We start from the raw sequence: 56,370 nt of genomic DNA, 5'->3' as shown, positions 1-56,370 counted from the left end.
CTTCAAATGATAGTCTCCCCAACACTCAACTCTCTCTCACAGATTTGGCTATGGTGACAGAAGGATTTGAGTAGAAAGCAACTTGGGGAAGGCTAGAAATCAAGGTTCAAATGGTAGGAATGAAATCTCTTGATCTCAACACATGAGTAGGTGGTTCTATCAGAAAATGGATGGTGGAAGTGTAGGCACGTTCTGATGGCTCTCCTCACTTATGAAGGAGGGGTGGAGGGGTATATATAGCCTCCACACAAAATCCAACCATTACAGACTTTTGACCCGTCTCGGTTGCACCAATTAGTAAACTCGGTGGCACCAACCACAAAAATATGAACATTAGGAATCTCGGTGGGATCAATGTGCCAGGGCTTAGGGAAAACTTCAACTCGGTGGCGCCGATTGCATCAACTCGGTGGGATTGAAGTGAAGCAATAAGCAACAGAGAATCAGTCAAGCCAACTTGGTGGGACCGATTGCAACATCTCGGTGAGACCGAAGTGAATGCAACAAGTCACAGAGTGCTGGCAAGGCCATCTTGGTGACACCGAGATCCATATCGGTGTGACTGAACTGTTAGGGTTTTGGCAGTGGCTATGTCAGCATGAACTCGGTGGCTCCGGATGAGAAGTATCCGTGGGGCCGAGTTTGGAATTAGGGTTTGGAAATATTTGGATAGATAAAGTCACTGAGGGTTTTGGAGCAATATCACTAAACACTTGAGCAAGTAGACCATTAAGCAACACCTCATCCCCTTTTAATAGTATTGGATTTTCCCATGGACTCAATGTGATCTTGGATCAGTAAAATAGAAATGAAAAGTCTTGAGCTTTTGCCAATCCTTGTCCTTAGCATTTGGAGGGGTACACATCTCTATTTCATGCCATGCCAATCATTGAACATCTTGAAATACTTATCTTAAATGGATATTAGTTCAATGAGATATATGTTTTTATGAATTACCAAAACCACCCGGGGATTAGTTGCACTTCAATCTCCCCCCTTTTGGTAATTGATGACAACATATAGATCAAAGTTTCGTCAAATGATTAAGTGAATAGAATACATCATCGCTTTGAGAAGTATGTGATAAGCAAGAGCTCCCTCTAAATTTGTGCATTATTAAAAAAATTGCGTTTGAATGCAAATGCACATGGACAACCAAGGTGGGTCATCCTGTTGAGCGTCGTCTGGGAAGATCGGACGACATGGAGAAACCCCGAGAGATCCATGCGGCACGCAACCTGGAAAAGGATGGCGCAGAGGACACTCTTGCCAGTGAAGCCCCCTAGGAGGCGGGTACTCCATCATCCTTTAAAGGATTAATAAAATAATCCAACTTGCAAAGAATAAAAAGCCCATCTTAAAATTTCCTAACAAAGCACTCACCCACAACAATCTAACCCACTAAAGGCTCGGCCCAACAACAAAATGATGAAGATGTGACATAATTCTTTCACATCCAGACTTGCCCTAAACAAACCCATTCATATAACTAACATGTATAATGATAATGCTAATGATTGCACATACATGCTACTAACTCAATGAAGTAGTGTTTCTGGTAATAACTCAATGGACTAGTGGCCATGAGTGATTTGAAAGGATGACCTAGATATCTTCGCTTAATATCTTTGTTGGACAATGCTAGTGAGTACAATACAAATATAATATAGTAGTACATGAGTGTCGTAAAAATTTTTCTTAGGGAAGGGGTGTCGTATAGTCTTGAGAAAATAAATGGCGTGCTACTAAAGATAAAAAATCAATTCTCCGCCCATTCATTTCCTAGGGGTATACCAGAAATACCAATTCTCTCAAGGGGCCGACGCAAAATATTTCCCCGAATGGAAATGCCCACTTCCAGAACCTACATCATGCCTTTCACCCGCTCCATGGCCCCTCACCGATGTATGGGCCCCACCATGCACCCCCTCACAAGGGTGACACATTCATGTGTCCACCGCGATATACGAGGCTGTCCTCGACCCCATCTGCCAACCTACACACCCACTCCTCCGTTTCATTAAAACATATACCAATTTACCAATTCCGGAGAGGATCCTTTTCCCCAATGACTATGATGAGGTGCTAGCGGCCATATGCGACGGTGTGATCCTCACGAACCTCTACCATTTGCTTGAGAAGAAGAAGACTCGACAAACGACACTTCTTGGGGCTCAGCAAGTTTGGGATCGGGCTCAAGATGGAGAACGACTACGAGGAGTTCGAGGTCGACTCCGGGGACTCCGACTTGGAGCTCAGGCATGATGGAGTGGCTGATGAGGATAACAACGATGAGATTGTCGAGATCAAGCCGTTTGTCGCCATCAGGAGGTCCCTCTCCAAAGGTATCTGTCCCATGTCGCGATAACTGCTTTTAATCCATGTGTTAGGGTCACTTTTCATCCTTGTTTGCTGTAAGAACATTTTTTACTACCACAATTTCTCATTTTTAGGTAGGAAACAAAAGTTTAAAACCGTGTATAAGCCTGGCCGCAATAGTCATTTTTTATTTTCACGTGGTTTACACTTATGTTTCCCAGTTTTGTGTGGTTTACACTCGTACCTTTTCAATTTCACGCGATTTACACTCCTTTTCTCTCTGTAAATAGAGCGACCACACACATTTATGTATCGATCCCTAGGTAACAATGTTATTTATGCATCAACCAACCTAGAAATACCGCACCCAAGTTACATTTCTAGTCCCATTCTTACGTAGGACAAAGGTTGATAAACCATGTGTATTGTTAGCTCTTGGATATTCCTAAAGTTTTGTATTTATGGTTTGCACAATTTTATGATATTTGAGTATAAAAAACTCATGAGTAGATTTTCTAAGCAAATTATATATTTTGACCCAGAGTTGTTGCTTCGTTCATGCATCAGATAGTCACACTTCTCACAAGAAACGAAACCACTCTCAAATTATTTCTTCTCGGTGTCAACTAAGACACAAAGTCGTGAAGCAACGTTGCCATGTTACTTTACAAAAATAGTTAATAATATCTATATACATGGTTAGATCATGAGTGCAATATAAAAAAGTTGCAATGCTCATTTAGAATTCACAAACTAAATGTATAATAATGCTAATGATTGCACATACATGGTAGTAGCTCAATGGGGTAAGTATATATGTGTGATTTACTAGGATCGTAGAGTTACAAAGTCATTTATAAGGGGATCTTGGTTGAATATTAAGCAAGACATAGGGTCATAGAGCAACGATGTCATGCTAGTTTAGAAAAATGTTAGATCTCCATATACATGGTTAGATCAAGGATGCGATGAGAAATTTGCAATGCTAACTTACACTTTATATAACCACCATAGGATAATGCTACTGATTGCACATGAAGTAATGCAAGTAACTAAATGGAGTAAGCTTCCGTTTCTTTGAGAAAAATGGAGCGGGTAGCTATAGGTGATTTACAAAAATCCTAATGTTACACATAATCATTTATGAGAAGATATTGGTTAAACTTTTGGTTGGATGTACTACAATCTTGAGCTAATAAATGAAATAACTAGCTATGAGTTATTTGCGTGGATCTTAAAATTATATACAATCATTTATGAGAAGATATTAATTGGTTAAAAGTTTGGTTGGATGAACCCGTCCAATAAACTTGGACGAGCAGAGTACGAACATTGTAGTACACTCATAATTCAAGTGTGTAGTATAATCCTGAGCTAATAAATGGCGTAAATAGCTATGAGTGATTTTCAAAGATATTCACATTACACACCATCATTTATGAGAAGATTATTCAGCATTATGCACAATCATTTATGAGAAGATTTTTGGTTAAACGTTCGGTTGGATGAACCCGTCCAATAAACCCGGACGGAGAGTGTATGATAGTAGTAGTACAGCCATACTATAGGTGCGTAGTACAATCTTGAGCTAATAAATGAGTAACTAGCCATGAGTCATTTACAAGAATCTTAAAATTACATCCAATCATTTAGGAGAAGATGTCAGTTAAACGTGCACAGGGGAGGGGCATGACTATGAGAAGATATTGGTTAAATGTCATAGGTGCATAGTACGATCCTCGCAGCCCACAAGCCACCCACGGTTACGAGGAGGGTGGTTGAGGCGGTGTTGTGGCCTGAGAAGAAGAAGCCCGGCAGGGCGGTGGTCGGAGTTGATGCTTCGTGGGGCTCGATGGGCTTGGGGTCGAGCTCGGCTTCGACACGAGGACGAGGCCTTCAACACCGATTTTGAGGACTTCGACGCCGACTCCGGGTACTTCGACTTGGATCGCGGGCATGGCGTGATATCTACGGAGGATGAAAATGACGAGGTTGTCGAGATCAACCCGTTAGCTGCCAAGAGATCCGTCTCAAAAGGTTTTAATCTGCTCGTTTTATAACCTTTTGCGATTAACCACTGTACAAGCTAGGATATTGTGTGATTGGTTTAAATTCCTTGGGTAGGAAAATAAATTGTGTGGGGTTGGTGTTGGAAGGCTTGATTTGTTGGTGTTAGGGCATCTTCAATATTGAGCCGCTAACCAGACACACTAAACATCCGCGAACGCGTATGGGCACGTCCACAGACTCGGATATGGGAGCTGGTCATCCAACCCTATTCCTCAAATGTCCGCCTCTATTAACTTAAGAAAATAGTATTGGCCTTCCATCAAATATAAATGGTGCTCCACTATATACAATGACTTCTAGCTTGTGAGAGCCGTAACCCAATCCACTTCCTCCAAATAACCATTGAGAGTTGCAGATCTTCTGCCAAAATAGCTTGTTAGAGATGCAAACCTTCCACCAAAGAGAATCTAACAGAAATCAAACTGATCTCCAAGTTATTTTGACCACTCACTTCCATCAAAAAGCAATGGCCTTTGACTAAATAGCAGCGGCCTCCCTCCAAAGCAAACAGAGAAGAGAGAGGTTGTGGCATGAGGTACGTGGTGGATTTTGATTGGCAAGGCAAACACTCGAACTCCTAGAAATCTTCCCGTGCTTTTGCATGATTTGTGGTAGTTCAGGGGGCCGGATGCATCCGCGGACATATGCGGCTCCAGGGTTGGATGATAAAAATTGGTTTGACGCATTTGTGGTCGTTTTGAGGGACGTCATTGGAGATGCCCTGTCACCTATTTGTTTAGAGATTTTGGGTTGGAATGGATTGGATGTTATGAAGTGAATTGGGTTCAGGGCTAGGCCTTTTTTCATTTCTCAGCCATGTTTCCTTGAACTGATTAGGCTGGTAGGTTGGTTTCACCATTGTTCCCGCAGAGAATCAATTTTGGTTGCTAGGTTGTTGATATTGTGATTTATATTTTTTGTGACCTTTGATGGAGATTAACACATTTACTGTTTACAGTCAAATGGGTTTGAAAATCTACAGAGGGCCGAATTTCTGTGTTTTTTTATTGAGGTCTTGACCTTTTGGGTTGTTTCCTTGTTTTAGATGGTTGTAGGTTTGAATGGGAATTTTCTATACTTGGTTCAGTTGTCAGTCTGAAGGATTATTTTGGTAAATGTTGAGTCCTACTAGAAAGAAAATCCTTGATTCTGCATCATCGATAATGGGATTTTTTCACAGGTCGATAATGGGATTTAAAGATCAATAATTACAAAATGATGGCAAAGGTCTATATCATGTCCATAAGTTGTAATTTAATTTATTTTGTGGGTGACTAATGCTTTCACCGAAACGTGAAGAGGATCGCACCCATGATGGTTTAGTATTCATAACAATAGTGATATTATACATATGAATTCATGTACATGATGAAATTAATTACTTTTTGTGAGACAAGCTTTTCTATATTCATCTCTGTTAGCATTGGCATTGATCTTGCATTGCAGATGACTTGAGCACCAGGACTATTGCTGGTTTTGATGGCCCCGCACAAAGGCCAGGAAAAAGGAAGAGAAAAAACCAATTCAGGGGCATCCGGCAACGCCCCTGGGGTAAGTGGGCTGCTGAAATCAGAGATCCTATTAAGGGTGCCCGTGTTTGGCTTGGTACTTTCAACAGTGCTGAAGAAGCTGCAAGAGCTTATGATGTTGAAGCACATAGGATCCGTGGCAAGAAGGCCAAGCTTAACTTTCCAGATGAACCAACAATTCCTCAGGACCGCTGTGTTCTCCATGTTATTCCTAAAGTACCCAAGCCAAGCACAACACAAGAACATAGTTTCATACCAGCACTCAACAACCTTGCCAACCAAAATGATTTCTTCTACCCATCTGCTAACTTCACATCAAACCAGCCACTTGTTCGGCTTGACAACATGCCATTTGTTCCTGCAACGAGCTCTGTTACCCCTGTTGAAGTTCCTGCTATGAATATGTACTATGACCGGAGAAGTAACACCTTTGGATGTTCTAAATTGGGCCGAGATTATTACACCAAGACTCCTGATATATCATCCATTGCTCCCATTTCAACCATTGCTGAAGGAGAAGGATCCACACCTATCAAGAGTAACACCAACAACTCAGTGGTGCCTCCTGTTATGGAGAATAATGGTGTCAATTTGGAACCTTGGATGAGATATCTTATGGATGATAGCGTGGATGAGATGATTAATAGCCTATTGAATTTTGATGTGCCTCGGGATGTCGTTGGCAACATGGACTTTGGAGCTTCGATGACATGCCCGTCCGTGGTCAATTTTTCTGAGAGAATCAAACCCTATATATCGGGAAAAATGGTAAGCCTTCCAATTTGGATGTTCAGTCCGAGTTGATAATGTTTTCATTATTCTGAATTTATTGTTTCGGTGTTTCAGGAATAAGACTATGGAAGATTTGGAAGCACTCTATTACCTCCGACTAGCATATGCTTCTATTGAAGCTTAGAAGCAAAAATGCTGCATCTTAAGTCTATATTGTAATCGACCCATTTCCTAGTTGACTGTCGATGTCTCGCAACCAATTATGAGTCTGATGAACTGTTGTCTTGTCTTTTGCCAACTTTTATGTCATCAGTACCATTTCTAAATGTGAAAAACATGAATTCTTGTCTAGTTTGCTTCAATCTGTGCACTTCTTCTCATTTCCTTTCGTTCTAGATGTTTATTTATATTTTGGAAATAAAACTAGCTTATAAGCCACCATGTTTATATAAGCCGACTAGCATATATTGATTTTTAATACTTGGCTTATATTGAATTTGGTGTCAAGTTTGCTTTAATCTGTGCACTTGATCACCTTTTCCTAGTTCCAGAGTCTCTATTGAAGCTTAGAAGCAAAAGAAGTTGCATCTCGAGTCTCCATTGTAATCGACCCATTCCCTAATTGACTATCGCTGTCTGGCAGCCATTTATGAGTCTGATGAACCATTGTGTTGTCTTTTGCCAACTTTTATGTCATCGCTACCATTTCTAAATGTGAACAACATGAATTCGCGTCTAATTTGCTTGAATATGTGCACTTCTTTTCATTTCCTTCCGTTCTAGATGTTTATTTATATTTTGGAAATAAAAGTAGCTTATAAGCCACAATGTTTATATAAGCCGACTAGCATATATTGATTTTTAATACATGGCTTATATTGAATTTGGTGTCAAGTTTGCTTTAATTTGTGCACTTGATCAACTTTTTCCTAGTTCCGGAGTACCAGATATACTAATCTTTGATAATAGATGTGTATGTGTGATCATACAGAGTCATTCCTACTACATGTAGTTGTTCTCACCGATGTAGTTTCTTACACAAACATCTAGTGTACCAAATTCATGATTTGATGGATATGTTGCATTTCAGTGCAGTCTTGATTTATGTCTATAACATTCACATACATTCTATGCATTTTACTGTCTGCTACTTGTAAGCTGCATTGGAATATGCATTTTACTGTCTGTTACTTGTAAACTACGTTGGAATTTTCCTCGATGAGGAGGGGAGATGCAACACAATAGAGATAAGTATTTCCCTCAGTGAGAGCCAAGGTTATGGAACCAATAGGAGAACCAATCAAATTCCCTTCAAAAACACCTACACACCTAAAAGCAAATACTTGCACCCAACATGGGCAAGAGGGTGTCAATCCCCTTGAACTTGTAATTGCAAGGATTAATTCTGATAGTGATAGATAGATAAATATATTGCAAAACAGAATAGAAGTAAATAAATCGCAACAAGGTATTTTTGGTTTTTATAATATATAAAAGTAGACCCAGGGGCCATCATTTTCACTAGAGGCTTCTCTCTCGAACAAATAGCATAAGTTGGGTAAACAATTCACTGTTGGCCAATTGCTAGAAAAGCGCATAATTGTGACATTATTCATGGCAATGATCATACATATAGGCATCACGTCCGTGACAACTAGACCGACTCTTGCTTGCATCTACTACTATTACTCGACCAATTGACCGCTATCCAGCATGCATCTATGGTATTAAGTTCATCACAAACAGAGTAACGCTTTAAGCAAGATGACATGATGTAGACAAAGTAAACTCAAGCAATATGAATAAACCCCATCGTTTTATCCTTAGTAGCAACAATACTAACGGTGTCCTGGACTAGGGTGTGCCAACCGAGTCAGCCCGTAGTCCCCGAGCTGGGTTAGTGGGTCCGTATTCTCAATAAGGAAGACTCCAGAAGCTGTACGCCTAGATGGCTTCAAGACCATATCTGCCGAAGGCTTGACGTACGCTCCAAGATATTCCCTGCCGCCTCCATGCGATCCTTAGATACCGACTATGTAACCCTAGATGTCCTACCTGGAGTGTATATAAGCCAAAGGGTTTACCCCGTAGAGGGACCAAATCATAGTTACATTCTCCTAGCCCTAGAGGTAGAACACAACTCATGTTCTTGAGTTAGGTCAACTCTTTACTTGATACATCTTCATGAATATAAACAAGAGCATGTGAAAGTGCAACTATCCCTAGGTGGTTTTGGTAATTCCTAACAACATATAGCTCATTGAGCTAATGCCATTTCAAGATTACTATCTCAGGAAATCTCAATGATTGGCATGGCATGGATGAGAAAAGTGGACCCCTCAAAATGCTAAGGACAAAGGATTGGCTCAAGCTCAAAGCTCAAGACTCCACATTTTCTATTTTAGTGATCCAAGATCACATTGAGTCTATAGGAAAAGCCAATACTATCAAGGAGGGATGAGGTGTTGCTTAATGAGGTTCTTGCTCAAAATGCTTAGTGATATGCTCCAAAACCCTCAACTACTTTCTCATGTCCACATATGACCTAAACCAAAATTCAAACTTGGCCCCACCGATTCTTTCTATCCCGCGTCATCGAGTTTCAAATGTCATAGCCACTGCCACAAACCCTAGGCAAATCGGTCTCACCGATAGGGATCTCGGTCTCACCGAGATGGGATTGTAATCTCTCTGTTTCCCTTCGTAATGTTTCGGTCTCACCGAGACGAGCGATCGGTCCCACCGAGATTGCAATGTAAACTCTCTGTTTTCCCTTCGTAACATTTTGGTCTCACCGAAATGAGCGATCGATCCCACCGAGTTTACCTGACCAACTCTCTGGTTAGCTTATTACCAAAATCGGTCTCACCGAGTTTGTGTAATCGGTCTCACCGAGATTACGTTATGCCCTAACCCTAATCATATCGGTCCTACCGAGTTGCATGTCGGTCCCACCGAAAACCCTAATGGTCACTAGCTGTGCTGAATCGGTCCGATCGAGTTTAATCATTCGGTCCCACCGAGTTTGGAAAGTTATGTGTAACTGTTAGATTTTGTGTGGAGGCTATATATACCCCTCCACCCCTCTTCATTCATGGAGAGAGCCATAAGAACAAACCTACACTTCCAACCTATGTTTTCTGAGAGAGAACCACCTACACTTGTGTTGAGACCAAGATATTCCATTCCTACCATATGAATCTTGATCTCTAGCCTTCCCAAGTTGCTTTCCACTCAAATCTTCTTTCCACCAAATCCATATCCTGTGAGAGAGAGTTGAGTGTTGGGGAGACTATCATTTGAAGCACAAGAGCAAGGAGTTCATCATCAACACACCATTTGTTACTTCTTGGAGAGTGGTGTATCCTAGATTGGCTAGGTGTCACTTGGGAGCCTCCGACAAGATTGTGGAGTTTGACCAAGGAGTTTGTAAGGGCAAGGAGATCGCCTACTTCGTGAAGATCTACCGCTAGTGAGGCAAGTCCTTCATGGGCGATGGCCATGGTGGGATAGACAAGGTTGCTTCTTCGTGGACCCTTCGTTGGTGGAGCCCTCCGTGGACTCGCACAACTGTTACCCTTCATGGGTTGAAGTCTCCATCAACGTGGATGTATGATAGCACCACCTATCGGAACCACGACAAAACATCTGTGTCTCCAATCGCGTTTGAATCCTCCAAACCCTTCCCTTTACATTCTTGCAAGTTGCATGCTTTAGTTTCCGCTGCTCATATACTCTTTGGATGCTTGCTTGAATTGTGTTAAGATTGCTTGACTTGTCCAAAGTTGCTAAAATCTGCCAAGAATTAAAATTGGGAAAAGGCTAGATTTTTATTTGGTTAAGTAGTCTAATCACCCCCTCTAGACATACTTTCGATCCTACAACATGACATAGGGTTTTAATTCCATCAAGAGGTCCCGAACTTGGGTAAACACCATCTCTCTTCTTCCTGTTACCATCGATCCGAGATCAACGGCTTGGGACCCCCTAGCCCGAGGTCTGCCAGTTTTGACACCGATGCTGGTGCTCTCACCGAGAGTTCCGCTGTGTGATCGCTGGAAAGATCGATGGATCATCTGCAGATCAACTACGGTGCCGGCCACAAAGATGTTTACGTCCCGTCCAACTTTTTGTATTCGGAAGCATGGTCTTCTACATTGACTCAACGGGCCATCTGGCCTCTGTCGAGAACTACGCCTCGGGTCAGATCGTGACCTTCAGAGGCCTGGAGTACACCGCGGAGTCCCGCGGCGAGCTTGTCCCATCAGGCTGGATGCGAGGTCGGGTTGAGGGTTTACCAAACATTGTAGGCTCGACTCTGAAACCGATCTCCTTGAAGGACATCGGATCAGGCCCCTTGGCACCACCAGAGGCGCCTAGCACGAAGGTCCCAGGCGACCTCACCCCGACTCTTAGTCTGGATGCTAGTCCGGCCCCCATCTCGAAGGTCGCGGCGGATTTAGAACCGACCCCAGCGCAGGGTCAAGAATCTCCTTCGGATCCTCCCCATGCCGAAAACACGTTGAGTTATACACCGGGCATACTTCAAGTTAGCCCTGCTTATAGCCAGGCCATGGACTCCAAAGAGCTATCTCACCTGAACGAGATGCTTGACCGTATCCAGAGCATGTCAATCTCGGATGACAAGACTTTGGTTTTTGACAAGATCGGACTTAAAGCCAACGATCGAGAAATTTACATCCCACCCACCACCACCTAGTAACCATGGTAGATGACTTAACCGACATGCTACACTATGACAAGGCCATGGACATGGACAAACATGCCGATGGCCCCACCGAAAACACTTCGCCATTAGTAAATACCGGCAAGTGGACCGCAACATCTACTTACGATGTATACATGGTCGACACTCCTAGGAACCCCCATAGCCATCGACGAAGACGCGGGCAGGGTACCAACGGAGAACCTAGCGGGAATAACGCCGCCACCGACAACGGCGACATAGTGATATGTCTCCAACGTATCTATAATTTTTGATTGTTCCATGCTATTATATTATCAACCTTGGATGTTTTATATTCATTATTATGCTATTTTATATCTTTTTGGGACTAACCTACTAACCTAGTGCCAAGTGCCAGTTGCAGTTCTTGTTTTTACCTTTTAAGAAAATCAATACCAAACAGAGTCCAAATGGAACGAAACTTTTTGAGGATTTTTCTTGGACCAGAAGACACCCAGGAACCTTTGGGAGGAGGTCAGAGGGGCCACTAGTTGGCGACAAGCTCGGAGGGCGTGCCCTGGGGGGGGGGGGGGCTTGTGGGCCCCTTGATGCTCCTCTAATCCTAATCTTTGCTCTATAAATACCCAAATATTTTCCGTATACTAGGGGCACACCAAAAATACTTTTCCACCGCCGCAAGTTTCCATTCTCGCGAGATCCCATCTAGAGGCCTTTTCCGATACTCTGCTGGAGGGGGATTCGACCATGGAGGGCTTCTACATCAACCTTGCTGCCCTTCCGATGATGTGTGTGTAATTTACCACAGGCCTACTGGTCAATAGCTAGTAGCTAGATGGCTTCTTCTCTCCCTTTGATCTTCGATACAATGTTCTCCTCATTGTTCTTGGAGATTTATTCGATGTAATCTTCTTTTGCGGTGCGTTTGTTGAGATTCGATGAATTGTGGGTATATGATTAGATTATCTATGAATATTATTTGAGTCTTCTCTAAAATATTTTATGCATGATTAAGATAGCTTTGTATTTCTCCCCGATCTATTGATTTGGTTTGGCCAACTAGATTGATTTTTCTTGCAGTGGGAGAGGTGCTTTGTAATGGGTTCAATCTTGCGATGCTTATACCCAGTGATAGAAGGGGACATGACACGTATTTCTATTGTTGCCATTAAGGATAAAGTGATGGGATTTGTTCATATTGATTGTATCTATCCCTCTAGATCATGTCATCTTGCTTAAGGCGTTACTCCGTAACTTAATACACTAGATGCATACTGGATATCGATCGATGTGTGGAGTAATAGTAGTAGATGCAGACATGAGTCGGTCTACTTGTTACGGAAATGATGCCTATATTCATGATCATTGCCTTAGATATCGTCATAACTATGCGCTTTTCTATCAATTGCTCAACAGTAATTTGTTTACCCACTATATGCATTCTTCCAAGAGAGAAGCCTCTAGTGAAAACTATGGCCCTCGGGTCTATTTTTATCATATTATTTTTAGAGATATAAAATAAAAAATACAAAAATACTTTGCTGCAATTTATCTACCTTTATCTTATTTTGCGCGTTTACTTATCTTTTATATCCATCACTATCAGATCTCATCCTTGCAAGTAACTATGAAGGGATTGAAAACCCCTTTATCACATTGGGTGCAAGTATTTGTTTGTTTGTGCAGGTGCTATGATGACCCACAAGTATATGGGACCAATTGTAGCCTTTTTGATAAGTAAGAGTGTCGAACCCAATGAGGAGCAAAAGGAAATGACAAGTGGTTTTCAGCAAGGTAATGTCTGCAAGTGCTAAAATTGTAAGTAGCAGAGTAGTTTGATAGCAAGATAATTTGTAACGAGCAAGTAATGATAATAGTAACAAAAATGCAGCAAGGTAGACCAATCCTTTTCAGACAAAGGACAGGCCAAAATGGTCTCTTATAATAAGCAAAATGTTCTTGAGGGTACACGGGAATTTCATCTAGTCACTTTCATCATGTTGATTCGGTTCATGTTCGCTACTTAGATAATTTGATATGTGGGTGGACCGGTGCTTAGGTGCTGTTCTTACTTGAACAAACCTCCTACTTATGATTAACCCCCTCGCAAGCATCCACAACTACGAGAAAAAGTATTAAGAATAAATTCTAACCATAGCATTAAACTTTTTGATCCAAGTGGCCCCTTACGGAATATCGTATGAACTAGGGTTTAAGCTTCTGTCAATCTCGCAACACATCATCTAGTTGTTGGGGAATGCAGTATTTCAAATTTTTTCCAACGATCACGCAAGATCTATCTAGGAGATGCATAGCAACGAGCGGGGGAGAGTGTGCCTACGTACCCTCGTGGACCGAAAGCGGAAGCGTTTAGTAACGCGGTTGATGTAGTCGAACGTCTTCACGATCCAACCGATCGAAGTACCGAACGCACGACACTTCCACGATCAGCACATGTTCAGCTCGGTGACGTCCCTCGTACTCTTGATCCAGCTGAGGCCGAGGGTGAGTTCCTTCAGCACGACGACGTGTTGACGGTGATGATGAAGTTACCGACACAGGGCTTCGCCTAAGCACTACAAAGGCATGACCGAGGTGTATATCTATGAAGGGGGAACCGCACACGGCTAAAAGATCAACTTGTGTGTCTATGGGGTGCCCCCTCCCCCAAATATAAAGGAGGGGAGGAGGAGGAGGGCCGGCCACAAGGGGCGCGCTCAAGGGGGGGAGTCCTACTCCAAGTAGGATTCTGCCCCCCTTTCCAACTTCCACAAGGAGAAGGGGGTATGGAGAAGAGGGAGAGAAGGAAAGGGGGTGAGGGAGTCCTGGATTAGGGGGTGTTCGGATAGCCGGACTATACCTTCAGTCGGACTCCTAGACTATGAAGATACAAGATTCAAGACTTCGTCCCGTGTCCGGAAGGGACTTTCCTTGGCGTGGAAGGCAAGCTTGGCGATACTGATATCCAGATCTCCTACCATTGTAACCGACTTTGTGTAACCCTAACCCTCTCCGGTGTCTATATAAACCAGATGGTTTTAGTCCGTAGGACAACATACAGAACAACAATCATACCATAGGCTAGCTTCTAGGGTTTAGCCTCTCTGATCTCGTGGTAGATCTACTCTTGTACTACCCATATCATCAATATTAATCAAGCAGGATGTAGGGTTTTACCTCCATCAAGAGGGCCCGAACTTGGGTAAAACTTCGTGTCCCTTGCCTCCTGTTACCATCCGGCCTAGACGCACAATTCGGGACCCCCTACCCGAGATCCGCCGGTTTTGACACCGACATTGGTGCTTTCATTGAGAGTTCCTCTGTGTCGTCGCTGTCAGGCTCGATGGCTCCTACGATCATCAATAGCGATGCAGTCCAGGGTGAGACCTTCCTCCCCGGACAGATCTTCGTCTTCAGCAGCTTCGCACTGCGGGCCAATTCACTTGGCCATCTGGAGCAGATCGAAAGCTACGCCCCTGTCCGTCAGGTCAGATTTGGAAGTTTAAACTACATAGCTAACATCCGCGGGGACTTGATCTTCGACGGATTCGAGCCACTGCCGAGCACGCCGCACTGTCCCGACGAGCATGATCTAGCTCTGCCACCAAATAGTGCCTCGGAGGCCGCACCTGCATCGGCTTCGACCCTTAATTCGGAGCCAACTGCGCCGATCGAGGATAGGTGGTTGGACGCCACCTCGGGGGCTGCGATCCCAACGGCGATCGAGCCGAACACTAGCCCCGCACTCTGCGAGACTCGTGACTCCAAGGAGCCGGACTCCTCTCCGGACGCCGAACCCTCCGCGCCCCTGCCGATCGAATCCGATTGGGCACCGATCATGGAGTTTACTGTCGCGGACATCTTTCAGCACTCGCCTTTCGGCGATATTCTGAAGACACCGAAGTCTCTCTCTTTATCAGGAGAGCCCTAGCCGGACTATGGTCAGCAAGGTTGGGGTACGGATGATGAAGAAATTCAAAGCCCACCCACCACCCACTTTGTAGCCACTGTCGATGATTTAACCGACATGCTCGACTTCGACTCCGAAGACATCGACGGTATGGACGCCGATGAAGGAGACGATGAAGAACCAGCGCCTATTAGGCCCTGGAAAGCCACCTCATCATATGACATATACATGGTGGACACCCCAAAAGAAGGAGATGGCGATGGAACAGCGGAGGATGACCCCTCCAAGAAACAGCCTAGGTGCCGGCGTCAGCGGCGCCGCTCAAAATCCCGCCAAAACAAATACGGTGATTCTAGCACGGGAGATAATAATACTCCGGAAAGTGCCGAAGAAAACCCCCTCTCGCAAGATTTAGCACAGGAGGATGGAGAAACCAGCCCTCATGAGAGAGCGGCAGACAGAGAGGTCGAGGACGATAACTACATGCCTCCCTCCGAAGACGAGGCAAGCCTCGACGATGACGAATTCATCGTGCTAGAGGATCCCGTCGAGCAAGAGCGTTTTCAACGCAGGCTTATGGCCACGGCAAGAAGCCTCAAGAAAAAACAGCAACATCTTAGAGCTGATCAAGATTTGCTAGTCGACAGATGGACTGAAGTCCTTGCGGCTGAAATGCATAAACTCGAACGCCCCTCCAAGAGCTACCCAAAGCGCAGGTTGCTACCCCGATTAGAGGAGAAAGCACTTAAACCTACATCACCTACACTCGATACGGCCGATCGGCCACCCCGTGGCCGCGACAGAGAGGCCTCTCGGCCCTCCACTCAAGCCGCACCCCGTACCAAGGCACGGGAAAATGCGTCGGACCCGCGAGATATGTTGGAGGACAAGGCAAGGCAAACAAGATCGATCTACGGATCGCGTGGGCGCCCCACGACTCGAGACGGTAACCGTCACGCCGGCCACAAATTCGGCAGAGCCGAACACAGTAGACAAACCTCATTGGAGCTACGTCGTGATATAGCCCAGTACAGAGGCGCCGCACACCCACTATGCTTCATAGACGAAATAATGGATCATCAAATCCCCGAGGGTTTCAAACCCTTAAACATCGAATCATATGATGGCACAACATATCCTGCGATATGGATCGAGGATTATCTCCTTCATATCCACATGGCCAGCGGCGATGATTTCCACACCATCAAATACCTCCCACTCAAGCTTAAAGGACCAGCTCGGCATTGGCTTAACAGCTTGCCAACAGGATCAATCGGTTGTTGGGAGGACCTGGAAGCCGCATTCCTCGACAATTTCCAGGGCACTTATGTGCGACCCCCAGACGCTGATGACCTAAGTCACGTAATTCAACAGCCAGAGGAATCGGCCAGGCAATTCTGGACACGGTTCCTAACAAAGAAAAATCAATTAGTCGACTGTCCGGACGCTGAGGCCCTAGCAGCCTTCAAGCACAATATCCATGACGAGTGGCTTGCCCGGCACCTTGGACAGGAAAAGCCGAAGTTTATAGCAGCACTCACGACACTCATGACCCACTTTTGCGTGGGAGAAGACAGCTGGCTTGCTCGTAGCAATAATATGACCAAGAACCCTGGTAATTCGGATACCAGGGACAGTAGTGGCAGGTCGCGTCGCAACAAGCAGAAGCACCACATTAACGGCAACAATGCTGAGGATACGACAGTTAATGCCGGATTCAGAGGCTCTAAATCTGGTCAGCGGGAAAAGCCATTCAAAAGGAATCCTAGGGGCCTGTCCAGTTTGGACCGAATACTCGACCGCTTGTGCCAGATACATGGCACCCCCGAAAAGCCGGCCAATCACACCAACAGGGATTGTTGGGTGTTCAAGCAGGCAGGCAAGTTAAACGCCGAAAATGAAGACAAGGGGCTGCATAGCGATGACGACGAGGAGCCCTGGCCGTCGAGCAACAGTGGACAGAAGGATTTTCCCCCGCAAGTGCGGACGGTGAACATGATATACGCAACCCACGTCCCCAAAAGGGAGCGGAAGCGCGCGTTAAGGGATGTATACGTGGTAGAGCCAGTCGCCCCAAAGTTCAACCCATGGTCCTCCTGCCCGATCACCTTTGATCGAAGGGACCATCCCACTAGCATCCGTCATGGCGGATTCGCCGCATTGGTTCTAGACCCAATTATTGACGGATTTCATCTCACTAGAGTCCTTGCGGACGGCGGCAGTAGCCTGAACCTGCTTTACCAGGATACAGTGCGGAAAATGGGCATAGATCCCTCGAGGATTAAGCCCACCAAAACGACCTTTAAAGGCGTAATACCAGGTGTAGAGGCCAACTGTACAGGCTCAGTCACACTTGAAGTGGTTTTCGGATCTCCAGATAATTTCCGAAGCGAGGAGCTAATCTTCGACATAGTCCCATTCCGCTGTGGCTATCACGCACTGCTCGGGCGAACTGCATTCGCCAAGTTCAATGCGGTACCGCACTACGCATACCTCAAACTCAAGATGCCAGGCCCTCGAGGAGTAATTACGGTCAACGGAAACACCGAACGCTCCCTCTGAACGAAGGAGCACACGGCGGCCCTTGCAACGGAAGTACAAAGCAGCCTCTCCAGGCAGTTCTCCAGTCTGGCCATTAAACGACCGGACACCGTCAAGCGCGCTCGGAATAACCTACAACAAGACCGCCTGGCACGACCCGGGCAGGCGTAGCAATGCGGCCCCAACCCCAGCCCTCGCAAAAATGCGACACCAGTACTTCGCGTACATAACTATGCTCTAGAAATACCATGGGTACAGGGGAAGGGGCACCATCACGACACGCCCGAAACACGGCTTAAACCGCACCAGGGGCTGCCGAGTTTTTAATTTTCTCTTACTTTCAGGACTCCACACTTCGGAAGGCCCTGTTCGGCAGTTCAATTGCCGCACAAACGATGCAAGAACCAGGGATGCAGACAAGCCGCGCCGCATTACGGAACTCCCAGGGGCTTTAGTACCCCTCAATATGGTGTGAGAAGTCCAAACACTTTAACAAGTGCGGCACCCCGAACTTATAGCATTATATGCATCGGCTCCGAATCATGTCTTGGGTCAATAGTTGGGTTTGCCCGGCTCCTATGTTTTGGTGCCTTACATTCGGCTAAGGTAGCACTAGGAGAACCACTGTGATCGTGCCCCAGTTGAGCTAGGTCGAGCACCTCAGTGGAGAAAGCTAAAACTGACTGTCATGATCAAGCGAGAGCTGGTCGCTGTTCGAGAGGTTTTTCGAGTCCCTAACGACTTATGCCGCTTAGAGCGAGGAGCCGGATCTGTCGGGCCAAGGCGTGGATAGCGCCCCGAACTCGGTCTTCCGAATACTAGGGGCTTTGCCGAAATTTAAAATTATAGAATTCTATGGCTAAGTGAGAGTGTTCATGCATTATAGTCCGATTGCCTTATTCGTTGGGCTAAGTGCCTCCCTCGAAGGACCCAAACATGGGAAAAAGAGCACTCAGGTTTATCCCCAAACACCCGAGCACTAGCGGCACGGGGGGAGAAGCCGACGACTTGCCATCTCTCAGAATTGATAAACAGCCGCACAGAAGGTAATATTGTAAATTCCAACATCATTACTTAGCGCATATGAACAAGTTTTCAGCGCACAAGACAAAATGAGCAAGTTTCACTCAAAAATTACATCCCTAGAACATTCATCCGCCACAAGGCAGGCACCCTTCAGAACATCCTTATAATAATTCTCGGGCTTGCGATGCTCTTTCCCCGGCGGTGGCCCGTCCTTCACAAGCTTCTCAGCATCCAGCTTGCCCCAGTGCACCTTAGCACGGGCAAGGGCCCTATGGGCACCTTCAATGCAGACGGAGTGCTTGATGACTTCGAGCCTTGAACAGGCCTCCACCAGCCGCCGCACCAGCCCGAAATAGCTCCCAAGCAGAGCCTCTCCAGGCCACATCCGAACTATGAGGCCCTTCATGGCCTGTTCGGCCGCCTTGTGGAGCTCGACCAGTTGCTTTAGCTGGTCGCTCAGGGGCACGGGGTGCCCGGCCTCAGCATACTGAGACCAGAACACCTTCTCTGTCGAGCTGCCCTCCTCGGCTCGATAGAATGCGGCGGCATCGGACACACTCCTGGGAAGATCTGCGAACGCTCCTGGAGAGCTCCGGATTCGGGTAAGTAACAAGTAACTCACGTTTATGTGTTTGCTTTGCATAAAGAATGCCTTACCCGCCGCTATCTTCTTCACCTCATCCAACTCCTAGAGGGTCTTCTGGGATTCGTCCTTGGCAGACTTGGCATTTTCAATAGCTACCACGAGCTCAGACGCTCGCGTCTTTGAGTCAAGCTCCAAACTCTCATGTTTTTCCATGAGAGCCTGGAGCTCTTGCCGTACCTTGCCAACCTCGGCCTCACACTTCTCCCGCTCGGTGCGCTCCGTGGCCGCCCTCTTCTCGGCCTCGACCAGCTCTTGCTTAAGGGTCGCCACCTCAGACGTGGCCCCTACAATAGCCACGATAATCCTGTCATTTTTTGCAATTGCACCTTTTTATATATATTTAAACAAGGTATTTCTTACCTTCATTGTCCTCGAGCTGCTTCTTGGCATGCCCGAGCTCTTGCTCGGACCGCTCGAGGTTCTGCTTTAGCGTGTCCACTTCCGCAGTCAGTGCGGCGGACGCAAGCAAAGAAGCCTGCATACGCATATTGACTCCTTTTTGTTAGACTCCTGTGAATTTTATTTGATCCTCTATTCGGCTTTTCTTCCCGAATGCCAAACAGAGCATCAGGGGCTACTGTCTATGCGGTAATATTATTTACACATTCTTTACTTACCTCAAAGCCTGTTAAAAGGCTAGTACAAGCTTTAGTCAGTCCGCTCTTAGCGGACTGAACCTTCTGGACCACCGCACTCATAATGGTGCGGTGCTCCTCGTCGATGGAGGCGCCTTGGAGTGCCTCCAACATATTGTCCGGCGCCTCCGGTTGGACGGGGGTCACCGGCACGGTGGGCTTGCTCCTCTTGGAAGGAGGTCCCCCGCCGGACTCTGGAACCTTTGAAGGTTCCGGAGCGGTGTCCGGCCTAGAGCCGGACTTGGAGCCCTGGGGGGTTTAATCCCCTTTACTCCTGGAGTCCGGGAGGTCGCCTTGCGGTGCCTCCAGGACCACCTCCTCCCGGCTTGTAACCTGTTGGGACAACACTTCGATGTCGTCTGTAGGGCGGGGGGAAGAAGCCGTTGGAAGCGAGTTCACATCCGACGAGTCCAGTGAGCCGCTTGACGACGCGTCGAGCCGGTCTTTGGGTGGGCTGCATAAACATATTCGACATAAGGGAAAGCTGTGCAATAAATGAATGCTATGAATTAACTCTGGTATCCGGATACTTACGATTTTTCCAGGGGCTTGGCCCTGGGCGGCCACTCCTCTCTGCCGTCGTCGGCGTCGGTGGAGTAGTCCGGAGGAAGGGTTTTCCCCTTCTTGGACCCTCCAGCCTCCCTAGAGAGGGCGACCTTCCTTTTCTTCTCTCCTCCCACTGGAGGGGGAGAGGTCTCTTCTTCCTCCTCCTCGTCTTCACGGGAGGAATGCGCCTCGGAACCGTCGGATGATGGATCCGACACCTCCTGGCGCCGGACACTCTTTCGAGTCCCCGTGGCCTTTTTCGCGGCCTTCTTCTCCGGCACCACATAGGGTGCCGGAACCAGCAGCTTTGCCAAGCGAGCGTCCGCTGGGCCTTCGGGCAAAGGAGCCGGACAGTTGATCTGTCCGGATGACACCTGCCAATCCTGTCAAAGGTAAGGGAGCTTAGATCTCGCATAGAGTCAAACTATGAAAAACTGATACCCTGTAAAAGGAAAAAACAGCTTACCGCATGAGCGTGATGCTGCGTACTGAATTCGCGATCCTCGGTAGCGGATGCGGGGGCCTCGACGCCCTTGAAAAGCACCTTCCAGGCATCTTCATACGTCGTGTCGAAGAGCCTGCTCAGAGTTTGGTGCCGCGCCGGGTCGAACTCCCACAGGTTGAAAGCCCGTTGTTGACACGGGAGGATCAGGCAGATGAGCATAACCTGGACTACATTGACAAGTTTGAGCTTCTTGTCCACCAGGGTTTGGACGCATGTTTGGAGTCCGGTCAGCTCTCCTTTTTTACCCCATGACAGGCCCGTCTCCTTCCAGGAGGTGAGCTGCGTAGGGGGTGCAGATCAAAACTCGGGGGCTGCGACCCATTCGGGGTCACGCGGCTCGGTGATGTAAAACCTCCCCGATTGCCACCCCTTTAGGGTCTCCACAAAGGATCCCTCGAGCCATAAGACGTTGGCCATCTTGCCCACCATGGCGCCTCTGCACTCCGCCTGGTTGCCGCGCACCACCTTCGGCTTGACATTGAAAGTCTTGAGCCATAGGCCGAAATGGGGGCAGATGCAGAGGAAAGCCTCGCACACGGCGATAAACGCCGAGATGTTGAGGACAAAGTTCGGGGTCAGATCGTGGAAATCCAGGCCATAGTAGAACATGAGCCCCTGGACAAATGGGTGGAGAGGGAAGCCCAGTCCGCAGAGGAAATGGGGGAGGAACACCACCCTCTCATGGGGCCTAGGGGTGGGGATGAGCTGCCCCTTTTCGGGAAGCCAGTACGCGATGTCGTTAGACAAGTATCCGACCTTCCTCAGTTTTTTGATGTGTCCCTCCGTGATGGAGGAGACCATCCACTTGCCTCCCGCTCCGGACATGGCTGGAGAAGGTTGAGGTGGGGAGTGCGGACTTCGGCGCTGGAGCTCGAGTGTGCGAGAACGGATAAGCAAGGGAGGAAGAAGGCGTAGGTGAAAAGGTGGATCCTTATCCCCTTATATGGGTGGACGCTACTACGTGTCCCCACCAGCCTGGTAAAACTCGCTTATCTCCAAGCGACGTAATCAATGGCGCGGTTGGGTTACCCACGCCCGTATTGATGAGAATCCCGGAATAAGGGGACACGATCTCTGCTTTAACAAGACATGCCAAGGAAACCGCCTCGCATTAGCGCTGAGGGGGGATAATAAAACGACTCGGATAAAGGCTTGGCCGTGGTGTGTCACGCTACAGAATACGTCAGCAGATTAGATTTGTGTAAATGTTATTCTCTCTATGGAAATATGTGGAAACTTATTTTGCAGAGCCGGACACTATCTTTGTCTTCAAAATCTTCTATGAAGTACTTGGAGGAGGAACCCGCCTTGCAATGCCGAAGACAATCTGCGCGCCGGACTCGTCGTCATTGAAGCCTGGTTCAGGGGCTACTGAGGGAGTCCTGGATTAGGGGGTGTTCGGATAGCCGGACTATACCTTCAGCCGGACTCCTGGACTATGAAGATACAAGATTGAAGACTTCGTCCCGTGTCCGGAAGGGACTTTCCTTGGCGTGGAAGGCAAGCTTGGCGATACTGATATGCAGATCTCCTACCATTGTAACCGACTTTGTGTAACCCTAACCCTCTCCGATGTCTTTATAAACCGGAGGGTTTTAGTCCGTAGGACAACATACAGAACAACAATCATACCATAGGCTAGCTTCTAGGGTTTAGCCTCTCTGATCTCGTGGTAGATCTAATCTTGTACTGCCCATATCATCAATATTAATCAAGCAGGACGTAGGGTTTTACCTCCATCGAGAGGGCCTGAACCTGGGTAAAACTTCATGTCCCTTGCCTCCTGTTACCATCCGGCCTAGACGCACAGTTCGGGACCCCCTACCCGAGATCCGCCGGTTTTCACACCGACAGGGGGCCGCCCCCCAACCTAAACCAATTCGGATTGGGCTTGAGGACACGTGCCTCCACCTGGCTGCCCCCTCCTCTCTTCCACTAGGGCCCATGAAGGCCCATTAACCCCCCGGGGGGTTCCGATAACCCCCCGGTACTCCGGAAAATGCTCGAACCTATCCGAAACCTTTCCGGTGTCCAAACATAACCTTCCAATATATCAATATTTATGTCTCGACCATTTCGAGACTCCTCGTCATGTCCGTGATTTCATCCGGGACTCCAAACAAACTTCGGTTCATCAAAACACAAAACTCATAATACAAATCGTCATCGAACTTAAGCGTGCGGACCCTACGGGTTCGAGAACTATGTAGACATGACCGAGACACATCTCTAGTCAATAACCAATAGCGGAACCTGGATGCTCATATTGGCTCCTACATATTCTACGAAGATCTTTATCGGTCAAACCGCATAACAACATACGTTGTTCCCTTTGTTATCGGTATGTTACTTGCCCGAGATCCGATCGTCGGTATCATCATACCTAGTTCAATCTCGTCACCAGCAAGTCTCTTTACTCGTTCCGCAATACATCATCTCGTGACTAACTCATTAGTCACATTGCTTGCAAGGCTCATAGTGATGTGCATTACCGAGAGGGCCCAGAGATACCTCTTCGATACACGAGGTGACAAATCCTAATCTTGATCTATGCCAACTCAACAAACACCATCGGAGACACCTGTAGAGCACCTTTATAATCACCTAGTTACTCCCTCCGGTCCTTTTTACTCCGCATATTAGGTTTGGGTCAATTCAAACTTTGCAAAGTTTGACCAAATATATATAAAAACAGGATTACCGTACCACTCTGGTGCAGATCTCACTCTGGTTTACCTACGAGGTTCGGTAGTAACTTGATCTGAAGTTACATGATCATCATCATTAGCTTCCTCACTAATTGGTGTAGTAGTCACAGGAACAGATTTATGTGATGAACTACTTTCCAATAAGGGAGCAGGTACAGTTACCTCATCAAGTTCTACTTTCCTCCTACTCACTTCTTTCGAGAGAAACTCCTTCTCTAGAAAGGATCCATTCTCAGCAATGAATATCTTGCCTTCAGATCTGTGACAGAAGGTGTACCCAACATTTTCTTTTGGGTATCCTATGAAGACACACTTCTCCGATTTGGGGTTGAGCTTATCAGGTTGAAACTTTTTCACATAAGCATTGCAACCTCAAACTTTTAGAAACGATAGCTTAGGTTTCTTGCCAAACCATAGTTCATACGGTGTCGTCTCAACGGGTTTAGATGGTGCCCTATTTAACATGAATGTAGCTGTCTCTAATGCATAACCCCAAAACGATAGTGGTAAATTGGTAAGAGACATCATAGATCGTACCATATCTAATAAAGTACGGTTACGGCGTTCGGACACACCATTACACTGTGGTGTTCCAGGTGGCGTGAGTAGTGAAACTATTTCACATTGTTTTAATTGAAGGCCAAACTCGTAACTCAAATATTTTACTTCTGCGATCATATCGTAGAAACTTTTATTTTTGTTATGATGATTCTCCACTTCACTCTGAAATTCTTTGAACTTTTCAAATGTTTCAGACTTGTGTTTCATCAAGTAGATATACTCATATCTGCTCAAATCATCTTGAAGATCAGAAAATAATGATACCTACCGCGAGCCTCAATATTCATCAGACCACATACATCAATATGTATGATTTCCAACAAATCTTTTGCTCGCTCCATTGTTCTGGAGAACAGAGTCTTAGTCATCTTGCCCACGAGGCATGGTTCGCAAGCATCAACTAATTCATAATCAAGTGATTCCAAAAGCCCATCAGCATGGATTTTCTTCATGTGCTTTACACCAATATGACCTAAATGGCATTGCCACAAATAAGTTGCACTATCATTATTAACTTCGCATCTTTTGGCTTCAATATTATGAAAATGTGCATCACCACGATCGAGATCCAACAAACCATTTTCATTGGGTGTATGACCATAGAATGTTTTATTCATGTAAACAGAACAACAATTATTCTCTAACTTACATGAATAAGCATATTGCAATAAACATGATCCAATCATATTCATGCACAACGCAAACACTAAATAACATTTATTTTAGGTTTAACACTAATCCCGAAAGTATAGGGAGTGTGCGATGATGATCATATCAATCTTGGAACCATTTCCAATACACATCGTCACTTCACCCTTAACTAGTCTCTGTTCATTCTGCAACTCCCGTTTCGAGTTACTATTCTTAGCAACTGAACTAGTATCAAATAATGAGGGGTTGCTATAAACACTAGTAAAGTACACATCAATAACATGTATATCAAATATACCTATGTTCACTTTGCCATCCTTCTTATCCGCCAATTACTTGGGGTAGTTCCGCTTCCAGTGACCAGTCCCTTTGCAGTAGAAGCACTCAGTTTAAGGCTTAGTTCCAGACTTGGGTTTTTCACTTGAGCAGCAACTTGCTTGCCATTCTTCTTGAAGTTCCCCTTTCTTCCCTTTGTCGCTTTACTTGAAACTAGTGGTTTTGTTTACCATCAACACTTGATGCTTTTCTTGATTTCTATCTTCGTCGATTTCAGCATCACGAAGATCTTGGGAATCGTTTCCGTTATCCCTTGCATATTATAGTTCATCACGAAGTTCTACTAACTTGGTGATGGTGACTAGAGAATTCTGTCAATCACTATTTTATCTGGAAGATTAACTCCCACTTGATTCAAGCGATTGTAGTACCCCAGACAATCTGAGCACATGCTCACTGCTTGAAATATTAACTTCAACTCCTGGAACATCTCATATGGTCCATGATGTTCAAAACGTCTTTGAAGTCCCGATTCTAAGCCGTTTAAGCATGGTGCACTAAACTATCAAGTAGTCATCATATTGAGCTAGCCAAATGTTCATAACATCTGCATCTGCTCCTGCAATAGGTTTGTCACCTAGCGGTGCATCAAAGACATAATTCTTCTGTGCAGCAATGAGGATAAACCTCAGATCACGGATCCAATCCGCATCATTGCTACTAACATCTTTCAACTTAGTTTTCTCTAGGAACATATCAAAAATAAAACAGGGGAGCTAAACGCGAGCTATTGATCTACAACATAGAGATGCTAATACTACCAGGACTAAGTTCATGATAAATTAAAGTTCAATTAATCATATTACTTAAGAACTCCCACTTAGAAAGACATCCCTCTAATCTTCTAAGTGATCACATGATCCAAATCAACTAAACCATAACCGATCATCACATGAAATGGAGTAGCTTTCAATGGTGAACATCAATATGTTGATCATATCTACTATATGATTCACGCTCGACCTTTCGGTCTTAGTGTTCTGAGGCCATATCTGCATATGCTAGGCTCGTCAAGTTTAACCTGAGTATTCTGCGTGTGCAAAAACTGGCTTGCACCCGTTGTAGATGGACGTGAGCTTATCACACCCGATCATCACATGGTGTCTGGGGACGACGAACTTTGGCAACGGTGCATACTCAGGGAGAACACTTTTATCTTGAAATTTAGTGAGAGATCATCTTATAATGCAGCCGTCAATCAAAGCAAGATAAGATGCATAAAAGATAAAGATCACTTGTAATCAATATAAGTGATATGATATGGCCATCATTATCTTGTGCTTGTGATCTCCATCTCCGAAGCACCTTCATGATCACCATCGTCACCGGCTTGACACCTTGATCTCCATCGTAGCATAGTTGTCGTCTCGCCAATCTTATGCTTCCACGACTATCGCTACCGCTTAGTGATAAAGTAAAGCATTACAGGGCGATTGCATTGCATACTATAAAGCGACAACCATATGACTCCTGCCAGTTGCCGATAACTCGGTTACAAAACATGATCATCTCATACAATAAAATTTAGCATCATGTCTTGACCATATCACATCACAACATGCCCTGCAAAAACAAGTTAGACGTCCTCTACTTTGTTGTTGCAAGTTTTACGTGGCTGCTACGGGCTTAGCAAGAACCGTTCTTACCTACACATCAAAACCACAACGATAGTTTGTCAAGTTAATGTTGTTTTAACCTTTGCAAGGACCAGGCGTAGCCACACTTGGTACAACTAAAGTTGGAGAAACTGACACCCGCCAGCCACCTGTGTGCAAAGCACGTCGGTAGAACCAGTCTCGCGTAAGCGTACGCGTAATGTCGGTCCGGGCCGCTTCATCCAACAATTTATTCTCTTACTTAAATGAATAACAGTATTGCAATAAACAAGACCAAATCATATTCATGCTCAACGCAAACACCAAATAACACTTATTTAGGTTCAACACTAATCCCGAAAGTATAGGGAGTGTGCGATGATGATCATATCAATCTTGGAACCACTTCCAACACACATCATCACTTCACCCTTAACTAGTCTCTGTTCATTCTGCAACTCCCGTTTAGAGTTACTACTCTTAGCAACTGAACCAGTATCAAATACCGAGGGGTTGCTACGAATACTAGTAAAATACACATCAATAATCTGTATATCAAATATACCTTTGTTCACTTTGCCATCCTTCTTATCCGCCAAATACTTGGGGTAGTTCCGCTTCCATTGACCAGCCCCTTTGCAGTAGAAGCACTCAGTTTCAGGCTTAGGTCCAGACTTGGGTTTTTCACTTGAGCAGCAACTTGCTTGCCGTTCTTCTTGAAGTTCCCCTTTCTTCCCTTTGTCCCTTTACTTGAAACTAGTGGTTTTTTTACCATCAACACTTGATGCTTTTCTTGATTTCTACCTACATCGATTTCACCATCGCGAAGAGCTTGGGAATCGTTTCCGTTATCCCTTGCATATTATAGTTCATCACAAAGTTCTACTAACTTGGTGATGGGGACTAGAGAATTCTGTCAATCACTATTTTATCTGGAAGATTAACTCCCACTTGATTCAAGCGATTGTAGTACCCAGACAATCTGAGCACATGCTCACTGCTTGAGCTATTCTCCTCCATCTTTTAGCTATAGAACTTGTTGGAGACTTCATATCTCTCAACTCGGATATTTGCTTGAAATATTAACTTCAACTCCTGGAACATCTCATATGGTCCATGACATTCAAAACGTCTTTGAAGTCCCGATTCTAAGCCGTTTAAGCATGGTGCACTAAAATATCAAGTAGTCATCATATTGAGCTAGCTAAACGTTCATAACATCTGCATCTGCTCCTGCAATAGGTTTGTCACCTAGCGGTGTATCAAGGACATAATTCTTCTTTGTAGCAATGAGGATAATCCTCAGATCAGGGATCCAATCCACATCATTGCTACCAACATTTTTCAACTTAGTTTTCTCTAGGAACATATAAAAAATAAACGGGGAGCAACATCGCGATCTATTGATCTACAACATAGATATACTAATACTACCAGGACTAAGTTCATGATAACTTAAAGTTCAATTAATCATATTACTTAAGAACTCCCACTTAGATAGACATCCCTCTAATCCTCTAAGTGATCACGGGATCCATATAAACTAAACCATGTCCGATCATCACGTGAGATGGAGTAGTTTCAATGGTGAACATCACTATGTTGATCATATCTACTATATGATTCGTGCTCGACCTTTCGATCTCAGTGTTCCGAGGCCATATCTGTTATATGCTAGGCTCGTCAAGTTTAACTTGAGTATTTCACGTGTGCAACTGTTTTGCACCCGTTGTATTTGAACATAGAGCCTATCACACCCGATCATCACGTGGTGTCTCAGCACGAAGAACTTTCGCAATGGTGCATACTCAGGAGAACACTTGTACCTTGATAATTAGTGAGAGATCATCTTATAAAGCTACCGTTGAACTAAGCAAAATAAGATGCATAAAAGATAAACATCACATGCAATCAAAATATGTGACATGATATGGCCATCATCATCTTGTGCCTTTGATCTCCATCTCCAAAGCATCGTCATGATTTCCATCATCACCGGCATGACACCATGATCTCCATCATGTTGATCTATATCAATGTGTCGTCACATGGTCGTCTCGCCAACTATTGCTCTTGCAACTATTGCTATCGCATAGCGATAAAGTAAAGCAATTATTTGGCACTTGCATCTTATGCAATAAAGAGACAACCATAAGGCTTCTGCCACTTGCCGATAACTTCAACAAAACATGATCATCTTATACAACAACTTATATCTCATCATGTCTTGACCATATCACATGACAACATGCCCCGCAAAAACAAGTTAGACGTCCTCTACTTTGTTGTTGCAAGTTTTACGTGGCTGCTACGGGCTGAGCAAGAACCGTTCTTACCTACGCATCGAAAACCACAATGATAGTTTGTCAAGTTAGTGCTGTTTTAACCTTCTCAAGGACCGGGCGTAGCCACACTCGGTTCAACTAAAGTTGGAGAAACTGACACCCGCTAGTCACCTGTGTGCATAGCACGGCGGTAAAACCAGTCTCGCGTAAGCGTACGCGTAATGTCGGTCCGGGTCACTTCATCCAACAATACCGCCGAACCAAAGTGTGACATGCTGGTAAGCAGTATGACTTATATCGCCCACAACTCACTTGTGTTCTACTCGTGCATATGAAATCTACGCAAAAAACCTGGCTCGGATGCCACTGTTGGGGAATGTAGTAATTTCAAAAATTTCATACGCACACGCAAGATCATGGTGATGCATAGCAACGAGAGGGGAGAGTGTGTCCACGTGCCCTCGTAGATCGAAAGCGGAAGCGTTAGGACAACACGGTTGATGTAGTCGTACATCTTCACGATTCGACCGATCAAGTACCGAACGCACGGCACCTCCGAGTTTTGCACACAGAGGAACCCGCCTTGCAATGCCGAAGACAATCTGCGCGCCGGACTCGTCGTCATTGAAGCCTGGTTCAGGGGCTACTGAGGGAGTCCTGGATTAGGGGGTGTTCGGATAGCCGGACTATACCTTCAGCCGGACTCCTGGACTATGAAGATACAAGATTGAAGACTTCGTCCCATGTCCGGAAGGGACTTTCCTTGGCGTGGAAGGCAAGCTTGGCGATACTGATATGCAGATCTCCTACCATTGTAACCGACTTTGTGTAACCCTAACCCTCTCCGGTGTCTATATAAACCGGAGGGTTTTAGTCCGTAGGACAACATACAGAACAACAATCATACCATAGGCTAGCTTCTAGGGTTTAGCCTCTCTGATCTCGTGGTAGATCTACTCTTGTACTGCCCATATCATCAATATTAATCAAGCAGGACGTAGGGTTTTACCTCCATCAAGAAGGCCTGAACTTGGGTAAAACTTCGTGTCCCTTGCCTCCTGTTACCATCCGGCCTAGACGCACAGTTCGGGACCCCCTACCCGAGATCCGCCGGTTTTGACACCGACATTGGTGCTTTCGTTGAGAGTTCCTCTGTGTCGTCGCCGTCAGGCTCGATGGCTCCTACGATCATCAATAGCGATGCAGTCCAGGGTGAGACCTTCCTCCCTGGACAGATCTTCGTCTTCAGCAGCTTCGCACCGCGGGCCAATTCACTTGGCCATCTGGAGCAGATCGAAAGCTACGCCCCTGGCCGTCAGGTTAGATTTGGAAGTTTAAACTACACGGCTGACATCCGCAGGGACTTGATCTTCGACGGATTCGAGCCACTGCCGAGCGCGCCGCACTGTCCCGATGAGCATGATCTAGCTCTGCCGCCAAATAGTGCCCCGGAGGCCGCACCCGCATCGACTTCGACCCTTAATTCGGAGCCAACTTCGCCGATCGAGGATAGGTGGTTGGACGCTGCCTCGGGGGCTGTGATCCCAACGGCGATCGAGCCGAACACTAGCCCCGCACTCTGCGAGACTCGTGACTCCAAGGAGCCGGACTCCTCTCCGGACTCCGAACCCTCCGCGCCCCTGCCGATCGAATCCGATTGGGCCCCGATCATGGAGTTTACTGCCGCGGACATCTTTCAGCACTCGCCTTTCGGCGATATTCTGAAGACACCGAAGTCTCTCTCTTTATCAGGAGAGCCCTGGCCGGACTACGGTCAGCAAGGTTGGGGTACGGATGATGAAGCAATTCAAAGCCCACCCACCACCCACTTTGTAGCCATTGTCGACGATTTAACCGACATGCTCGACTTCGACTCCGAAGACATCGACGGTATGGACACCGATGAAGGAGACGATGAAGAACTAGCGCCTATTAGGCCCTGGAAAGCCACCTCGTCATATGACATATACATGGTGGACACCCCAAAAGAAGGAGATGGCGATGGAACAGCGGAGGATGACCCCTCCAAGAAACAGCCTAGGCGCCGGCGTCAGCGGCGCCGCTCAAAATCCCGCCAAAACAAATACGGTGATTCCAGCACGGGAGATAATAATACTCCGGAAAGTGCCGAAGAAAACACCCTCCAGCAAGATTTAGCACAGGAGGATGGAGAAACCAGCCCTCATGAGAGAGCGGCAGACAGAGAGGTCGAGGACGATAACTACATGCCTCCCTCCGAAGACGAGGCAAGCCTCGACGATGACGAATTCATCATGCCAGAGGATCCCGTCGAGCAAGAGCGTTTTCAACACAGGCTTATGGCCACGCCAAGAAGCCTCAAGAAAAAACAACAATATCTTAGAGCTGATCAAGATTTGCTAGTCGACAGATGGACTGAAGTCCTTGCGGCTGAAAAGCATAAACTCGAACGACCCTCCAAGAGCTACCCAAAGCCTAGGTTGCTACCCCGATTAGAGGAGAAAACACTTAAACCTACATCACCTGCACTCGATACGGCCGATCGGCCACCCCGTGGCTGCGACAGAGAGGCCTCTCGGCCCTCCACTCAAGCCGCACCCCGTACCAAGGCACGGGAAAATGCGCCGGACCTGCGAGATATGTTGGAGGACAAGGCAAGGCAAACAAGATCGATCTACGGATCGCGTGGGCGCCCCACAACTCGAGACAGTAACAGTCACACCGACCACAAATTCGGCAGGGCCGAACACAGTAGACAAAGCTCATTGGAGCTACGTCGTGATATAGCCCAGTATAGAGGCGCCGCACACCCACTATGCTTCATAGACGAAATAATGGATCATCAAATCCCCGAGTGTTTCAAACCCGTAAACATCGAATCATATGATGGCACAACAGATCCTGCGGTATGGATCGAGGATTATCTCCTTCATATCCACATGGCCCGCGGCGATGATTTCCACGCCATCAAATACCTCCCACTCAAGCTTAAAGGACCAGCTCGGCATTGGCTTAGCAGCTTGCCAACAGGATCAATCGGTTGTTGGGAGGACCTGGAAGCCGCATTCCTCGACAATTTCCAGGGCACTTATGTGCGACCCCCAGACGCTGATGACCTAAGTCACGTAATTCAACAGCCAGAGGAATCGGCCAGGCAATTCTGGACACGGTTCCTAACAAAGAAAAATCAATTAGTCGACTGTCCGGACGCTGAGGCCCTAGCAGCCTTCAAGCACAATATCCGTGACGAGTGGCTTGCCCGGCACCTTGCACAATATCCGTGACGAGTGGTGTGATATCTACAGAGGATGAAAATGACGAGGTTGTCGAGATCAACCCGTTAGCTGCCAAGAGATCCGTCTCAAAAGGTTTTAATCTGCTCGTTTTATAACCTTTTGCGATTAACCACTGTAGAAGCTAGGATATTGTGTGATTGGTTTAAATTCCTTGGGTAGGAAAATAAATTGTGTGGGGTTGGTGTTGGAAGGCTTGATTTGTTGGTGTTAGGGCATCTTCAATATTGAGCCGCTAACCAGACACACTAAACATCCGTGAACGCGTATGGGCACGTCCACAGACTCGGATATGGGAGCTGGTCATCCAACCCTATTCCTCAAATGTCCGCCTCTATTAACTTAAGAAAATAGTATTGGCCTTCCATCAAATATAAATGGTGCTCCACTATATACAATGACTTCTAGCTTGTGAGAGCCGTAACCCAATCCACTTCCTCCAAATAACCATTGAGAGTTGCAGATCTTCTGCCAAAATAGCTTGTTAGAGATGCAAACCTTCCACCAAAGAGAATCTAACAGAAATCAAACTGATCTCCAAGTTATTTTGACCACTCACTTCCATCAAAAAGCAATGGCCTTTGACTAAATAGCAGCGGCCTCCCTCCAAAGCAAACAGAGAGGAGAGAGGTTGTGGCATGAGGTACGTGGTGGATTTTGATTGGCAAGGCAAACACTCGAACTCCTAGAAATCTTCCCGTGCTTTTGCATGATTTGTGGTAGTTCAGGGGGCCGGATGCATCCGCGGACATATGCGGCTCCAGGGTTGGATGATAAAAATTGGTTTGACGCATTTGTGGTCGTTTTGAGGGACGTCATTGGAGATGCCCTGTCACCTATTTGTTTAGAGATTTTGGGTTGGAATGGATTGGATGTTATGAAGTGAATTGGGTTCAGGGCTAGGACTTTTTTCATTTCTCAGCCATGTTTCCTTGAACTGAATAGGCTGGTAGGTTGGTTTCACCATTGTTCCCGCAGAGAATCAATTTTGGTTGCTAGGTTGTTGATATTGTGATTTATATTTTTTGTGACCTTTGATGGAGATTAACACATTTACTGTTTACAGTCAAATGGGTTTGAAAATCTACAGAGGGCCGAATTTCTGTGTTTTTTTATTGAGGTCTTGACCTTTTGGGTTGTTTCCTTGTTTTAGATGGTTGTAGGTTTGAATGGGAATTTTCTATACTTGGTTCAGTTGTCAGTCTGAAGGATTATTTTGGTAAATGTTGAGTCCTACTAGAAAAAAAATCCTTGATTCTGCATCATCGATAATGGGATTTTTTCACAGGTCGATAATGGGATTTAAAGATCAATAATTACAAAATGATGGCAAAGGTCTATATCATGTCCATAAGTTGTAATTTAATTTATTTTGTGGGTGACTAATGCTTTCACCGAAACGTGAAGAGGATCGCACCCATGATGGTTTAGTATTCATAACAATAGTGATATTATACATATGAATTCATGTACATGATGAAATTAATTACTTTTTGTGAGACAAGCTTTTCTATATTCATCTCTGTTAGCATTGGCATTGATCTTGCATTGCAGATGACTTGAGCACCAGGACTATTGCTGGTTTTGATGGCCCCGCACAAAGGCCAGGAAAAAGGAAGAGAAAAAACCAATTCAGGGGCATCCGGCAACGCCCCTGGGGTAAGTGGGCTGCTGAAATCAGAGATCCTATTAAGGGTGCCCGTGTTTGGCTTGGTACTTTCAACAGTGCTGAAGAAGCTGCAAGAGCTTATGATGTTGAAGCACATAGGATCCGTGGCAAGAAGGCCAAGCTTAACTTTCCAGATGAACCAACAATTCTTCAGGATCGCTGTGTTCTCCATGTTATTCCTAAAGTACCCAAGCCAAGCACAACACAAGAACATAGTTTCATACCAGCACTCAACAACCTTGCCAACCAAAATGATTTCTTCTACCCATCTGCTAACTTCACATCAAACCAGCCACTTGTTCGGCTTGACAACATGCCATTTGTTCCTGCAATGAGCTCTGTTACCCCTGTTGAAGTTCCTGCTATGAATATGTACTATGACCGGAGAAGTAACACCTTTGGATGTTCTAAATTGGTCCGAGATTATTACACCAAGACTCCTGATATATCATCCATTGCTCCCATTTCAACCATTGCTGAAGGAGAAGGATCCACACCTATCAAGAGTAACACCAACAACTCAGAGGTGCCTCCTGTTATGGAGAATAATGGTGTCAATTTGGAACCTTGGATGAGATATCTTATGGATGATAGCGTGGATGAGATGATTAATAGCCTATTGAATTTTGATGTGCCTCAGGATGTCGTTGGCAACATGGACTTTGGAGCTTCGATGACATGCCCGTCCGTGGTCAATTTTTCTGAGAGAATCAAACCCTATATATCGGGAAAAATGGTAAGCCTTCCAATTTGGATGTTCAGTCCGAGTTGATAATGTTTTCATTATTCTGAATTTATTGTTTCGGTGTTTCAGGAATAAGACTATGGAAGATTTGGAAGCACTCTATTACCTCCGACTAGCATATGCTTCTATTGAAGCTTAGAAGCAAAAAAGCTGCATCTTAAGTCTATATTGTAATCGACCCATTTCCTAGTTGACTATCGATGTCTCGCAACCAATTATGAGTCTGATGAACTGTTGTCTTGTCTTTTGCCAACTTTTATGTCATCAGTACCATTTCTAAATGTGAAAAACATGAATTCTTGTCTAGTTTGCTTTAATCTGTGCAGTTCTTCTCATTTCCTTTCGTTCTAGATGTTTATTTATATTTTGGAAATAAAACTAGCTTATAAGCCACCATGTTTATATAAGCCGACTAGCATATATTGATTTTTAATACTTGGCTTATATTGAATTTGGTGTCAAGTTTGCTTTAATCTGTGCACTTGATCACCTTTTCCTAGTTCCAGAGTCTCTATTGAAGCTTAGAAGCAAAAGAAGTTGCATCTCGAGTCTCCATTGTAATCGACCCATTCCCTAATTGACTATCGCTGTCTGGCAGCCATTTATGAGTCTGATGAACCGTTGTGTTGTCTTTTGCCAACTTTTATGTCATCGCTACCATTTCTAAATGTGAACAACATGAATTCGCGTCTAATTTGCTTGAATATGTGCACTTCTTTTCATTTCCTTCCGTTCTAGATGTTTATTTATATTTTGGAAATAAAAGTAGCTTATAAGCCACAATGTTTATATAAGCCGACTAGCATATATTGATTTTTAATACATGGCTTATATTGAATTTGGTGTCAAGTTTGCTTTAATTTGTGCACTTGATCAACTTTTTCCTAGTTCCGGAGTACCAGATATACTAATCTTTGATAATAGATGTGTATGTGTGATCATACAGAGTCATTCCTACTACATGTAGTTGTTCTCACCGATGTAGTTTCTTACACAAACATCTAGTGTACCTAATTCATGATTTGATGGATATGTTGCATTTCAGTGCAGTCTTGATTTATGTCTATAACATTCACATACATTCTATGCATTTTACTGTCTGCTACTTGTAAGCTGCATTGGAATATGCATTTTACTATCTGTTACTTGTAAACTACGTTGGAATTTTCCCCGATGAGGAGGGGAGATGCAACACAATAGAGATAAGTATTTCCCTCAGTGAGAGCCAAGGTTATGGAACCAATAGGAGAACCAATCAAATTCCCTTCAACAACACCTACACACCTAAAAGCAAATACTTGCACCCAACATGGGCAAGAGGGTGTCAATCCCCTTGAACTTGTAATTGCAAGGATTAATTCTGATAGTGATAGATAGATAAATATATTGCAAAACAGAATAGAAGTAAATAAATCACAACAAGGTATTTTTGGTTTTTATAATATATAAAAGTAGACCCAGGGGCCATCATTTTCACTAGAGGCTTCTCTCTCGAACAAATAGCATAAGGTGGGTAAACAATTCACTGTTGGCCAATTGCTAGAAAAGCGCATAATTGTGACATTATTCATGGCAATGATCATACATATAGGCATCACGTCCGTGACAACTAGACCGACTCTTGCTTGCATCTACTACTATTACTCGACCAATTGACCGCTATCCAGCATGCATCTATGGTATTAAGTTCATCACAAACAGAGTAACGCTTTAAGCAAGATGACATGATGTAGACAAAGTAAACTCAAGCAATATGAATAAACCCCATCGTTTTATCCTTAGTAGCAACAATACTAATGGTGTCCTGGACTAGGGTGTGCCAACCGAGTCAGCCCGTAGTCCCCGAGCTGGGTTAGTGGGTCCGTATTCTCAATAAGGAAGACTCCAGAAGCTGTACGCCTAGATGGCTTCAAGACCATATCTGCCGAAGGCTTGACATACGCTCCAAGATATTCCCTGCCGCCTCCATGCGATCCTTAGATACCGACTATGTAACCCTAGATGTCCTACCTGGAGTGTATATAAGCCAAAGGGTTTACCCCGTAGAGGGACCAAATCACAGTTACATTCTCCTAGCCCTAGAGGTAGAACACAACTCATGTTCTTGAGTTAGGTCAACTCTTTACTTGATACATCTTCATGAATATAAACAAGAGCATGTGAAAGTGCAACTATCCCTAGGTGGTTTTGGTAATTCCTAACAACATATAGCTCATTGAGCTAATGCCATTTCAAGATTACTATCTCAGGAAATCTCAATGATTGGCATGGCATGGATGAGAAAAGTGGACCCCTCAAAATGCTAAGGATAAAGGATTGGCTCAAGCTCAAAGCTCAAGACTCCACATTTTCTATTTTAGTGATCCAAGATCACATTGAGTCTATAGGAAAAGCCAATACTATCAAGGAGGGATGAGGTGTTGCTTAATGAGGTTCTTGCTCAAAATGCTTAGTGATATGCTCCAAAACCCTCAACTACTTTCTCACGTCCACATATGACCTAAACCAAAAGTCAAACTTGGCCCCACCGATTCTTTCTATCCCGCGTCATCGAGTTTCAAATGTCATAGCCACTGCCACAAACCCTAGGCAAATCGGTCTCACCGATAGGGATCTCGGTCTCACCGAGATGGGATTGTAATCTCTCTGTTTCCCTTCGTAATGTTTCGGTCTCACCGAGACGAGCGATCGGTCCCACCGAGATTGCAATGTAAACTCTCTGTTTTCCCTTCGTAACATTTTGGTCTCACCGAAATGAGCGATCGATCCCACCGAGTTTACCTGACCAACTCTCTGGTTAGCTTATTACCAAAATCGGTCTCACCGAGTTTGTGTAATCGGTCTCACCGAGATTATGTTTTGCCCTAACCCTAATCATATCGGTCCTACCGAGTTGCATGTCGGTCCCACCGAAAACCCTAATGGTCACTAGCTGTGCTGAATCGGTTCGATCGAGTTTAATCATTCGGTCCCACCGAGTTTGGAAAGTTATGTGTAACGGTTAGATTTTGTGTGGAGGCTATATATACCCCTCCACCCCTCTTCATTCGTGGAGAGAGCCATCAGAACAAACCTACACTTCCAACCTATGTTTTCTGAGAGAGAACCACCTACACTTGTGTTGAGACCAAGATATTCCATTCCTACCATATGAATCTTGATCTCTAGCCTTCCTAAGTTACTTTCCACTCAAATCTTCTTTCCACCAAATCCATATCCTGTGAGAGAGAGTTGAGTGTTGGGGAGACTATCATTTGAAGCACAAGAGCAAGGAGTTCATCATCAACACACCATTTGTTACTTCTTGGAGAGTGGTGTATCCTAGATTGGCTAGGTGTCACTTGGGAGCCTCCGACAAGATTGTGGAGTTTGACCAAGGAGTTTGTAAGGGCAAGGAGATCGCCTACTTCGTGAAGATCTACCGCTAGTGAGGCAAGTCCTTCATGGGCGATGGCCATGGTGGGATAGACAAGGTTGCTTCTTCGTGGACCCTTCGTGGGCGGAGCCCTCCGTGGACTCACACAACTGTTACCCTTCATGGGTTGAAGTCTCCATCAACGTGGATGTATGATAGCACCACCTATCGGAACCACGACAAAACATCTGTGTCTCCAATCGCGTTTGAATCCTCCAAACCCTTCCCTTTACATTCTTGCAAGTTGCATGCTTTAGTTTCCGCTGCTCATATACTCTTTGGATGCTTGCTTGAATTGTGTTAAGATTGCTTGACTTGTCCAAAGTTGCTAAAATCTGCCAAGAATTAAAATTGGGAAAAGGCTAGATTTTTATTTGGTTAAGTAGTCTAATCACCCCCTCTAGACATACTTTCGATCCTACAACATGACATAGGGTTTTAATTCCATCAAGAGGTCCCGAACTTGGGTAAACACCATCTCTCTTCTTCCTGTTACCATCGATCCGAGATCAACGGCTTGGGACCCCCTAGCCCGAGGTCTGCCAGTTTTGACACCGATGCTGGTGCTCTCACCGAGAGTTCCGCTGTGTGATCGCTGGAAAGATCGATGGATCATCTGCAGATCAACTACGGTGCCGGCCACAAAGATGTTTACGTCCCGTCCAACTTTTTGTATTCGGAAGCATGGTCTTCTACATTGACTCAACGGGCCATCTGGCCTCTGTCGAGAACTACGCCTCGAGTCAGATCGTGACCTTCAGAGGCCTGGAGTACACCGCGGAGTCCCGCGGCGAGCTTGTCCCATCAGGCTGGATGCGAGGTCGGGTTGAGGGTTTACCAAACATTGTAGGCTCGACTCTGAAACCGATCTCCTTGAAGGACATCGGATCAGGCCCCTTGGCACCACCGGAGGCGCCTAGCACGAAGGTCCCAGGCGACCTCACCCCGACTCTTAGTCTGGATGCTAGTCCGGCCCCCATCTCGAAGGTCGCGGCGGATTTAGAACCGACCCCAGCGCAGGGTCAAGAATCTCCTTCGGATCCTCCCCATGCCGAAAACACGTTGAGTTATACACCGGGCATACTTCAAGTTAGCCCTGCTTATAGCCAGGCCATGGACTCCAAAGAGCTATCTCACCTGAACGAGATGCTTGACCGTATCCAGAGCATGTCAATCTCGGACGACAAGACTTTGGTTTTTGACAAGATCGGACTTAAAGCCAACGATCGAGAAATTTACATCCCACCCACCACCACCTAGTAACCATGGTAGATGACTTAACCGACATGCTACACTATGACAAGGCCATGGACATGGACAAACATGCCGATGGCCCCACCGAAAACACTTCGCCATTAGTAAATACCGGCAAGTGGACCGCAACATCTACTTACGATGTATACATGGTCGACACTCCTAGGAACCCCCATAGCCATCGACGAAGACGCGGGCAGGGTACCAACGGAGAACCTAGCGGGAATAACGCCGCCACCGACAATGGCGACATAGTGATATGTCTCCAACGTATCTATAATTTTTGATTGTTCCATGCTATTATATTATCAACCTTGGATGTTTTATATGCATTATTATGCTATTTTATATCTTTTTGGGACTAACCTACTAACCTAGTGCCAAGTGCCAGTTGCAGTTCTTGTTTTTACCTTTTAAGAAAATCAATACCAAAAAGAGTCCAAATGGAACGAAGCTTTTTGAGGATTTTTCTTGGACCAGAAGACACCCAGGAACCTTTGGGAGGAGGTCAGAGGGGCCACTAGTTGGCGACAAGCTCGGAGGGCGTGCCCTGGGGGGGGCTTGTGGGCCCCTTGATGCTCCTCTAATCCTAATCTTTGCTCTATAAATACCCAAATATTTTCCGTATACTAGGGGCACACCAAAAATACTTTTCCACCGCCGCAAGTTTCCATTCTCGCGAGATCCCATCTAGAGGCCTTTTCCGATACTCTGCTGGAGGGGGATTCGACCATGGAGGGCTTCTACATCAACCTTACTGCCCTTCCGATGATGTGTGTGTAATTTACCACAGGCCTACTGGTCAATAGCTAGTAGCTAGATGGCTTCTTCTCTCCCTTTGATCTTCGATACAATGTTCTCCTCATTGTTCTTGGAGATTTATTCGATGTAATCTTCTTTTGCGGTGCGTTTGTTGAGATTCGATGAATTGTGGGTATATGATTAGATTATCTATGAATATTATTTGAGTCTTCTCTAAAATATTTTATGCATGATTAAGATAGCTTTGTATTTCTCCCCGATCTATTGATTTGGTTTGGCCAACTAGATTGATTTTTCTTGCAGTGGGAGAGGTGCTTTGTAATGGGTTCAATCTTGCGATGCTTATACCCAGTGACAGAAGGGGACATGACACGTATTTCTATTGTTGCCATTAAGGATAAAGAGATGGGATTTGTTCATATTGATTGTATCTATCCCTCTAGATCATGTCATCTTGCTTAAGGCGTTACTCCGTAACTTAATACACTAGATGCATACTGGATATCGATCGATGTGTGGAGTAATAGTAGTAGATGCAGACATGAGTCGGTCTACTTGTTACGGAAATGATGCCTATATTCATGATCATTGCCTTAGATATCGTCATAACTATGCGCTTTTCTATCAATTGCTCAACAGTAATTTGTTTACCCACTATATGCATTCTTCCAAGAGAGAAGCCTCTAGTGAAAACTATGGCCCTCGGGTCTATTTTTATCATATTATTTTTAGAGATATAAAATAAAAAATACAAAAATACTTTGCTGCAATTTATCTACCTTTATCTTATTTTGCGTGTTTACTTATATTTTATATCCATCACTATCAGATCTCATCCTTGCAAGTAACTATGAAGGGATTGAAAACCCCTTTATCACATTGGGTGCAAGTATTTGTTTGTTTGTGCAGGTGCTATGATGACCCACAAGTATATGGGACCAATTGTAGCCTTTTTGATAAGTAAGAGTGTCGAACCCAATGAGGAGCAAAAGGAAATGACAAGTGGTTTTTAGCAAGGTAATGTCTGCAAGTGCTAAAATTGTAAGTAGCAGAGTAGTTTGATAGCAAGATAATTTGTAACGAGCAAGTAATGATAATAGTAACAAAAATGCAGCAAGGTAGACCAATCCTTTTCAGACAAAGGACAGGCCAAAATGGTCTCTTATAATAAGCAAAATGTTCTTGAGGGTACACGGGAATTTCATCTAGTCACTTTCATCATGTTGATTCGGTTCATGTTCGCTACTTAGATAATTTGATATGTGGGTGGACCGGTGCTTAGGTGCTGTTCTTACTTGAACAAACCTCCTACTTATGATTAACCCCCTCGCAAGCATCCACAACTACGAGAAAAAGTATTAAGAATAAATTCTAACCATAGCATTAAACTTTTTGATCCAAGTGGCCCCTAACGGAATATCGTATGAACTAGGGTTTAAGCTTCTGTCAATCTCGCAACACATCATCTAGTTGTTGGGGAATGCAGTATTTCAAATTTTTTCCAACGATCACGCAAGATCTATCTAGGAGATGCATAGCAACGAGCGGGGGAGAGTGTGCCTACGTACCCTCGTGGACCGAAAGCGGAAGCGTTTAGTAACGCGGTTGATGTAGTCGAACGTCTTCACGATCCAACCGATCGAAGTACCGAACGCACGACACTTCCACGATTAGCACACGTTCAGCTCGGTGATGTCCCTCGTACTCTTGATCCAGCTGAGGCCGAGGGTGAGTTCCTTCAGCACGACGACGTGTTGACGGTGATGATGAAGTTACCGACACAGGGCTTCGCCTAAGCACTACAAAGGCATGACCGAGGTGTATATCTATGGAGGGGGAACCGCACACGGCTAAAAGATCAACTTGTGTGTCTATGGGGTGCCCCCTCCCCCAAATATAAAGGAGGGGAGGAGGAGGAGGGCCGGCCACAAGGGGCGCGCTCAAGGGGGGGAGTCCTACTCCAAGTAGGATTCTGCCCCCCTTTCCAACTTCCACAAGGAGAAGGGGGTATGGAGAAGAGGGAGAGAAGGAAAGGGGGTGAGGGAGTCCTGGATTAGGGGGTGTTCGGATAGCCGGACTATACCTTCAGTCGGACTCCTAGACTATGAAGATACAAGATTCAAGACTTCGTCCCGTGTCCGGAAGGGACTTTCCTTGGCGTGGAAGGCAAGCTTGGCGATACTGATATCCAGATCTCCTACCATTGTAACCGACTTTGTGTAACCCTAACCCTCTCCGGTGTCTATATAAACCAGATGGTTTTAGTCCGTAGGACAACATACAGAACAACAATCATACCATAGGCTAGCTTCTAGGGTTTAGCCTCTCTGATCTCGTGGTAGATCTACTCTTGTACTACCCATATCATCAATATTAATCAAGCAGGATGTAGGGTTTTACCTCCATCAAGAGGGCCCGAACTTGGGTAAAACTTCGTGTCCCTTGCCTCCTGTTACCATCCGGCCTAGACGCACAATTCGGGACCCCCTACCCGAGATCCGCCGGTTTTGACACCGACATTGGTGCTTTCATTGAGAGTTCCTCTGTGTCGTCGCTGTCAGGCTCGATGGCTCCTACGATCATCAATAGCGATGCAGTCCAGGGTGAGACCTTCCTCCCCGGACAGATCTTCGTCTTCAGCAGCTTCGCACTGCGGGCCAATTCACTTGGCCATCTGGAGCAGATCGAAAGCTACGCCCCTGTCCGTCAGGTCAGATTTGGAAGTTTAAACTACACAACTGACATCCGCGGGGACTTGATCTTCGACGGATTCGAGCCACTGCCGAGCACGCCGCACTGTCCCGACGAGCATGATCTAGCTCTGCCACCAAATAGTGCCTCGGAGGCCGCACCTGCATCGGCTTCGACCCTTAATTCGGAGCCAACTGCGCCGATCGAGGATAGGTGGTTGGACGCCACCTCGGGGGCTGCGATCCCAACGGTGATCGAGCCGAACACTAGCCCCGCACTCTGCGAGACTCGTGACTCCAAGGAGCCGGACTCCTCTCTGGACTCCGAACCCTCCGCGCCCCTGCCGATCGAATCCGATTGGGCACCGATCATGGAGTTTACTGCCGCGGACATCTTTCAGCACTCGCCTTTCGGCGATATTCTGAAGACACCGAAGTCTCTCTCTTTATCAGGAGAGCCCTGGCCGGACTATGGTCAGCAAGGTTGGGGTACGGATGATGAAGAAATTCAAAGCCCACCCACCACCCACTTTGTAGCCACTGTCGATGATTTAACCGACATGCTCGACTTCGACTCCGAAGACATCGACGGTATGGACGCCGATGAAGGAGACGATGAAGAACCAGCGCCTATTAGGCCCTGGAAAGCCACCTCATCATATGACATATACATGGTGGACACCCCAAAAGAAGGAGATGGCGATGGAACAGCGGAGGATGACCCCTCCAGGAAACAGCCTAGGTGCCGGCGTCAGCGGCGCCGCTGAAAATCCCGCCAAAACAAATACGGTGATTCTAGCACGGGAGATAATAATACTCCGGAAAGTGCCAAAGAAAACCCCCTCTCGCAAGATTTAGCACAGGAGGATGGAGAAACCAGCCCTCATGAGAGAGCGGCAGACAGAGAGGTCGAGGACGATAACTACATGCCTCCCTCCGAAGACGAGGCAAGCCTCGACGATGACGAATTCATCGTGCTAGAGGATCCCGTCGAGCAAGAGCATTTTCAACGCAGGCTTATGGCCACGGCAAGAAGCCTCAAGAAAAAACAGCAACATCTTAGAGCTGATCAAGATTTGCTAGTCGACAGATGGACTGAAGTCCTTGCGGCTGAAAAGCATAAACTCGAACGCCCCTCCAAGAGCTACCCAAAGCGCAGGTTGCTACCCCGATTAGAGGAGAAAGCACTTAAACCTACATCACCTGCACTCGATACGGCCGATCGGCCACCCCGTGGCCGCGACAGAGAGGCCTCTCGGCCCTCCACTCAAGCCGCACCCCGTACCAAGGCACGGGAAAATGCGTCGGACCCGCGAGATATGTTGGAGGACAAGGCAAGGCAAACAAGATCGATCTACGGATCGCGTGGGCGCCCCACGACTCGAGACGGTAACCGTCACGCCGGCCACAAATTCGGCAGAGCCGAACACAGTAGACAAACCTCATTGGAGCTACGTCGTGATATAGCCCAGTACAGAGGCGCCGCACACCCACTATGCTTCATAGACGAAATAATGGATCATCAAATCCCCGAGGGTTTCAAACCCGTAAACATCGAATCATATGATGGCACAACTAATCCTGCGATATGGATCGAGGATTATCTCCTTCATATCCACATGGCCAGCGGCGATGATTTCCACACCATCAAATACCTCCCACTCAAGCTTAAAGGACCAGCTCGGCATTGGCTTAACAGCTTGCCAACAGGATCAATCGGTTGTTGGGAGGACCTAGAAGCCGCATTCCTCGACAATTTCCAGGGCACTTATGTGCGACCCCCAGACGCTGATGACCTAAGTCACGTAATTCAACAGCCAGCGGAATCGGCCAGGCAATTCTGGACACGGTTCCTAACAAAGAAAAATCAATTAGTCGACTGTCCGGACGCTGAGGCCCTAGCAGCCTTCAAGCACAATATCCGTGACGAGTGGCTTGCCCGGCACCTTGGACAGGAAAAGCCGAAGTTTATAGCAGCACTCACGACACTCATGACCCGCTTTTGCGCGGGAGAAGACAGCTGGCTTGCTCGTAGCAATAATATGACCAAGAACCCTGGTAATTCGGATACCAGGGACAGTAGTGGCAGGTCGCGTCGCAACAAGCAGAAGCACCACATTAATGGCAACAATGCTGAGGATACGACAGTTAATGCCGGATTTAGAGGCTCTAAATCTGGTCAGCGGAAAAAGCCATTCAAAAGGTATCCTAGGGGCCTGTCCAGTTTGGACCGAATACTCGACCGCTTGTGCCAGATACATGGCACCCCCGAAAAGCCGGCCAATCACACCAACAGGGATTGTTGGGTGTTCAAGCAGGCAGGCAAGTTAAACGCCGAAAATGAAGACAAGGGGCTGCATAGCGATGACGACGAGGAGCCCCGGCCGTCGAGCAACAGTGGACAGAAGGATTTTCCCCCACAAGTGCGGACGGTGAACATGATATACGCAACCCACGTCCCCAAAAGGGAGCGGAAGCGCGCATTAAGGGATGTATACGTGGTAGAGCCAGTCGCCCCAAAGTTCAACCCATGGTCCTCCTGCCCGATCACCTTTGATCGAAGGGACCATCCCACTAGCATCCATCATGGCGGATTCGCCGCATTGGTTCTAGACCCAATTATTGACGGATTTCATCTCACTAGAGTCTTTATGGACGGCGGCAGGAGCCTGAACCTGCTTTACCAGGATACAGTGCGGAAAATGGGCATAGATCCCTCGAGGATTAAGCCCACCAAAACGACCTTTAAAGGCGTAATACCAGGTGTAGAGGCCAACTATACAGGCTCAGTCACACTTGAAGTGGTCTTCGGATCTCCGGATAATTTCCGAAGCGAGAAGTTAATCTTCGACATAGTCCCATTCTGCAGTGGCTATCACGCACTGCTCAGGCGAACCGCATTCGCCAAGTTCAATGCGGTACCGCACTACGCATACCTCAAACTCAAGATGCCAGGCCCTCGAGGAGTAATTACGGTCAACGGAAACACCGAACGCTCCCTCCGAACGGAGGAGCACACGGTGGTCCTTGCAGCGGAAGTACAAAGCAGCCTCTCCAGGCAGTTCTCTAGTCCGGCCATTAAACGACCGGACACCGTCAAGCGCGCCCGGAGTAACCTACAACAAGACCGCCTGGCACGACCCGGGCAGGCGTAGCAATGCGGCCCCAACCCCAGCCCTCGCAAAAATGCGACACCAGTACTTCGCGTACATAACTATGCTCTAGAAATACCATGGGTACAGGGGAAGGGGCACCATCACGACACGCCCGAAACACGGCTTAAACCGCACCAGGGGCTGCCGAGTTTTTAATTTTCTCTTACTTTCAGGACTCCACACTTCGGAAGGCCCTGTTCGGCAGTTCAATTGCCGCACAAACGATGCAAGAACCAGGGATGCAGACAAGCCGCGCCGCATTACGGAACTCCCAGGGGCTTTAGTACCCCTCAATATGGTGTGAGAAGTCCAAACACTTTAACAAGTGCGGCACCCCGAACTTATAGCATTATATGCATCGGCTCCGAATCATGTCTTGGGTCAATAGTTGGGTTTGCCCGGCTCCTATGTTTTGGTGCCTTACATTCGGCTAAGGTAGCACTAGGAGAACCACTGCGATCGTGCCCCAGTTGAGCTAGGTAGAGCACCTCAGTGGAGAAAGCTAAAACTGACTGTCATGATGAAGCGAGAGCTGGTCGCTGTTCGAGAGGTTTTTCGAGTCCCTAACGACTTATGCCGCTTAGAGCGAGGAGCCGGATCTGTCGGGCCAAGGCGTGGATAGCGCCCCGAACTCGGTCTTCCGAATACCAGGGGCTTTGCCGAAATTTAAAATTATAGGATTCTATGGCTAAGTGAGAGTGTTCATGCATTATAGTCCGATTGCCTTATTCGTTGGGCTGAGTGCCTCCCTCGAAGGACCCAAACATGGGAAAAAGAGCGCTCAGGTTTATCCCCAAACACCCGAGCACTAGCGGCACGGGGGGAGAAGCCGACGACTTGCCATCTCTCAGAATTGATAAACAGCCGCACAGAAGGTAATATTGTAAATTCCAACATCATTACTTAGCGCATATGAACAAGTTTTCAGCGCACAGGACAAAATGAGCAAGTTTCACTCAAAAATTACATCCCTAGAACATTCATCCGCCACAAGGCAGGCACCCTTCAGAACATCCTTATAATAATTCTCGAGCTTGCGATGCTCTTTCCCCGGCGGTGGCCCGTCCTTCACAAGCTTCTCAGCATCCAGCTTGCCCCAGTGCACCTTAGCACGGGCAAGGGCCCTATGGGCACCTTCAATGCAGACGGAGCGCTTGATGACTTCGAGCCTTGGACAGGCCTCCACCAGCCGCCGCACCAGCCCGAAATAGCTCCCAAGCAGAGCCTCTCCAGGCCACAGCCGAACTATGAGGCCCTTCATGGCCTGTTCGGCCGCCTTGTGGAGCTCGACCAGTTGCTTTAGCTGGTCGCTCAGGGGCACGGGGTGCCCGGCCTCAGCATACTGAGACCAGAACACCTTCTCTGTCGAGCTGCCCTCCTCGGCTCGATAGAATGCGGCGGCATCGGACACACTCCTGGGAAGATCTGCGAACGCTCCTGGAGAGCTCCGGATTCGGGTAAGTAACAAGTAACTCACGTTTATGTGTTTGCTTTGCATAAAGAATGCCTTACCCGCCGCTATCTTCTTCACCTCATCCAACTCCTAGAGGGTCTTCTGGGATTCGTCCTTGGCAGACTTGGCATTTTCAATAGCTACCACGAGCTCGGACGCTCGCGTCTTTGAGTCAAGCTCCAAACTCTCATGTTTTTCCATGAGAGCCTGGAGCTCTTGCCGTACCTTGCCAACCTCGGCCTCACACTTCTCCCGCTCGGTGCGCTCCGTGGCCGCCCTCTTCTCGGCCTCGACCAGCTCTTGCTTAAGGGTCGCCACCTCAGACGTGGCCCCTACAATAGCCACGATAATCCTGTCATTTTTTGCAATTGCACCTTTTTATATATATTTAAACAAGGTATTTCTTACCTTCATTGTCCTCGAGCTGCTTCTTGGCATGCCCGAGCTCTTGCTCGGACCGCTCGAGGTTCTGCTTTAGCGTGTCCACTTCCGCAGTCAGTGCGGCGGACGCAAGCAAAGAAGCCTGCATACGCATATTGACTCCTTTTTGTTAGACTCCTGCGAATTTTATTTGATCCTCTATTCGGCTTTTCTTCCCGAATGCCAAACAGAGCATCAGGGGCTACTGTCTATGCGGTAATATTATTTACACATTCTTTACTTACCTCAAAGCCTGTTAAAAGGCTAGTACAAGCTTTAGTCAGTCCGCTCTTAGCGGACTGAACCTTCTGGACCACCGCACTCATAATGGTGCGGTGCTCCTCGTCGATGGAGGCGCCTTGGAGTGCCTCCAACATATTGTCCGGCGCCTCCGGTTGGACGGGGGTCACCGGCACGGTGGGCTTGCTCCTCTTGGAAGGAGGTCCCCCGCCGGACTCTGGAACCTTTGAAGGTTCCGGAGCAGTGTCCGGCCTAGAGCCGGACTTGGAGCCCTGGGGGGTTTAATCCCCTTTACTCCTGGAGTCCGGGAGGTCGCCTTGCGGCGCCTCCAGGACCACCTCCTCCCGGCTTGTAACCTGTTGGGACAACACTTCGATGTCGTCTGTAGGGCGGGGGGAAGAAGCCGTTGGAAGCGAGTTCACATCCGACGAGTCCAGTGAGCCGCTTGACGACGCGTCGAGCCGGTCTTTGGGTGGGCTGCATAAACATATTCGACATAAGGGAAAGCTGTGCAATAAACGAATGCTATGAATTAACTCTGGTATCCGGATACTTACGATTTTTCCAGGGGCTTGGCCCTGGGCGGCCACTCCTCTCCGCCATCGTCGGCGTCGGTGGAGTAGTCCGGAGGAAGGGTTTTCCCCTTCTTGGACCCTCCAGCCTCCCTAGAGAGGGCGGCCTTCCTTTTCTTCTCTCCTCCCACTGGAGGGGGAGAGGTCTCTTCTTCCTCCTCCTCGTCTTCACGGGAGGAATGCGCCTCGGAACCGTCGGATGATGGATCCGACACCTCCTGGCGCCGGACACTCTTTCGAGTCCCCGTGGCCTTTTTCGCGGCCTTCTTCTCCAGCACCACATAGGGTGCCGGAACCAGCAGCTTTGCCAAGCGAGCGTCCGCTGGGCCTTCGGGCAAAGGAGCCGGACAGTTGATCTGTCCGGACGACACCTGCCAATCCTGTCAAAGGTAAGGGAGCTTAGATCTCGCATAGAGTCAAACTATGAAAAACTGATACCCTATAAAAGGAAAAAACAGCTTACCGCATGAGCGTGATGCTGCGTACTGAATTCGCGATCCTCGGTAGCGGATGCGGGGGCCTCGACGCCCTTGAAAAGCACCTTCCAGGCATCTTCATACGTCGTGTCGAAGAGCCTGCTCAGAGTTTGGTGCCGCGCCGGGTCGAACTCCCACAGGTTGAAAGCCCGTTGTTGACACGGGAGGATCAGGCAGATGAGCATAACCTGGACTACATTGACTAGTTTGAGCTTCTTGTCCACCAGGGTTTGGACGCATGTTTGGAGTCCGGTCAGCTCTCCTTTTTTACCCCATGACAGGCCCGTCTCCTTCTAGGAGGTGAGCCGCGTAGGGGGTGCAGATCAAAACTCGGGGGCTGCGACCCATTCGGGGTCACGCGGCTCGGTGATGTAAAACCTCCCCGATTGCCACCCCTTTAGGGTCTCCACAAAGGAGCCCTCGAGCCATAAGACGTTGGCCATCTTGCCCACCATGGCGCCTCTGCACTCCGCCTGGTTGCCGCGCACCACCTTCGGCTTGACATTGAAAGTCTTGAGCCATAGGCCGAAATGGGGGCAGATGCAGAGGAAAGCCTCGCACACGGCGATAAACGCCGAGATGTTGAGGACAAAGTTCAGGGTCAGATTGTGGCAATCCAGGCCATAGTACAACATGAGCCCCTGGACAAATGGGTGGAGAGGGAAGCCCAGTCCGCGGAGGAAATGGGGGAGGAACACCACCCTCTCATGGGGCCTAGGGGTGGGGATGAGCTGCCCCTTTTCGGGAAGCCAGTACGCGATGTCGTTAGACCAGTATCCGACCTTCCTCAGTTTTTTGATGTGTCCCTCCGTGATGGAGGAGACCATCCACTTGCCTCCCGCTCCGGACATGGCTGGAGAAGGTTGAGGTGGGGAGTGCGGACTTCGGCGCTGGAGCTCGAGTGTGCGAGAACGGATAAGCAAGGGAGGAAGAAGGCGTAGGTGAAAAGGTGGATCCTTATCCCCTTATATGGGTGGACGCTACTACATGTCCCCACCAGCCTGGTAAAACTCGCTTATCTCCAAGCGACGTAATCAATGGCGCGGTTGGGTTACCCACGCCCGTATTGATGAGAATCCCGGAATAAGGGGACACGATCTCTGCTTTAACAAGACATGCCAAGGAAACCGCCTCGCATTAGCGCTGAGGGGGGATAATAAAACGACTCGGATAAAGGCTTGGCCGTGGTGTGTCACGCTATGGAATACGTCAGCAGATTAGATTTGTGTAAATGTTATTCTCTCTATGGAAATATGTGGAAACTTATTTTGCAGAGCCGGACACTATCTTTGTCTTCAAAATCTTCTATGAAGTACTTGGAGGAGGAACCCGCCTTGCAATGCCGAAGACAATCTGCGCGCCGGACTCGTCGTCATTGAAGCCTGGTTCAGGGGCTACTGAGGGAGTCCTGGATTAGGGGGTGTTCGGATAGCCGGACTATACCTTCAGCCGGACTCCTGGACTATGAAGATACAAGATTGAAGACTTCGTCCCGTGTCCGGAAGGGACTTTCCTTGGCGTGGAAGGCAAGCTTGGCGATACTGATATGCAGATCTCCTACCATTTTAACCGACTTTGTGTAACCCTAACCCTCTCCGGTGTCTTTATAAACCGGAGGGTTTTAGTCCGTAGGACAACATACAGAACAACAATCATACCATAGGCTAGCTTCTAGGGTTTAGCCTCTCTGATCTCGTGGTAGATCTAATCTTGTACTGCCCATATCATCAATATTAATCAAGCAGGACGTAGGGTTTTACCTCCATCGGGAGGGCCTGAACCTGGGTAAAACTTCATGTCCCTTGCCTCCTGTTACCATCCGGCCTAGACGCACAGTTCGGGACCCCCTACCCGAGATCCGCCGGTTTTCACACCGACAGGGGGCCGCCCCCCAACCTAAACCAATTCGGATTGGGCTTGAGGACACGTGCCTCCACCTGGCTTCCCCCTCCTCTCTTCCACTAGGGCCCATGAAGGCCCATTAACCCCCCGGGGGGTTCCGATAACCCCCCGGTACTCCGGAAAATGCTCGAACCTATCCGAAACCTTTCCGGTGTCCAAACATAACCTTCCAATATATCAATATTTATGTCTCGACCATTTCGAGACTCCTCGTCATGTCCGTGATTTCATCCGGGACTCCAAACAAACTTCGGTTCATCAAAACACAAAACTCATAATACAAATCGTCATCGAACGTTAAGCGTGCGGACCCTACGGGTTCGAGAACTATGTAGACATGACCGAGACACATCTCTGGTCAATAACCAATAGCGGAACCTGGATGCTCATATTGGCTCCTACATATTCTACGAAGATCTTTATCGGTCAAACTGCATAACAACATACGTTGTTCCCTTTGTTATCGGTATGTTACTTGCCCGAGATCCGATCGTCGGTATCATCATACCTAGTTCAATCTCGTCACCAGCAAGTCTCTTTACTCGTTCCGCAATACATCATCTCGTGACTAACTCATTAGTCACATTGCTTGCAAGGCTCATAGTGATGTGCATTACCGAGAGGGCCCAGAGATACCTCTTCGATACACGGGGTGACAAATCCTAATCTTGATCTATGCCAACTCAACAAACACCATCGGAGACACCTGTAGAGCACCTTTATAATCACCTAGTTACTCCCTCCGGTCCTTTTTACTCCGCATATTAGGTTTGGGTCAATTCAAACTTTGCAAAGTTTGACCAAATATATATAAAAACAGGATTACCGTACCACTCTGGTGCAGATCTCACTCTGGTTTACCTACGAGGTTCGGTAGTAACTTGATCTGAAGTTACATGATCATCATCATTAGCTTCCTCACTAATTGGTGTAGTAGTCACAAGAACAGATTTATGTGATGAACTACTTTCCAATAAGGGAGCAGGTACAGTTACCTCATCAAGTTCTACTTTCCTCCTACTCACTTCTTTCGAGAGAAACTCCTTCTCTAGAAAGGATCCATTCTCAGCAATGAATATCTTGCCTTCAGATCTGTGACAGAAGGTGTACCCAACATTTTCTTTTGGGTATCCTATGAAGACACACTTCTCCGATTTGGGGTTGAGCTTATCAGGTTGAAACTTTTTCACATAAGCATTGCAACCTCAAACTTTTAGAAACGACAGCTTAGGTTTCTTGCCAAACCATAGTTCATACGGTGTCGTCTCAACGGGTTTAGATGGTGCCCTATTTAACATGAATGTAGCTGTCTCTAATGCATAACCCCAAAACGATAGTGGTAAATTGGTAAGAGACATCATAGATCGTACCATATCTAATAAAGTACGGTTACGGCGTTCGGACACACCATTACACTGTGGTGTTCCAGGTGGCGTGAGTAGTGAAACTATTTCACATTGTTTTAATTGAAGGCCAAACTCGTAACTCAAATATTTTACTTCTGCGATCATATCGTAGAAACTTTTATTTTTGTTACGATGATTCTCCACTTCACTCTGAAATTCTTTGAACTTTTCAAATGTTTCAGACTTGTGTTTCATCAAGTAGATATACTCATATCTGCTCAAATCATCTGTGAAGATCAGAAAATAATGATACCTACCGCGAGCCTCAATATTCATCAGACCACATACATCAATATGTATGATTTCCAACAAATCTTTTGCTCGCTCCATTGTTCTGGAGAACAGAGTCATAGTCATCTTGCCCACGAGGCATGGTTCGCAAGCATCAACTAATTCATAATCAAGTGATTCCGAAAGCCCATCAGCATGGATTTTCTTCATGTGCTTTACACCAATATGACCTAAATGGCATTGCCACAAATAAGTTGCACTATCATTATTAACTTCGCATCTTTTGGCTTCAATATTATGAAAATGTGCATCACCACGATCGAGATCCAACAAACCATTTTCATTGGGTGTATGACCATAGAACGTTTTATTCATGTAAACAGAACAACAATTATTCTCTAACTTACATGAATAAGCATATTGCAATAAACATGATCCAATCATATTCATGCACAACGCAAACACTAAATAACATTTATTTTAGGTTTAACACTAATCCCGAAAGTATAGGGAGTGTGCGATGATGATCATATCAATCTTGGAACCATTTCCAATACACATCGTCACTTCACCCTTAACTAGTCTCTGTTCATTCTGCAACTCCCGTTTCGAGTTACTATTCTTAGCAACTGAACTAGTATCAAATAATGAGGGGTTGCTATAAACACTAGTAAAGTACACATCAATAACATGTATATCAAATATACCTATGTTCACTTTGCCATCCTTCTTATCCGCCAATTACTTGGGGTAGTTCCGCTTCCAGTGACCAGTCCCTTTGCAGTAGAAGCACTCAGTTTAAGGCTTAGTTCCAGACTTGGGTTTTTCACTTGAGCAGCAACTTGCTTGCCATTCTTCTTGAAGTTCCCCTTTCTTCCCTTTGTCCCTTTACTTGAAACTAGTGGTTTTGTTTACCATCAACACTTGATGCTTTTCTTGATTTCTATCTTCGTCGATTTCAGCATCACGAAGATCTTGGGAATCGTTTCCGTTATCCCTTGCATATTATAGTTCATCAAGAAGTTCTACTAAGTTGGTGATGGTGACTAGAGAATTCTTTCAATCACTATTTTATCTGGAAGATTAACTCCCACTTGATTCAAGCGATTGTAGTACCCCAGACAATCTGAGCACATGCTCACTGCTTGAAATATTAACTTCAACTCCTGGAACATCTCATATGGTCCATGACGTTCAAAACGTCTTTGAAGTCCCGATTCTAAGCCGTTTAAGCATGGTGCACTAAACTATCAAGTAGTCATCATATTGAGCTAGCCAAATGTTCATAACATCTGCATCTGCTCTTGCAATAGGTTTGTCACCTAGCGGTGCATCAAAGACATAATTCTTCTGTGCAGCAATGAGGATAAACCTCAGATCACGGATCCAATCCGCATCATTGCTACTAACATCTTTCAACTTAGTTTTCTCTAGGAACATATCAAAAATAAAATAGGGGAGCTAAACGCGAGCTATTGATCTACAACATAGAGATGCTAATACTACCAGGACTAAGTTCATGATAAATTAAAGTTCAATTAATCATATTACTTAAGAACTCCCACTTAGAAAGACATCCCTCTAATCTTCTAAGTGATCACATGATCCAAATCAACTAAACCATAACCGATCATCACATGAAATGGAGTAGCTTTCAATGGTGAACATCAATATGTTGATCATATCTACTATATGATTCACGCTCGACCTTTCGGTCTTAGTGTTCTGAGGCCATATCTGCATATGCTAGGCTCGTCAAGTTTAACCTGAGTATTCTGCGTGTGCAAAAACTGGCTTGCACCCGTTGTAGATGGACGTGAGCTTATCACACCCGATCATCACGTGGTGTCTGGGGACGACGAACTTTGGCAACGGTGCATACTCAGGGAGAACACTTTTATCTTGAAATTTAGTGAGAGATCATCTTATAATGCAACCGTCAATCAAAGCAAGATAAGATGCATAAAAGATAAACATCACATGTAATCAATATAAGTGATATGATATGGCCATCATTATCTTGTGCTTGTGATCTCCATCTCCGAAGCACCTTCATGATCACCATCGTCACCGGCGCGACACCTTGATCTCCATCGTAGCATAGTTGTCGTCTCGCCAATCTTATGCTTCCATGACTATCGCTACCGCTTAGTGATAAAGTAAAGCATTACAGGGCGATTGCATTGCATACTATAAAGCGACAACCATATGACTCCTGCCAGTTGCCGATAACTCGGTTACAAAACATGATCATCTCATACAATAAAATTTAGCATCATGTCTTGACCATATCACATCACAACATGCCCTGCAAAAACAAGTTAGACGTCCTCTACTTTGTTGTTGCAAGTTTTACGTGGCTGCTACGGGCTTAGCAAGAACCGTTCTTACCTACACATCAAAACCACAACGATAGTTTGTCAAGTTAATATTGTTTTAATCTTTGCAAGGACCGGGCGTAGCCACACTTGGTACAACTAAAGTTGGAGAAACTGACACCCGCCAGCCACCTGTGTGCAAAGCACGTCGGTAGAACCAGTCTCGCGTAAGCGTACGCGTAATGTCGGTCCGGGCCGCTTCATCCAACAATTTATTCTCTTACTTAAATGAATAACAGTATTGCAATAAACATGACCAAATCATATTCATGCTCAACGCAAACACCAAATAACACTTATTTAGGTTCAACACTAATCCCAAAAGTATAGGGAGTGTGCGATGATGATCATATCAATCTTGGAACCACTTCCAACACACATCATCACTTCACCCTTAACTAGTCTCTGTTCATTCTACAACTCCCGTTTAGAGTTACTACTCTTAGCAACTGAACCAGTATCAAATACCGAGGGGTTGCTACGAATACTAGTAAAATACACATCAATAATCTGTATATCAAATATACCTTTGTTCACTTTGCCATCCTTCTTATCCCCCAAATACTTGGGGTAGTTCCGCTTCCATTGACCAGCCCCTTTGCAGTAGAAGCACTCAGTTTCAGGCTTAGGTCCAGACTTGGGTTTTTCACTTGAGCAGCAACTTGCTTGCCGTTCTTCTTGAAGTTCCCCTTTCTTCCCTTTGTCCCTTTACTTGAAACTAGTGGTTTTTTTACCATCAACACTTGATGCTTTTCTTGATTTCTACCTTCATCGATTTCACCATCGCGAAGAGCTTGGGAATCGTTTCCGTTATCCCTTGCATATTATAGTTCATCACAAAGTTCTACTAACTTGGTGATGGGGACTAGAGAATTCTGTCAATCACTATTTTATCTGGAAGATTAACTCCCACTTGATTCAAGCGATTGTAGTACCCAGACAATCTGAGCACATGCTCACTGCTTGAGCTATTCTCCTCCATCTTTTAGCTATAGAACTTGTTGGAGACTTCATATCTCTCAACTCGGAT

General features: G+C 46.3%; 2 pseudogenes; both read left to right on the top strand.

The window, feature by feature from the left end:
- Nucleotides 1-2,200: 2,200 nt before the first annotated feature.
- LOC123131121 (ethylene-responsive transcription factor 1-like) lies at nucleotides 2,201-6,655 on the top strand (annotated as a pseudogene).
- A 4,139-nt stretch (nucleotides 6,656-10,794) lies between these two features.
- On the top strand, nucleotides 10,795-34,946 carry LOC123129735 (ethylene-responsive transcription factor 1-like; annotated as a pseudogene).
- The last annotated feature ends 21,424 nt before the right edge of the window (nucleotides 34,947-56,370 follow it).

This window comes from Triticum aestivum, chromosome 6A (assembly GCF_018294505.1).
Source record: "Triticum aestivum cultivar Chinese Spring chromosome 6A, IWGSC CS RefSeq v2.1, whole genome shotgun sequence".
NCBI lineage: Eukaryota > Viridiplantae > Streptophyta > Magnoliopsida > Poales > Poaceae > Triticum > Triticum aestivum.
This window is presented reverse-complemented; position numbering and strand designations above follow the sequence as displayed.